Source organism: Triticum dicoccoides, chromosome 4B, assembly GCF_002162155.2.
Source record: "Triticum dicoccoides isolate Atlit2015 ecotype Zavitan chromosome 4B, WEW_v2.0, whole genome shotgun sequence".
NCBI lineage: Eukaryota > Viridiplantae > Streptophyta > Magnoliopsida > Poales > Poaceae > Triticum > Triticum dicoccoides.
This window is the reverse complement of record NC_041387.1, coordinates 76,284,455-76,356,543: the sequence shown is the minus strand read 5'-3', so window position 1 is coordinate 76,356,543 and position 72,089 is coordinate 76,284,455. Positions and strand designations below refer to the sequence as shown.

Genomic DNA, 72,089 nt, shown 5'->3' with positions numbered 1-72,089 from the left:
GTTAAACCGGTTAAACCGGTCAACAACCGCCCAAGAACCGCTCCAAAACAGAAACTAGTCCGGTGGTAGAGCGGTACATGGCCGGTACAACCTCCGGACCAATTCTGGAGCGGTACAACCGCTCCAAACCCCGGTTGTACCGGTCAACCGGTACAACCTCTCTACGGGGCGGTACAACCTCTCTATGTAAAACAGGCAATATCAAAACGGCCACAACTTTCGCATATGAGCTCCGAATTCGATGAAACCAAGTTTGTTGGAAAGCTAGTAACAAGGGCTAACACAATCTTGATAGAAATATCAATAATAAGCAAATGAGAAAAGGCCCATAAGAAAAAGGTGAGAACCCTTCCTTGGATAAGACCGGTAAAACCTCCAACACCGAAAACATCATAGAAGACGCATGCGAACTCCGTTTTCGATGAACTCAAGCTTGTCATCAAGATGACCATAAGCTCTAAGACTCACAAAGAGAACCAAACAAGAACAAAGAAACATGATGCAAGGATGCAATGGCTTGAGCTCTCTACTAACGATACGATCAAGCTACCAACTTGAGAGCCCCCCTTGATAGTACGGCAAACGATCCTATAACACGGTCTCCCAACTACCACCACGAGACCGGTAAAATAGAAAACCTATCAAGGGGAAACCTTTGCCTTGCACATGGTCCACTTGAGCTAGATGAAGACGATCTTGACTCCCTCAAGTTGGACCACCTTTCTTGATTGCGTTGGCTCGATGAAGACTAGATGATTGCTCCCCCATAGTCCACTATGGGTGAGCGACTCTTCGGCACATCTTCACAAGTCCATTGACACCACAATGGATGGCAAGATTCAAACTTGAATGCTCCCCCATACTCCATTATGGTGAGCCACTCTTCGTGTTGCTCCACTTGAACTTGCACACAGCAAACTTGATGACGATCACCACTTGATGTCATCCTCCATGGGTTGTATGGGATCTTCCTCTTGATGCAAGACCATGGAAACATACCTAACCCCACAAAGAACTCTCACATAGACCATGGGTTAGTACACAAAGCGTAATGAACAATGCTTACCATACCATGGGAACACTTGGTCCCTCTCGGTACAACTTGTGCGCTTTGTGTGTTGATCAACTTGAATCACTCTCTGTACTTAGGCTAGATCAACCTTGAATCTTTCCAACTCTCTTCATTTGGATGATGTCTTGAAGGTAAACATGAATGATCACATAATCTTCTTCTTCAAGACATGCTTGCAATAAGCTCAACACTCACATGACCAATCTTTGGATAATTCCTTAATAGCACCTTGGTCAACTCATAAACTCCTTGAAACCAACACATGGACTTCAAGAAAAGCCTATGGAAAAAACCTTCAAATATAACTCAAGGCAACCATTAGTCCATAGAGATTGTCATCAATTACCAAAACCAAACATGGGGGCATCGCATGTTCTTTCAATCTCCCCCATTTTGGTAATTGATGACAATCACTTTCAAGAGAGTTTATATAAGGAATTATGCATCACCATGCAATACAACAACCAATGGTGCATGCAAATGAGATGCAAATGCTAAGGAACAAAACCAAAGCAAGAAGAGACAACTCTCTAAACTTCTCCACACAACTCTCTGAAACTTCTCCCCCATTGGCATCGATTGCCAAAATGGGCTAAAAGCTTAGAAGGCCAATATAAAATGTGTTCCTCCAAAAATTGTGTATTTCTCAACAAGAGAGTGGAATGCAATACACATATCCAACGGTAAATACTTGGAGGAAGACAAACTATATTGAGGCCCAAAGATTGCAAAAGGAAGATATGCCACAAAGACATAATCAAAGAGAGAAACACGCAATCAAGCAATCAAAAGATACCAATTGAAGCAAGCTATCAAAAGATACCAATTGAACCAACTAGGCCAATGATCCTACAAGCCACAATAATAAATACATTATGATAAGCGCAAAGGAGTGTTCTAAACAAACTAGAGAAGCTCCCCATGATTTGTGCACACATAAGAATTTTTATATTTGAATACAAGGTGCAAAAAATAGGATCATAGCTCCCCCAAAATCAATAGAAACTCACATCCAGTGCAAGTGAGCATATAGGAAACAAAGCCTAGCGCTTACAACAAGCACATGGTTGAGCAAACTTAGTGCTTACAACAAGCACATGGTTGAGCAACAAGTAAAAGAGAAAACTTAAGAATAGGCTCAACCAAAAAGATGTGTGTGAGTCAGGGCGAAGCACTTGAGAAGACTAAAATTAGGATGAGCATTAAGCATCAACATAGTCTTGAAAGAATGATGCACACGGTGCAAGGCCTATCATTCCCACACACAATTGGCAAACGGGTTCACAAGCTTGCTAATAAGCAAAAGAGAACCTATGCTTGTGACAACCCGTGGTGAAGATAGACGAGGGGAGGCTCATCAAGACGAGGGATACCAATTAAGATGGTAAAAGCCTCGTAAAGATAAGCAAGAGGAAAATAATCTTCACCAGACAAGAGTGCATCAAGATGCAATGAGATATGACACGCACTCAAGGCAAAAGCTTTCACGGAGCCACCAAAGAAATAACATAAGAAAGACAAGGTGGACGTGAAAGAAAGGATATCAACTAGAGATGTAATTTCTCTCAAGTGTATAATGTTCTAGGTAGACGAAATCATGATGATACATATCTACAAAGAAGGATGTACACCCGAAATAGTTACAACAAGAAGGAATGAGATATCCAAAAGGAAGTCATAAATATACCAATAAGATATTTGCTTGAAAGCATAGCACTTGGCTAGATATGGTCTCATTGTATATAAATGAAGTCCAAACACACATCCATCAAAGGCATCACAACTAGCAACAAGAGATCATCGTTGGGATGCTTTGAGAAAGGAAACAAGTATCACAAGATATGAAATGAATATCATGCCAAGATGCAACCTACACAAGGTTGAATGCAAGAGGAGAAAGCATGAATAGATACTTGTTACCGAGATATCATTGGAAGGATGTAGTAGATACCAATTGAAGGTAGATAGTAGTTCATTGATCATCCTAGCTTGACTCCAATATGCACATGGTGACAACACCTTCCTTGTGAGTGAGCCGAGCATCCAATGCATCTCCAAATGTTCCTAGAAGAACAACACAAACTAAACGATACCCAAACTCATTGGGACCAAATAGTTAGAAAAACCAATACATAGGACAAACTCCACATAAATATGTGCATATAGATATGAAAATGAATTTCATACACATCTCATCCGATTTGAGACTTGGTGGAGATCCCCTATATATTGAGTCAAAGAAAGAAAGCATGCCAAATAAAATACATGAAGTAAACATGCATGCTCAAGACTTTCAAAACCCGAAACCTAAAGAGAAAGAAATGCCAAGTGAAAAGGATACCAAATGGAGAAATCATCACTTGGAAGATATCATTAAAGATACATCAAGGAGTGAGATATCCATTGATACACACTAAACTAAAGATGTCAAACTCCCAAAGAGAGGATGGTTCCAAACAAACCAAGCTCTCAACAAAGTTTCATGATGGCACAAAGTACCAAAAAGAAATGGCTTGCCTTCCACCAAAACACACTTGATAAGGATCACAAGAAGAGTGTTCTAAAGAAAATAGGATAGCTCCCCCACGAGTTGTGCATTATATGGGATTTGCATTTGAATACAAAATGCACAAGGTGGGATCACTACTTTCACTATATCTAGGAAACACTAGGCAAGAACAAGGAATAAACAAGATCCACAAGTGGTAGGGAAGACACCGGGAGTTGACACAAACCTTGGCAAGAGAAAAAGAAAAACAAAAGCCAAAGTAAAGATGATCAACAAATTCTACCACACATAAGTGACTACCAATTGTCAAAAGACAAGAAGTATTTGGAAATAATTCCCGGTGGTAGATAGCAAGGATGTCCAACATCATCTTCACAACAAACACAAGCAAATTGCAACTTGTAGAGCTAACATGCCACCTAGGAACAAGATAATCTACAATATCAATTCTAGGTGATAATATCTCAAATGTACACATTTTCTAGGCTTGTAATATGCACTTAGCATATTACTCCCCCATAATGTGATACCAATAAGAACTTAACAAGAGGCAATAAGAGGAACAAAAAAGAGATAATTAATGGACTATCTAGAATTTGAATTTCTCATGAGAGATATACCACCTAGCGACTAGATAATCTTGTAATATCAATACTAGATGGTATTCCTCATGTACACACATTTATAGGATCGTGAGGTGCACAAAGCACATCACTCCCCCGAAATGGGATGTTCCATTAATCTCTCACACGAGCCAACTAGGATACAAACAAGAAGCATAAAGGCTCAACGCACGACACACACGTACATGGTGTGCAAACCAACACCCACATACTTGATTGCTCAAGATAAGCAAGTTGGAATCACAACATATACCAACACATGCAAGGAACAAAACCAAAAACATGCAAGGGAGCAAGTAACTTTCAATGTAAGCAATTTTAAGTACAAGTTACCGCAAGGAGGCACATTGGATATAAGATATAAACTTGATGATTCAATTGACTTGGCTTGAGACAATAAGAGTGATGAAGTCCCCTTAATTCTTCATAAAGTAGCCAAGTCTCCAATGCCCTCCAACAACACCTATTGATCAAGTTTGAGCTAGTTGGTCCCCAACCAAGTTGGGTCCTAAGAGGTTAGTCACAATAGGCTTGGCTACCCAAATGGTTCTTTGCTTCAAACCACTTTGAGTACCAACAAACTTGGCAACCACATTGCCAACCTTATCCTTCCCAAGAGAATAGATATCATCAATAATAATTGGGTTGGATAAGTCACCACTAGTGCATGAAGAAGCGAGGTGACCTTTCTCACGGCATAGGTAGCAACGTCTACTCTTCACTTTCTTCTCACTTGATTTCTCAACTTGAGAAGCATTAACTTGAGTCTTCTTGGGAAGAGGCCTTTCTTCAACTTGAGGTTGAGCATGTGATTGAACTTGTGCCCTCTTCCCTTGTTGCTTGACACTAATGGCCTTCTTCTTCAATGGGCAAGATCTAACATGATGCCCTTCTACTTTGCACTTGAAGCAAACAATCTTGGCCGAATTCTTGACTTGTTCTTGGCCCTTCTTTTTGTTCATCTTGGACTTCTTCTTCTTATTGGAGTTAAATCCAAGTCCACCTTTGTCATTGGGGGATTTTTGCACACTCAAGATATTGTTGAGTGTGGATTTCCCTTCACACTTTTCCAAGTCTTTCTTCAAAGAAGTGACTTGGGCCTTGAGCTCTTTGATTTCCTCTACACGGTTAGTCTCAACACAAGTACTAGAGGAAGTATAAGCTTCATCGTCAGAGCAACAAGGCAAGGAAAGCAATTCATCACAAGATGTACCAACATTGTGAGTAGATGAATTACAAGGACTAGCACATGGCAATATACTATTTTGACTAGAAGTAGTGCTAGTACCCACATGAGGCTCACTAGATGTTACCTTAGCAATCATGGCCTCATGAGCTATCTTTAGCACACTATGGGATACTAGAAGATCATCATGAGAGCTTGAGAGCTTTTCATGACTTTCTTCCAATTTCCCATAATTGCTAGATAGCACCTCAAGCTGAGCCCGTAGCTCAACATTCTCCTTCAAAATGGATGCTTCACAAGTAATAGAATTAGTAGCACAAGCATCATCATTAACAACAAGAGGAGAAGGCAACTTGGCAAGCTCTTTTAAATAAGAAGCTTCAAGTTGGGCATGAGACTCGGTGAGTTTGATGAGCTCACCCTTGATGACCCTTGAGCCATTTTCGAGGTGCTCAAAATCCTCACGGAGTCTAGCATGAGAAACTTCAAGCTTAGCATTTTTAGTTTTGAAATCGTTGGCCACCTCAAGAGCTCTATCATGAGATTCCCTCACTCTAGATAATTCTAGAGAAAAAGTCTCCTCAAGAGATTCGGAGGTGGTTTGTTCATGTTCAAGAGCTTGAGATAGCTCCGCGATCTCATTTGCGTAATCACGCCCATGAGCTTCCATTTTCTCAATGGTGGCCTCATGCTCCTCTAGATGAGATTCCAACTCCTCAATGTATTTCTTGCCATCAATGGCAATGGACATTATTTCCATGAAGTTGGAACAAGCAATTTTATTTTTATGAAGAGCTTTAAAAATCATTTCCTCCTTAGTTTTTAAGGAGGCAACATTATGATTCTCTTCATCATTATCCTCATCATCATTAGTATCAACATCATCATCAAGAGACATATTGGGGTACAAAGTAGGAGATACCTTTGACGCCTTAGCCATAAGGCAAAAAGCAATAGATGATGGTGTAGGATCCCTTGAGGCACCATTAAACACCACATCTTGTTCCATGGAGTGTTGGGTTTCCTCTACATTGTTAGCACAACAATTCGAGGAAATAGATGCATTTTTATCATGGCAACAAGACATAGCAAGCATATCATCATGAGATTTAGTCAAGCAATTTCTACATGATATGCAAGGACTATCAACACAAGCATGTGAAACACTTGGAGTGCTCGAAGTGTTAAAGCCCAAAGAAGGAGCATTGCAATAATATAGTGATGAAGGATCATCCACAATAAGCATACTATCATCATTGCAATGACCAACACTACTCACCATATCATTACCTTGTGGCAAACCACATGTAGGTGAAGTAGAAGAAGTTGAGAAGACTAAACGACCGGAGGTGGAGGGAGAACAATCATCCCCACAAATCTTGGACACACCATATTTATCTTGAAGCTTTGTCCATAACTCATGAGCATCCCGGAACGGCATGAGTTGAAATATAACTACATTGCTCAAAGCATCGAAAAGCACATTAGAAGCTTGAGCATTGAGATAAGAGTTTTTCTCATCCTCTAAAGATAATCTTTGGGGACCCTTTGGAGGAGAAAAACCCATATCTACAATTCGCTCTAAATTTGGGTCCATGACCCTAAAGAGGTTAAGCATGCGAATTACCCAAACATCAAAATTTGTGCCATCGAAACTAAGAGTGTCAGAGAAACCTAAACCTCTAGTCGACATCTTTACTCTCTAGGCGGTTAAGCCCAACAAAGAGAGATGAGGCTCTGATACCAATTGAAAGATCGAGGATGTCGCCTAGAGGGGGGGTGAATAGGCGCTTTAAAATAATTACGGTTTAGGCTTAAACAAATGCGGAATAAACCTAGCGGTTAATTTGTCAAGCACAAAACCTACAACAACTAGGCTCACCTATGTGCACCAACAACTTATGCTAAGCAAGATAAGCAACTATGTGATAGCAAGATATATGACAAAGAACAATATGGCTATCACAAAGTAAAGTGCATAAGTAAAGGGGCTCGGGTAAGAGATAACCGAGGCACGCAGAGACGATGATGTATCCCGAAGTTCACACCCTTGTGGATGCTAATCTCCGTTTGGAGCGGTGTGGAGGCACAATGCTCCCCAAGAAGCCACTAGGGCCACCGTAACCTCCTCACCCCCTCGCACAATGCAAGATGCCGTGATTCCACTCAGGGACCCTTGAGGGCGATCACCGAACCCGTACAAATGGTAACCCTTGGGGGCGGTCACCGAACCCGTACACTTTGGCAACCCTTGGGGGCGGTCACCGGAACCCGTCAAATTGCTCGGGGCGATATCCACAACCTAATTGGAGACCCCCACGCTTGCCCGGAGCTTTACACCACAATGATTGAGCTCCGAACACCACCAACCGACTAGGGCGCCCAAGCACCCAAGAGGAACAAGCTCAAGGGCACCAAGCACCCAAGAGTAATAAGCTTCTCAACTTGTAACATCCACGTATCACCGTGGAGAACTCAAACCGATGCACCAAATGCAATGGCAAGGGCACACGGAGTGCCCAAGTCCTTCTCTCTCAAATCCCACCGAAGCAACTAATGCTAGGGAGGAAAATGAGAGGAAGAACAAGAAGGAGAACACCAAGAACTCCAAGAACTAGATCCAAGGGGTTCCCCTCGCATAGAGGAGAAAGTGATTGGTGGAAATGTGGATCTAGATCTCCTCTCTCTTTTCCCTCAAAAACTAGCAAGAATCCATGGAGGGATTGAGAGTTAGCAAGCTCGAAGAAGGTCAACAATGGGGGCAAAACGAGCTCAAGAGATGGGGAACCATTGGGGAAGAAGACCCCCTTAAATAGGCCCCCACGAATCTACCCGTTATGTGCAGAAACCTGAAGGACCGGTACAACCGGTGCACGAACCGGTACAACCGGCCAAAGCAGAGGAAAAACCAACCTGGGAAAACCTCTAAGCGGTACAATAGCCTGGGGAACCGGTAGTACCGGTTAAACCGGTCAACAACCGCCCAAGAACCGCTCCAAAACAGAAACTAGTCCACTGGTAGAGCGGTACATGGCCGGTACAACCTCCGGACCAATTCTGGAGCGGTACAACCGCTCCAAACACCGGTTGTACCGGTCAACCGGTACAACCTCTCTATGGGGCGGTACAACCTCTCTATGTAAAATAGGCAATATCAAAACAGCCACAACTTTCGCATACGAGCTCCGGATTCGATGAAACCAAGTTTGTTGCAAAGCTAGCAACAAGGGCTAACACAATCTTGATAGAAATATCAATAATAAGCAAATGAGAAAAGGCCCATAAGAAAAAGGTGAGAACCCTTCCTTGGATAAGACCGGTAAAACCTCCAACACCGAAAATATCATAGAAGACGCATGCGAACTCCGTTTTCGATGAACTCAAGCTTGTCATCAAGATGACCATAAGCTCTAAGACTCACAAAGAGAACCAAACAAGAACAAAGAAACATGATGCAAGGATGCAATGGTTTGAGCTCTCTACTAACGATACGATCAAGCTACCAACTTGAGAGCCCCCCTTGATAGTACGGCAAACGATCCTATAACCCGGTCTCCCAACTACCACCATGAGACCGGTAAAATAGAAAACCTATCAAGGGGAAACCTTTGCCTTGCACATGGTCCACTTGAGCTAGATGAAGACGATCTTGACTCCCTCAAGTTGGACCACCTTTCTTGATTGCGTTGGCTCGATGAAGACTAGATGATTGCTCCCCCATAGTCCACTATGGGTGAGCGACTCTTCGGCACATCTTCACAAGTCCATTGACACCACAATGGATGGCAAGATTCAAACTTGAATGCTCCCCCATACTCCATTATGGGTGAGCCACTCTTCGTGTTGCTCCACTTGAACTTGCACACAGCAAACTTGATGACGATCACCACTTGATGTCATCCTCCATGGGTTGTATGGGATCTTCCTCTTGACGCAAGACCATGGAAACATACCTAACCCCACAAAGAACTCTCACGTAGACCATGTGTTAGTACACAAAGCGTAATGAACAATGCTTACCATACCATGGGAACACTTGGTCCCTCTCGGTACAACTTGTGCGCTTTATGTGTTGATCAACTTGAATCACTCTCTGTACTTAGGCTAGATCAACCTTGAATCTTTCCAACTCTCTTCATTTGGATGATGTCTTGAAGGTAAACATGAATGATCACATAATCTTCTTCTTCAAGAGATGCTTGCAATAAGCTCAACACTCACATGACCAATCTTTGGATAATTCCTTAATAGCACCTTGGTCAACTCATAAACTCCTTGAAACCAACACATGGACTTCAAGAAAAGCCTATGGACAAAACCTTCAAATATAACTCAAGGAAACCATTAGTACATAGAGATTGTCATCAATTACCAAAACCAAACATGGGGGCATCGCATGTTCTTTCACTAGCGCTCTCCCACCTTTATAGCCGGAGGAGGCCAACCGTCGGCCTCCACGATCACAAGTAATCATGACCCATTTCTGCATGTAGGGACTTGTCAAGTCGAGCAGTTGCCGAGGAGGCATGGGGAAGCGGAGGCACCGACGTACAATCAACCGCCACGCGGCGCCCAAGGCCGCAGGCTGATGGAGCCCGCGGTGCTCCGCACTTGCCCCTTCGCTTCTCCGCTAAGAAAAGTCCGAGTGCGCCTTGGGCCCGGGGGCTACTGTCGACATTCTGGGAATGGGGGTCCCAGACTTGTCTGCCTGCGGCCTGCGGCGTGGTTCAAGTGGTGGCCCAGTACAGCCCATCTTCATCAGCGCAAGACTTAAGACCCTTGCGAGGGGCCAAGCCTCGTGAGGCGGACGACATACGACTTCCTCAGGGACGGCCTCGCCAGGCAGGCTCGCGAGGAGGCGGAGAGATCAAGGTAGGGTACCTCGCGAGGTGCTCGTGATGCAAGCCATGACGATCGAGACTAGGCGGGCGCCGGCCTGCGCAGTGTCCTTGTTTCCTCTTTGTTGCAAAGGGGGCAAGCACAGGCATGGAGTACTGAGGCATCAGGAAAAGGTTTCCATTTCAGTGCAATGAGACCAAGACCAGCAGAGCGGCAGGATGGAGGTCACCGTGGAGCCCAGGACGGCGTCATCACCAGTGCCTTTGGTAGCCGAAGACCAACTTTAGTCAGGATAACTTGTACTAGATGTTCCCCTTCAAAATGGCCGTTGTTGGCACCCTTCCCGCTCAATATTTGGGAAGAGGACCAGGGCCTCTATAAATAGGACTAGCCACCGCAGTAGGGGGCATCTGGATAACTCATCGAGTGCTCATTAGACCGAGAGGCGATCGAACTCACCCAAGTAGTTCATCGCACCAGCTCAAGAACACCTCTCGCGAGGTTGTTCATCTTTGCACTATTCATCATCAGCCCCTGAGGCAATCCTCCACACCACACACTGGAGTAGGGTATTACACCACAACAGTGGCCTAAACCAGTATAAATCGTGTGTCCCTTGTGTTGTTCATCATTTTAGCTTAGATTCTCACGAGGCGATCAGACGTGAATCGGTAGGGGGAAGATCTTCGTGTGCACCCCAGAGTTCGAACCTTAAGGGTCTGCCGGAACCCAACATCCGACAGCACTATATGTGGAATAGAATGGTGGTTGTGAGAAGACAAAAAGGAGGAAGATAGTCTCACATCAACTAGGCGTATTAACGGGCTATGGAGATGCCCATTAATAGATATCAATATGAGTGAGTAGGGATTGCCATGCAACGGATGCACTAGAGCTATAAATATATGAAAGCTCAACAAAAGAAACTAAGTGGGTGTGCATCCAACTTGCTTTCTCACGAATACCTAGGGCATTTTGAGGAAGCCCATCATTGGAATATACAAGCCAAGTTCTATAATGAAAAATTCCCACTAGTATATGAAAGTGATAACATAGGAGACTCTCTATCATGAAGATCATGGTGCTACTTTGAAGCACAAGTGTGGTAAAAAGGATAGTATCATTGTCCCTTCTCTCTTTTTCTCTCATTTTTTTATTTGGCCTTTCTCTTTTTTTTTGGCCTTTCTCTTTTTTTATAAAGTCTGAAGTCTTATCCCGACTTGTGGGGGAATCATAATATCCATCATCCTTTCCTCACTGGGACAATGCTCTAATAATGAAGATCATCACACTTTTATTTAATGACAACTCAAGATTACAACTCGACACTTAGAACAAGATATGACTCTATATGAATGCCTCCGCGGTGTACCGGGATATGCAATGAATCAAGAGTGACATTTATGAAAAATTATAAAGGTGGCCTTGCCACAAATACAATGTCAACTACATGATCATGCAAAGAGCACTATGACAATGATGATGTGTGTCATAATAAACGGAACGGTGGAAAGTTGCATGGCAATATATCTCGGAATGGCTATGGGAATGCCATAAGGTAGGCATGGTGGCTGTTTTGAGGAAGGTATATGATGGGTGTATGGTACCGGCGAAAGTTGCGTGGCACAAGAGAGGCTAGCAATGGTGGAAGGGTGAGAGTGTGTATAATCCATGGACTCAACATTAGTCATAAAGAACTCATATACTTAATGCAAAAATATACAAGCCATTGAAAACAAAGTACTACACGCATGCTCCTAGGGGGATAGATTGGTAGGAAAAGACCATCGCTCGTCCCCGACCACCACTCATAAGGAAGACAATCAATAAATAAAACTGTGCTCCAACTTCATCACAAAGCGGTCCACCATACGTGCATGCTACGGGAATCACAAACTTCAACACAAGTATTCTTTAAATTCATAATTACCCAACTAGCATGACTCTAATATCACCATCCTAATATCTCAAAACAATTATCAAGCATCAAATTGATCATAGCATCCAATTCACTTTCTATGATAGTTTTTATTATACCCAACTTGGATGCCCATCATTCTAGGACCAATTTTATAACCATAGCAAATACCATGATGTTCTAAAAGACTCTCAAAATAATATAAGTGAAGCATGGTAGATCAACAATTTCTACAAAATTAAGCCACCGCCGTGCTCTAAAAAGTATAATTGAAGCACTAGAGCAAAAATTATCTAGCTCAAAAGATATAAGTGAAGCACATAGAGTATTCTAATAAATTCCGATTCATCCGTGTCTCTCCCAAAAGGTGTGTACAGCAAGGATGGTTGTGGTAAACTAAAAAGCAAAGACTCAAATCATACAAGACGCTCCAAGCAAAACACATATCATGTGGTGAATAAAAATATAGCCTCAAGTAAAGTTACTGATGGACGAAGACGAAAGAGGGGATGCCTTCCGGGGCATCCCCAAGCTTAGGCTTTTGGTTATCCTTGAATATCTTGGGGTTCCATGGGCATCCCCAAGCTTAGGCTCTTGCCACTCCTTATTCCATAATCCATCAAATCTTTATCCAAAACTTGAAAACTTCACAACACAAAACTCAACAGGAAATCTCATAAGCTCCGTTAGTGCAAGAAAGAAAAACCACCACATAAGGTACTGTAATGAACTCATTATTTATTTATATTGGTGTTAAACCTACTATATTATAACTTCTATATGGTTCATACCCCTTGATACTAGCCATAGATGCATCAAAATAAGCAAACAACACACGAAAAATAGAATCTGTCAAAAACAGAACAGTCTCTAGAAATCTAAAACTCTTGAATACTTATGGAACTCTAAAATCCTACAAAAATAGGAAGTCCTGGGCAATTTGTCTAGTGATCTACAGAAAAAAGAATAAACGCAAAAGCTCGTTTCTGTGAATTACTAAAATTATTGTCGTGCGCGCAAAGTTTCTGTTTTTCAGCAGAATCAAATTAACTATCACCATAGGTTATCCTATAGGTTCTACTTGGCACAAACACTAATTAAAACATGAAAACACATCTAAACACAAGCTAGAATAAATATTTATTACTAAACATAAGCAAAAAGCAAGAAAAAAATAAAAGTGGGTTGCCTCCCAACTAGCGCTATTGTTTAACGCCCCAAGCTAGGCATAAAAGTGAGGATAGATCTAAGTAGTACCATCTTTGGCACTCAATTCATAAGTAGCTCACATGATAGATTCATAAGGTAATTTGACTTTCTTTCTTGGTAAGTGTTCCATGCCTTTCCTTAATGTAAATTGGAATCTAATATTCCCTTCCTTCATATCAATAATTGCACCAATCGTTTTAAGGAAAGGTCTACCAATAATAATTGGACATGAAAGATTGCAATCTATGTCAAGAACGATAAAATCTACGGGCACATAATTACTATTTGCAACAATAAGAACATCATTGATCCTTCCCATAGGTTTCTTAATGGTGGAATCCGCAAGGTGCAAATTTAAAGAGCAATCAAAATCATGGAAACCTAGAATATCACATAAAGTTTTCGGAATCGTGGAAACACTAGCACCCAAATCACATAAAGCATAGCACTCACGATCTTTAATTTTAATCTTTATAGTAGGTTCCCACTCATCATAAAGTTTTCTAGGTATAGAAACATCCAAATCAAGTTTTTCTTCATAAGATTGCATCAACGCATCAACAATATGTTTGGTAAAAGCTTTATTTTGACTATAAGCATGAGGAGAATTCAACACATATTGCAACAAGGAAATACAATCTATTAAAGAACAGTTATCATAATTAAATTCCTTGAAATTCAAGATAGTGGGTTCAATGCTATTTAAAGTCTTGACCTCTCCAATCCCACTTTTACCAAATTTAGCATCAAGATCTAAAAACTCTGAATCATTGGGACGCCTTTTAACTAAAGTTGACTCATCTCCAGTCCCATCATTATCAAGATTCATATTGCAAAACAAAGATTTAATAGGGGACACACCAATATATTTTAGATATTCATCATTATTTTCATGGAAACTAGAAGAACACGCTTTTACAAAGCAATCTTTCTTAGCACGCAATCTAGCGGTTCTTTCTTTGCACTCATCAATTGAAATTCTCATGTATTTGAGAGACTCATTGATATCATGCTTAGGAGTATTAGATCTAAGTTTCAAAGAATCAACATCAAGCGAAATTCTATCAACGTTCCTAGCCAAATCATCAACTTTAAGCAGTTTTTCTTCAAGCAAAGCATTAAAATTCTTTTGAGAGATCATAAATTCTTTAAAGCTATTCTCAAAATAAGAGGGCATCTTATTAAAATTTCCATAAGAGTTGTTTTAAGAATTACCATAATTATTAGAGGAATTACTAGGGAACGGTCTAGGATTAAAGTTTCCTCAATAAGCATTGTTACCAAAATTATTCCTACTAACAAAATTCACATCCATAGATTAATTATTATTCTCAATCAAAGTATACAAAGGAATATCATTGGGATCAATAGGAGCACTCTTAGTAGCAAACAATTTCATAAGTCCATCCATCTTTCCACTCAAAACATTAATTTCTTCTATAGCATGCACTTTTTTACTAGTAGATCTTTTGGTGTGCCATTGAGAATAATTAGCCATAATATTATCAAGGAGTTTAGTAGCTTCTCCTAAGGTGATTTCCATAAAACTGCCTCCCGCGGCCGAATCTAAAAGATTTCTAGAAGCAAAATTCAATCCGGCATAAAAAATTTGTATGATCATCCATAAGTTCAAACCATGAGTAGGGCAATTGCGAATCATTAATTTCATTCTTTCCCAAGATTGGGCAACATGCTCACGATCAAGTTGTTTAAAATTCATAATATCATTCCTAAGAGAGATGATCTTAGCGGGAGGAAAATACTTAGAGATAAAAGCATCTTTGCACTTATTCCAAGAATCAATACTATTCTTAGGCAAAGACGAAAACCAAATTTTAGCACGATCTCTAAGTGAAAACGGAAATAACTTCAATTTAACAATATCATTATCTGTATCTTTCTTCTTTTGCATCTCACACAAATCAACAAAGTTGTTTATATGGGTAGCGGCATCTTCACTAGGAACGCCGGAGAATTGATCTTTCATAACAAGATTCAGCAAAGCAGCATTGATTTCACAAGACTCAACATCATTAAGAGGAGCAATCGGAGTACTAAGGAAACTAGTAGAATGCCCGTGCGTTGCCACGGGCTCTTGAAATATTTCACACATACAAACAATATAACACAAACACAATTATTTAATAAATGAAGTCCATTATTGCAATGTAATTGGATAACATAAAAGAAAAAAATAACGACATGTCCATGTAACAAACTGAGTGATGTTCCAGCTGAACATCTATTATAAAACTATTAATATCTAGATGGTGCGCTTAAGAAATTCTTTCACAATATCAGGAAAGTTTCCTCCCCACGATGTTTTAGCAAGTATAATAAAAAATACTTCCTCAATTCATACCCATCCTGCAGAAACAAGACATGTAGTTAGTATGACAATTTCACGCCAAAGGTCTTAAAACATGTAACGCACAATACTTACCGCGCAAATCGGCTTCACCAATTCTTTACTGTTCCACCAGAGCATAAAATGAAAAATAAAATAGCCAGACACATTCCTGCAAAAATTTAAATTAATAATATAAAAAATATAGTGATAACAAAAGTAAATATTATTGTTATGAATTCATTACCCGTCTACACTCGTTGGAACACCAAATGGAAATAAACATTGCCATTTAGATATATCATAATTCCAACCAGGCATCTTTATTTCGAGTGCTTCTTTGAAATCCCTTGCAAAACTTTTTAATTTCAGTGAATGCCTCAAGTTTTTATCCTTTGACAATTGTGATGTTTGAATAGGATCCATAATATATAAACGACGTGCCTCTTTATCGATGACGTACAAGATGTATCGGCCGATGGATGCATAGGGAAGATAAATCTACAAGTGGAGTTATTAGAAACAACAACCAACCATTATAACGATGGACAAAATATTTTATTTACCTTATTGCAAGATGAGATGTCGTTCTCCATCCCAGGCCAGCTATCAAATAATGTTGCCAACATCTGGATAGTTTCCTTCTCACAAAACTTCTGACCTCGTGTTGACTCTAGCATCATGGACTAAGTAAAAGAATAAATATTGTTTAAACATGTTGATACTAATGGCACATAGAATGAAGAGTTACGATAACTTACACAAAATCGTAGATCCATGTAGTGTATAGGAGGGTATGTGAACAATACTCCCTCATCACATGCCAGCATACGCACAACAGTGTTGAAGCAATCATTGTCCATAGGCTGCTCCATCTTAAGTATGCACTGAAGTTTCTTAAGACTTAAGCTCATTGGATCGGGTGTATAGCTCCGGACCCATCCTGTAATCTGGTTGGTAAGAAGAACAATATTATACATCCGCACATTAAATATTGATACATGATACTTACTCCAAACACCCGGCATCATCGATCGACATGATGTACTTGCAGAGGTCGGCAAGTATTTGACGTTGGTCCATGGGAATGATAGTGACTGGGGCAGGACGTTTTTCTTCGACTACGTCAGAAGGATTATCCAGGATCTCGATATCAGAATTACCTAAAGTTTCTTCGCTGACAGGTCGATGGTATATGGGACATCCTTTTAGCTTATTAAGCTCTGAATCAAGCAAAATGACTGCTAATTTTTGACAAAAATGTTTCATATCCTCCTACAAACATGTTATACAAAAAAGTTATATAATATTTTCAGATAGAATAACGAGATAATATATAAAAATGAAATACCTGGGTGAACTGGTCTGACAGTCCATGTGATGTCCAATATTCCATATAATTTAGCATAAACAATCCACATGATATGCTATAATATTATAAAATAATGCTTTACAATATCACTCAGATGAATTAAATAAACAAACCATTTTAACAATTGCTTACCCATCGGTTTGTATTGCCTCCTAAACTTGCTCTTCAACCGTCCATTTTGTAACATTGAGATCGGGCCACTTATCACCTCTGATAAACTCCGGACTCTGCTCTGCAAGTTTCAGCCATTTCTCGAGCCCCCATAACTATCATATGAGAAATGTTAGGGATGAAGTCAAACAAAACAAATGTTAAGATGAGTAAAAAAATAGATAGTTACCGTAGTAGCAAGGTCATTGCGTTTGACATTCTCACCAAGTGAGTCCAATAGTTGGATCTCTCGTTTTTTGGCATTGGCGACAGCTAGATACCAATGTTAGCCCGGCATGTTAATCGGAATGAACAACTGGTGTAAATATCATACAAATCACAATCACAATTAGATATAATTATTAACAAATCATTAGACATATGAACTAAATAAAAATAATCCATAATTATATGCATGGATAACAAGACAACAACTAACCATATCTTGCTGTAGATAAGTATTAACATGATGCACAATGCGACGATATTTTGATGGGTCGATGTCTCTTTCACCGTCTTCTTTTATCTGGCCAGATACAAACGTGCTAATAATGTGTACCTTTTCACCCGCTCTGTCCTGTAGATGGTCGTGAGCAAGCATGCAATATATGTAAACATTTATCACCTATAAACAACATTTATAATATATTAATATTTTATGATATTATATATTGTTCATATTATTGATTACAAAGTTTGTGCAATTGGTCTTACACCGTCATGTAAGAACATATCATTTTTATAAGGCATTTAAAATCGTCGGTTGCTAACAAGGCATCTCCAATGTCCACGAACTGGGTATTCTTGGGGCAGACTTTATTGATTCGATAACTGTAATATCTCTAGGGGTACAAACATAGTCTGTCAAATTCATAAAAAGTGAGACAACTTAGTAACAAAAAATGAGCCAACTTAGTTGAATACAAAAGGCAAGATCACAAAAATAAGATCGATAATAATATAAACATATACCTTGTGGGATAACATGCAAATTAGCATCCCTTTTTGGTTTGTTATGAGATGTAACCTCTTCGACGTTATTATGTTGTGAATATCCGGCCCCTTCCAGCGACATTGCATCTGAAACCTCCATGTATTCTTTCTGTGCATCTCCAAAGTTCATATCCATGTCTCCTATATTCTGATTAAACAAGAATATAAATAGACCATTCATATTATCATCTATAATATACATACAAAGTAAGGTTAGCTATATGCACCTCTTCTCGTGGTGTTTCAGTGCGGACTGTCATCATTACATCAGTGAGTATGTCGGAACCCATCACTTTATATCTATGCTGAAATATAAATAGGATATTTTTTGCATCATATAATGTGAAACTAACACAACTATTTTATATGTGATAAAAATGCTTTTGATTATATTAGAAAAACATATAGTTCAAAACATTTTACTAATACATCAATTGAAAGAAACAACAAACTATAATGTTCATATATAAGTAAGTGGTCATCTGAAATTGCTTAAATGATTTTAAATTAATTACATATGCTATTGAAATTTGAGAAACAAAAAAGAACATGCTAACTAACCAACTTTAACCAAGGATATGTGTTTTTTATATGTTTTTGATCCTCTTAGTATATGTAATAAGAATAATCACACTCCGGCCAGGTTAACATGCGGTAGGCAAAACACGGGAGCCTTCACTGAAGGCAGGGGGCGACTGGGCCGGCCCATTTGGATGTAACGAGCTCCAGCCGTGTAGAAAACTGGCTAAAAACTAACAACATGTAATATATCTTAAAAAAATGTAAGGAGAAAATTTGTAATGGATGATGAACTATTGTAAAAAACCATGGGCATTTTTTTAAAATAAGTTCAACACTGTTGTGACATGCAATGAACTCTGTATATTATAAAAAATGGAACAATATAAATAAAGAATAAAATATTATAGGAAAAAAATATAAACAGAAAAAAACAGAGAAAAAGGAAAAGAAAATAAACAAAAAACACAGCAATTATATATTTATGTAATATAAGTTGAACAATTTTTTAATATATATTTCAATTTTTTGTAATATACAATTAACAAATTTTAACAAAACAGTGATTATATATTCACTTAACATTTTATAATAAATGTTGAACAATTTTGTAATGGACGATGAACTTTTCAAAAAAACATGAACATTTCCTTAATACCGTTGAACACTTTTGTGACATGCATTGAACTCCGTATATTATAATAAAAACCAAACATTATAAATAAAGAATAAAAGAGTATAGGAAAAAAATATAAACATAAAAAATAAAAAAAGAGATAAAGGAAAATAAAATAAACAAAAAAACACAATGATTATATATTTTTGTAATATAAGTTGAACCATGTTTTAATACATATTTGAAATTTTTGTAATATATAGTTAACAAATTTAAAAAACACAGTGATTATATATTCATTGAACATTTTATAATAACCGTTGAACAATTTTGTAATGGATGATGAACTGTTGAAAAAAACCATGAACATTTCATTAATACTATTGAACACTTTTGTGACATGCAACGAACGTTGTATATTATAATAAAAACAAAGCAATGTAACTAAAGAATAAAAAAGTAAGGGAAATAAAATATAAACAGAAACCCAAACAAATGAAGAGAAAAATGAAAAGAAAAAAACAAAAAAAAACAGGTCCGCCACGACAGGCCTGTTGCGCGGCCCGCCACCATGGCCCACCTGGCACGCAGGCCTCTAGGGCGGAACCAGAACTAAAGCGACGCGGCGTCGCCCGTTCCCCTCCCCCCGCCGCATTCTACCTTATCCTCTCGTCTCGCTCACTCTCTCATCTCCTCTCGTCTCACTCACACAAACCCTCTCGCCCTTTCCCCTCCCCCGCCGCATCGCCGCCCGCGTTGACGAGCAGGAATCCCCACTGTCCCGCCCGCCGGCCCCCGCATCAGATTACAGCATCCACTGACCTTGGGGCTGCCTGGTGTGGGCTGCGCGACAGAGCGGGGCGGACGGGGCGCGCTTCCTGGAGCACCTGCGGGTGATGCATGCGGTGCCGTTCCGGTCGGATCCGCGGCGGCGCTACTCTGCGGCGATGTCGCAGCTGGATCCGCATCGACGCGTCACTATCTGCAACGACACAACTCCAGTAAGCCACTACCTATGCCTGACAAATCCATTCAACGCGGGATGCTCAGATCCGCCCCCTCGTCGTCTTCTTAGCCACTGAACTCCTTCTCTGTTCTCTCTGTGCCGCGGCGCCATGAGCAAACCTCACATGCACGGCGAGGACGACGACTGCTTACCAACGCCGCCGCCCTCGGCAAGGAGGGATGACATGCACAAGCACTAATCACGGATCCACAGCGGCGCTCCTCTCCGGCGATGTCGCAGGTGGATCCGAGGCGACGCGTCCCGATCTGCAACGCCATAGCTCCGGTACGCCACTCCCCATGGCAGATCCGCCCCCACCTTACCTTTCTGAGTGAAAAATCCTTTCTTGGTCAGTTTCTTATCATCGGTAATGCTTTCGGATTAAAATAAGAAGCGCAAAGCTCTTGCCCATTCTCTAAAAACTATGTTATCAAATACCCTCAGATGTTCAGAAAACAAGTCACGAACCAATAGAGGTTAAACTATCCTAGATTGTGGTGTGGCATATAATTAGCTTTCTGTTAGTCAAAAATGGCAAGTAGCATTCTGAATTTGTGTTGGTTAAAGCCTACATAGAGGGCATGCTAACTTCAGATGTTTAAGAGCATGATTAGTACAATCCTGTTATTATTAGGAGAAAGTGATGTATACATGACTTAGCCTGAAGGGGTCCTTGCTGTAGAAAAGTCTGTTTCCTTATGAGTTCCACGTGTTCCAGACGACTGAGCAATTAGGATGGGAATTCCTATTTGATTTCTCTTTCCCTAGGGTGATGTGATCCATGCAAAGATTGTTACTCCCTTCTTATTAACTAGTGTTTGTATGTGTGAAATGTAAGGCTTTTGTTATTCCACATCAGTGACAAACTGACAGCAATGACCACTGTGGATGACAAGCCCTTACATCTGAAATCAATACGTGAAATGCAACTGCAGTAATGTGCTAGCGTAGCAAAAACCAACACAAGTAGAGAAAAAAATATTGAGAAGTATTTCTGTTTTCAGATTGATGCACTCTGAATGGTCCAGTATTATGTTCTGTGTATATCTTCTGCTTGATAGTAGAAGGTTCTAACTCTTGCCGTGTGAGTGTTTTTTCTTCTGGTCAAAGCTAGGCATTAACTTTCAGTTTGCAACTTACAGCAACTGGCATCTCATGGTCTGTTTGATGTATATGTGAAGGCGATGGGTGACACACACATTGATGATCATCACTCAAATGAGGATACTGCTTTAGCAATTGGAACGGTAATTTTTTTTCTACCATTATTTTCTAACTTGGCATCAGTACTTCTAGAAACAGTTATACGAATTATTGTCTACCAGAAGTTGGAACATCCATCTTTACCTCACTGCTAAATTTTGCATGCTATATTTCTGTTCTTTACCTGATTCTGAACTATCCTAAGTTTAATGTCCTGCTATCTTTGGAACTTACTGTGGTGACTTGTTTTGGAATTTTCTTTTAGGCATTACTTCAAGCACTTGGTGACCGAAAAGGGATTAACCGGTTTGGGCATTTTACAGCACCACTTGAGGAGGCAGCAGTTGAGGTTATACTGGTATGCAGGACCATCTTCTACATTTAGATACTATGCCTACAACCTCCATTCAGGAGGGTGCATGTCTATGTTGGGCATTTATGAGCTTATGAAGCTCTCAACCTTTGCTAACACATAACTGAATTACAACTTCCATCTGTTTGGTTCTTAACTTGGATAATGACCAGGCATTAAATAATTTTGTTCTCTTATTTCATGAGCATCTCATGTTATGATAGATTGGTATGTATGAAGATTTTGACTGTTGAGGACTATTATCAAGAATGCTAGTCCTTTGGCTTTATTTTTGTCATAGTTATTCTGACTCATCCATCTAACATAGGCTGAAGACTTGAATGATAGCAATGAAGTTGTAATTATTTTACTCTATCTTAATTTTGGGTTACCTATTTTTTGCTCAACAATTCTGACATTTTGTGAATATACAAATATCTACTGAATAATTAAACTGTGCCTTGTTGAGCTTAGATGTTTGCTAGTCATTCTTTTTCCTCCTGTATCCAGGATCTATCTGGTCGACCTCATTTGAGCTGCGGCTTAAGTATTCCTACCGAGAGAGTTGGCACATATGATACACAGGTATTTGGTAAAATTTTGACAGCCATTTTCAATTGTCTACTATTTATGTCAGGCTTAAGATGATTTTCATTGCCAAAACATGACTTATTAAGTTCAAGTTTACTTTAGATCATCATTTCTGTTTCAAGTTTTGTTAAATTCAAATGTTCCTTTCCCCAAACGATATTTCTGACAGATCTTCGCAATATCTGTTGGTTGTTATTTGAGTTAGGGTGATGAGATTCTCTTATCTATATGTCGCTGCTATCAACTTTGGCGAACTATAAATTAATTATTTTTATGACAGCTAGTTGCGCACTTTTTCCAGTCCCTTGTGAATACATCTGGCATGACGCTTCAGATCCGTCAGGTATATGTTGCTTCAGTTTCAAAGAAATACTCCTCGTCAGCTTTGGGTCAATGTTACAATGTTTATTGGTGATATAGGAGTCAATATAATTGTTTTCACCCCAGTTAATTGAATTACATAGATAACCCTGCAGTCACTCATTTTTTTTCCTTTCCAAGCTTGCGGGGAACAACTCACACCATATTATGGAGGCAACTTTCAAAGCATTTGCCAGGGCGCTTCGACAAGCAACGGAATACGACTTACGCAGACGTGGCACCATCCCAGGTTCGTGACCTCAATTACTGCAGATATTGTTCAGGGAAATCCATACGGTGACCCCTCTATATCTAATAATTTTTTTCTAGCAGTGTATAATTGGTGTTTGTGAATTTTGGGATTGAATTAAACTAAACCCAAACAGAATAGCCCCAATGCTGATATTCCTAATGGTGGATAACGGATTCACTCTTTACATTTGAATCCTCTTACTGCAAGTTTACATTGACTTCTTTTTTCACATGCTTGTCAAAATTTAGATTGCTAACAGTTAATAAATCTATAAAGTACAACCTAGTAATACTATCATCCTCAATATTTGTTGTTCCCTATGTCCCATGTGCATCACCGTGAAGAATCTCTTGGGAATATGAGTTTGTTATAGATAAAAACAGTCTTTGATTGTAAATACTCACCATATTTTTTTATTCTAGAACATCTTGTGTATATTTTAAAGATTTCAAAAGGAAGACTTTTTAGGTGTTATCATCTATTACCTGTAGTTATGCACATACCTTAACTGTTTTACGTTTCTCATGACAGATCTTTCCCAAGCCTAGATATTCTCGCTGAGAGCTCCTTGATGGAATCACTAAGATGGACTTACAAGACAGGCATGGATAAAACCATGAGGACCTCAAATGGACAGATTGCTCTAGTAAATTGTTCTGCTTGCTTAACTTTATGTTCAACTTTTGACTGTTCACTTGATTTTAGCACGACATACATAAAATGCAAGATAAAACATACTTTTGATACTATACATCAACCAAACATGATCCTAATATAACAATTATTACACTTTTATAGAGAAGATAAAGATCCAGAATTGTTTGTACCTAGAGGAACTCGCCTTGTTGATGCTCCTTGCTTAAACAAGGTACTCCTTGGGAAATTTTCCTCCAGGTCTGCTGTTGTGATGGCCGAAGGAAGAGCAAGGAGAGCGAGGACGGATGATAGAGGAGAATAACATATATAGGTAGGCCATACGGAGAATAACTGGGTAGCAGATCATGGTTGAATCTAGTTCTACCATATATACCATTGTTTTCTACCATATATACCATTGTGGATGGTGCAGATATATTTCCTCTTTCCATCTAATGCATACCTGTTAATAAATTAGAAAAGATGTAAAAAATCATAACTTACTAAAAATAATTAAATTATTGTATTAATTAATTCACGGCATGCACACTAATCATTTTCCTGATTAGCTACTTTTGTATGATTTAACAGATTGTACTAATACTTATAATTCCATAATTTGGTAGTAATGTACAGTCTCAATATACTATTTGCAGTTGTAACATCGGCGAGACCACACAAGTTCGATGAATGCGTTCAATTCCAGTTTCTCCAAGGTTTCCAAATGCCAAAGGTAACCAATACTAATTCTGGATGCATGAAATTAACTTTCTCTTTTAGCGCTGATGTTGATCAGTAGGCATTGACGTGATATTTATATATAGTTCTTTTGCCAAATATAAGTCATGACTTTATGGTTCGTGCATTAATACGGGAGTTGTATGATTTATAGAAGTATAGTAAGCTATAAATCTGCTACGTACTATGGTAGGAATACAACTTACATTCACTGCTATAATTCAGCATTTGGTGTGAGCCTAAGACAACATACAACTACTGAATATTGTAGAATTTTGAGAACTCTTGGCCTACCTAGAAAGAGATAGATATTTGCAACAAAAAGGCACCAAAAATCTATCTTCTGCCACCTAGAGAGCCCCAAGACCACCTGAACTTTCAATCAAATGGATGATTAATCACTACACATCAACATTAGCTCCCCCAAAAAAGAAGAAACCAAACTGTGACTTGAGAGGGAGATAAACAGATCAAGTGTAATAATGGTCCCACATATTCCAAGTTTTCCTTGCTATTATGATTCCGACCAGTGCACAAAAATAGTCAGAAATTAACTGACATAGACAGAGGAATTAGCAGGGAGGAAGACATAGAGGAATAGTACATGCTACAGAGTAATCGTTGGATGAACTACATGAGAGAGCACAACCAGCTTCCTCTTCCCAGCGCCAAGCCGCCAACCCCTCTGCATCCTCCGAGAGCAGAGCAGAGCACAGCCGGCAGCACGACAACACGCCTGCTTCACGCACTTACAGGAAACCCCTCTCCATGCTCGGGCGCAGTCGTGCCCCTGCCCACCAAGGCACCAACCGCGTACAGCAGGCCGGCCGCGCGCTCATGCCATCTGCTCTCTGACCGCGCCGCCGACGAAACGAAACCTGTCCGAGGCAATGGCTGAATTAATCTTCACCTGAACCATGAAGCATGGTTGCGACCTACTCTCGACCCGGATGTCGTACCCACTACCTCGGCTTCTTGCTTGTCCTCTTCTTCCTTACAGTATTCCTGCTCATCCCAAATTCCTAGTGTGGCAGACGTCAGAGCAGAGGGCGAGGTAGAGGCGCATGGTGACGGCAAGCGAGTGGAATAGGATCATGGAGGAAGAAGGAGAACTCCTTATGCGCCACCCCCTTTGCCATCAACGACCGCTCGTCGATGTCCAAGACGCTCATGATCCATAGCTAACCCACGTCCGCAATGGGAGTGATCCTCGGCATAATTTTTCGTGATTGGAGCGGGGCACAGCGGGTGAATATTCGTCCGCCCGGCAAAGTATAGACCGTCAATTAATTGCTACGTGCAATCCTAACCTCCGTTTTAGGCCGTTAGATATCATTAAGTGGGATAATCTGATGGCACCAATTAATCTTGGTACACATAATGGGGTGGTTATATAAAAAAAATATTTTGGTTAATAGTAGTATAGATATTAACTTACTAATGTGTGCTTCCATTGTTTTCTTAATATTATTTGAATGTTCTACACGATGATAGCGTGTCTAAAATTCAACGGTAGAGGAAGTGATAGGGGGTTTTGAGCTGGATGCGGGCATTGATAGATGTGACGATTTCCGCTTTGTACCTCTTAGAGGAAAATGACAGTAGGTGCAGAAACAGTTGGAGGAACATTGTTGCCGCCGAAGGATGTAAATATCCTGTGCACACACATGCATTTGCCTATTTTATAGAAACCATTAAACCTGGCGCCTCATCTCATCTAGCGTCATGCCATATTACCCCTGTACAGCTTCCCAAATGGGGCTCACTAATCATCCATGGCACACAACCGAATGATTCGTTCATGACGTTGCAACAAAATCAATTAATAATCCAACAATATGGTAGTAAAACCAAACTTCAATAATACCAAAACCACAAAATGTTTGAATAGTTTGATAATACCAAAACATCCTAAAATTTTTGAACATACGTCTATAGAAGACCCCATAAAGTTATTATCTAAGTATTCGTATCAAAAATAAATAATTATCAAATCGATCCCTAACAAATCTGAAGTATAGGAAAATATTATTGGCATATCTGCATGCATCAGTCCATCTTCAGTTACTTAAAACCCTCAGGGCCGCTCTAATCTCTGGCGGGATGTTTGCAGCAGCTTCATTGTCTTTGAACATTAGCATCTGGACCGTAACTTGGCATCTAAGATGTATTGGATCCTATGAAAGGTGCAAAAACTCAATCATTTAATAAACTGGTTGAATAATAAGTGGCACACATCAACTCATCATTTATGTACTTACGGTAGTGTTCATCCAGCCCATGCTACGCAAACGACCAATCTGGTGGGCCATCTCCTGTAGCACAAAGAAGCCGGAGTGTTTGCTGCGATAAAAAAATAAACATTATAACGGTCTGCATCTTATGTATGCGATCAATTTAGTAGCTTACCGACGAGCAACACAGGACATGGTATCTTGTTCCCAATCCATGATTTGGGTATTCCAATCAGCGATCCTAGTCTGCAACACAGTGTTGAATTCTTCCTTCAGTAGTGTGATCTCCTTCCTCGTCAATATGTTATGAGTGCTATCTTCAGGATCAAACGTGTTGAAGGATGGATCCATCATGACAACCCTCCTCCTCAGCCGGTTCACTACAAGTAACCCGTACGACGAATCCAAAAGTTTCAACGGTAGTAGATACTGTGGCAGGTCGACACATGTCAATTGCTATTATAATAAGTAAAACTAACTTCAAGAATGAGCATCTCTTACAATTATAGAGTTGAACACATCATATTTAGAAACAGGCTGGACCACAACATAGTTAATCAGCGTCCTGATGCGCTCTCCTAGAGTCATCCAGGAGTACCTCAGGGCCTGTGATTGAGCATGAAACTGCAAGTCGAAATAATGTTTGCTCCCAACCCAGTTGGTGCCTGCGGTCCTCTCTATTTCAGCGCTTGCAAGCTTACGTACAACAAGGTTGAAGCATTCGGGATGAAATTTTGTATGAAAAAACAGGGTGTCCTGGATCATTCGGAGGCTGATGTCGATCTGGTACGGCCGGGAGCTTCTTATCCATATTGAGCTGGAAAAAAAATGCCCAACAACATTTAGGAAAAGACCTCAATGGTCATCTTCTAGTTTAACATTGTCTATACTAACCTATAAACCGAATTCATGTTTAGATTGGATGACATTGAACGAGGTCAGATTGTCCTCACCTAGATGTATCTACACGTATCAAATATAGAACCCTAATTCATGGGCTTTGCATGACATTGTTCATGTACCGTCGAATTCAACTAAAAACGTATACAAGTATATATGAATGTTTTAGGATTGCCAATCTAGCTATCTTCCTTTGCTGTGTAAAAGAGTGTTCCAACATGATTTGTATATAGCAAAAGAATTTATAATAAGACAACTTACTTTAATGTATCTTGGTCTCGAATGCCCATGATAAAGTGAAATGTGTATTCAAGTGCATCTTCCACGGCATGCATTGGTGGGGCCAAAAGAACCATGGGCGCAGGCACATCCTCATGGGGCCCGGGAACATTCTCCTGGGCCGCAGGCGCACCCTCTTGGGGTGCGTGCGCAGCGTTTCCAATGATCTCCTCCATGGGATAGAAAATTAGTTCTCGATCGTAATTTGCTGATGAGATATATGTGAACTTGGGTGGGTGGTTAAATAGTAGGCATATGGAGTTTATCATTTTGTTACCATATCATCTAATATATTGGAGAGTTGATATTGCCTTCCAAATGATCAACGTCGTTTAATTAAAGCAGTTATTCATTTCCATGTATAAAATATTTTTACTTGTGGACGGATCTGATCTTTCTCCCGGTATCAGATAATATTTTCCCGATTCCATTATTTTAGCCATTTATTTTGTAATTACAACAGAAAAGGAAATAAAATAAACAACGGTGTAACAGTTCAAAAAATATATACACTAAAATATATAACACATAGACAACCAAACATAATATAGTGGACTACCATGGTAAATTATGTCTAGCGTGCTGTGTTGCCCAACTGATATCTAGCCTGCTGTGTACGAGAGTAATATGAAGAGCAATACAACTTACTTTAGTGCCTCACCGTCCTGGACAACAGTGATAAATTGAAAAATGTATTCAACGGCATCTTCTAGTGCATTCATGTTGCCCGCGGCCTCCTGAGGGGCAGGCAAAGCCTCATGTGGTGCGAGCTAAACATCCACTGGCTCGTGCACAGCCTCCATTGATGAGAGTAGTGAGTGATCGAAAATTGGTGAAGCCTGGGGTGGGTGTTTAAACAGGAGCTCCTCGTCGGTTATATGCCACGATCAGATACTGTTTGGCAGCTGCATCATATAGACTTAAGTGCCTTCCAAATATCACGGCAACTTCCATTGTTGAAAGCCAAATAATAAGCAAACTTTTCATTACACCTGATTTTCAGCATCGGATGCATTAAGTCTCACAACACATGGTACCTAAGGCATATCATTCCATCCGTGCATATCATTCCATCCGTGCATGTCTATATTGTTCATTTCCTAGTAGAAATTATCTTTAGCTGCGGACGGATCATGTCTTTATACGATAAGTGGAAGGTGTCCCATATATTTCCGAATCAAAACATATACAGAAAACGGGCCCCTATACCAAACAAACTTTCTATATAATTTATGTATATTTAATCTGTTCAACGTGTACTATAAAATGTTGTCTACATATATTTGCAAAATGTTCAACGTGTGTTAAAAATGATCGTGCATAAAAAAAGTCTATAAATATGTTAAGACATGGCAATCGTGTTTATAGAATTGTTAGAATACTATTACACATTATTTATTGTAATGCATGTAGATTGGTTTTATATTTTTCTTACTATTTTTTTAGTGCATGACGTACATTTTTAAAAAATACTTCTAAAATTTACTAATACACGCCAAATTCTGAAATATATGTTCAACGGTGTTTTCTTCAAATGCATGAACACTTCATTCAAATTGGTGACAGCTGTAATATTTTCTTACATTTCCTGGTTCAAACAGGAAAGAGGACATCAAAAAATAAACATGAATTAGGGAAATAATTAATGTGTAATACCTATTGAGATGCATATGCCTATTTTTCCGTCCTCTGAAGCAGTCATTAGTGCCTCCTTTATTTTATTGTTATTTAACGTCATAGGTAGGTATATATGGCTATTATGTTTAGAGAAAGTTCATCCATACAACACAAATGTTTTCTTCCTACCCACCCCCCCCCCCTCAAATTTGAAAATGTTGGTAGCGTATAATGTTTGTGGAAAAATGCTAGCACCGTCTTGTACTTTATATAGTCCTAAGAAAACACTTTGGCAGGGGCTTATGTTGGTTACTCTAATCAGGAACACATACAATATAATCAGCTGGTTATCAGAGACATCATGAGCATGACAGAGAAATGTGGATCATGTGCGAACTTGAAGATCAAAGGCAATTGAAGGTACGCGCATTATATCCAGCATGTTTTTAATTTGGCTATTCCATAGTTTGCATGTGAGGATGGCCGCCAAAATAAACCTCGTATCGTATAGCAGTGCGTGTATGAATGGAGTTACACGATACGAGTTAGTATATGATGTGAGGCATGTCTGTAAACCTCACTTGCCGGCTGAACCTGCCATGGTCCATTACGAAATGCCTCTGGTTCACCTGGAGCAACAAACCTGCTCCTGACCGCACGGGTATTATAGTACAAAATATACATAGAAGTCAAAATTAATAGATAGAACCAACACGAGCAGACAACGTTGAAGCGAATAGGAAGCTAGAGGGATCCATAAAATCCTTTATTCCTTGCATATATATGGCATCCAATACATTATTCATATTGCCAAAAGGATAAATCTCTATTTGATCCCTACCAAAGTTCTATTAGCTTATTATATTTTCGACATTTGACTATGCATCAATACATAGTCATTCATCCAAAAACCTCAAGGACGCTGTAATTTCAGCTGGGATGTTTCCAGCTGCTTCATTGCCTTTGATCATCAGCATCTGGACCAACAATTGCTTTCTGAGCTGTATTGAATCCTACAAAACATAAACAAAAAATTAATAACTTGTTGAAAAATTAATTGCACAACAGATATACGTGATAGGAAGAACATAAATTTATATTTAACAAAGCTATGGAAGACATAAACTTGTTATATATGCACGTACCGAAGTCCTGGACATGTTATGCCTGCGAGTATCATCTTGGTGAGCCATCTCCTGTAGGACTATCAATCCAGAGTCTAGGCTGTGAACAAAAGTCTACATATATTAGAACCTATAGCTGTGTGGCTATAATATGCACGACCAATTTAAACAATTACCGCGGGGCTGTAATAAATGTATGATCTTGTGGCCAATCCACGAGATGGGGATTCAAACCAGGCCTCCCCTGTTGCAACACACTGCCAAATTCTTGCAAAACTATACGTGCTTCCTTCTTAAGTTCCTTGTCATGAAAGTCCTCTGAGCCTAAGAATGACTCATTGGAATGATCAATCAGGAGAGTCCTCCTACTTTCAATATTAACTGCAATGAGGCCGTAGGAGGAATCCACCAAATACAACGGCAATAGGTACGGCGATAGGTATACAAAGTTAATGGTGAACAGATAGTATACAAACCAATTGTTAAGAATGAAAATCCTTACAATGGACGGGGTCATGAGCACGTCGTATTTCGGCAAAGGCTGTACAATGACATTGTTAATCAACAAATTGGTGCGTTCAGCTTGGCCTAAGCCAGTCTGAATCAGCACCCGTGCTAGGCGATGGAATCGCAAATCAAACATATGCGTGGAGCCAACAAAGTCTGTTCCTGCATTCCTCTGTATTGCGTCGCTAGTAAGCTTACGCACTGCAAGATCGAAGCAGTTCGGATTGACCCATGTATCAACTCGCATGGTGTCTTGGATAGTTCGTAGGCTTAATTCGATCACGACGAGGGCTCCTTATCCATATTGTGCTGCAAACAAAACAGCATGATAGCAAAGCTGTTAGAAAAATAAGGGTAACAAAGTAATGTAATACTTCAATTAGTGGGCAAACAATAGTACATTTTTTCCAAAATTTAGACTGGTGTGGAATGTATGTATCTTCTAATTGGAATTGTAGTGTCAAAAACAGGAGAGAAGTACTATTCATTGAGATCACCAAATCTATTATGATAGTTATGAACAAATCTGTAGATGGCACATGTATCATACACCAGGACTCGTTGCAATATACTACCGTTCATAAAAACATGGTAGTTTAAAATAATGTGGTGTGGATGGTACTATCATGGGGTAATGTAAAAGGATAATATTAGCACATGGCCATTTTTTTGCAGCCACTACGTTAGATCATAAAACCTTATGTATTTAGAAAGGATAGCATGATCCTAACCAGTAAATGCATGTAACAAATTATGAACGTGGCCAACTAATCGCCCTGGATTATGTGAAAGAACGGGTTTTTACTCGGGTTTAAAATAAAAAGACAATAATACAAACTATAATGGCAGTGATCTGCAGCTAACAATTGCAATTAAAGTACAGATGAAGTTTAGGGCTGCCAGAACAAACTCTAATTCCTTCTCGTCTGAGGACACCATCACGTAGTTGTAGATGTACTCGACTGCGTCGTCCACTCCATAAAAAATCGGCATAGCGGCCATTACCGCAGGCAGAAAGTCGTCTTAGCACCAGGATGAGCGAGCGAGAGGGCATTAGACAATGGTGGACTCACAGACGGGCCATATATAACATAGTCGGAGGGGAATTGGCCATCCGCCCGGTCGGTGAGGCATTAGCATGTTGTATGGATTGGAAGGTGCCCATATCATTCCATCCATGCATGTATCCATTACAAAACCTTCCTAATAAACGGACAAGCATTTATTTTTATTCCATACTACAATAGGCAAATAAATAAACGCCAATTATAATTCTATTATATACGTCTCCCTTTCCAGATTGGAACAAGGAGGATTTAACTTTCCTTATAAGCAAAACCGTCTAAGGAAAAAATTAATGGCCAAACTGGGAAACCCAGTGAACGTATGGTAGGTCACACCGTTAGATTGGATACTACATCGTATTGGAAGGAAATGACTTTAATGAATCGTTGTCATGTACTCGGAAGGTGGCCCATTTCCTTCCATAATTATAAGTTGCCATAACAAAAACTATAGACATGACGATATAATTCATAGGCGCATGTGCGTTGCAACGGGGTATATATATATTTTCATTGGTTGAACACCTATATCACATAATATAACCTATCACATGTGGAAAAATCTATAACTTTACCGTTAATTGAATTATGCAACTACAGCCCACTTCGTTTACATGTATTGTTCCATATTCTTAACGCACGGGTATATCTCGATGGAGAGAAAAATTTGAGTTATAAAATACATTTTTGCTGATGCACGTCTACATGTGCTTTAAGTAGTATTGCACATCTAAATCACATGTAATTGGCGTGGGTAGCTTTTTTCTTTAGTTTTATGTTTGAGTGCCTCGTATCAATGTGGAATAACTAAGACACATAGGACGCCTTATAGACAGAAATATTCCCGCAAAACATGTCTATAGTTTACTTGATCAATAAAATACAGCAGTAGTGAGTCTTGTCAGAATATAATAGTGCATGAAACACCTCACGTTGGCCTTTTATTCGCGCAAATCTTTAAAGATCAAGTAAGAGTTTATAATGCTCATAGCCTTGAGAAAAATAGAAGTCGTAAAGGAAAAAATGAAGCAAATATTGTTTGATATATATTCCAACTGGAACAGAATCCTTACATGCGCGCCATGTGTGAACGATCGTGTTAGGATCGATAAGGCATAAATGGAGGGGGGATAAGAGAGGGAGAACATGGACCAGAGAACTCGGGCGGATGGGGGCAAGCATGCGTCGTTCTAGACATGGATGCGCGCGTTGTTATCCCAGGATCATGCATGTGTTGGGATCTCACGAGGATGCTCTAATTTCTTCTGTGATACTTCTGACGTCCATTGTTCCTTCCTTGAACAACATGATTCGCGTACGCACGTGTTTCATCAAGTGTAGTCAGGCTAGCTTCATGGATATCTACGATAACAATCATTGTTATATAGTAGTGGAATACTATTACAGAAAAAAATATTGAAAACAAATTTAAAATATAACGCAGCCCCTACCTTGTAGATAATGATGATCATAATTAATGTTGGGAGAGAAGAAGAATGTGCTCTTCCTCATAGTTTGCAAGCAACGCTGCCTCTGATTTACCTGTATGTAAGTTACAACAAACTTCTCGAACAGATTGTCAGTGCATTGCAAACGCCAGAACTGAGGTCCAACGTGCTCTTCACGTACACGTAAGAAAATTATCTGCCGTCTACAAACAAATACAAATGTTTCTATCATTGCAACAATAGAATTACAAAAATAAGCATATGGTAATCTCATATTATAATTGGCGCTTACTGGAAGTTCATGAGGCCAATCTCGAGGGAAGGGACGCAGCGCCTATATATCGTATCCCACTTAAATTCTATATGACCAACATAGGCAAGGATAGCAACCACATCTGCAAATATGAAATCACAATGAGACTCTGAGTTGTACGGAGTAATATGCAAAAACAACTAACTAAATAATGCAGCTGTGATGGTTTTATCCCGTAGCTCAAAGATTTCTCCAAACAGTGGGAAGCACGGTGAGCAAATTGTCGACGTTATCTGTTGCGCCGACATCATAACCTCGGTCGTAGAACTTAGCGTGGTGACAAAGTCCATGGATAGGTACCAGAAATGTCCATCTGGCATTTCTGTGGGGTTGAACCCGACGCGATTGAAATCATAGGTCCTACCGTTTCTAGCACGTTGTTGAAACGGACTGCCTGGTTGTTGTATGCAATCGCTTCCATCTTTGTTCCCTAATATATTTTCATGAACATAACAACAATGAGCAAAAAAACATGTATATCAAAATTATATTTAAAAAATGTGGGCTATAAAGTATTCTTACATGCCGATCGAGTAGTATGCACTGAAAGTACAAGTTTCCCATGCCATTCTCTTTGATGTGAGCCTTCCACATGACACTAGCTTGAATAATCCAGCAATTATGATATATGTGTTCCATTTGAACGCGATGAAAATTCATGTTCCTGTGCGTATAAAAAAACAAAAGGATCAGGTAAAATTATTTTCCAAGGGGACCATAAAATTTAGCAGCCAAGGAGCATAACATTCTAGTGGCCCAACACAAATCATGCCAAATTTATACATATTATTCATGTTCTACTTATTTGTTTTCTTCTTGCAAAAAGATCTATTGAATATGGGATAAAAATGGTTTTGAAAACAGGCAGTACCCTATGCTTACCAAAAACAACCCCAATGAGATTACAGCCAGACCATCAATCTATCAGCTTAAAAAACTATATAAATGAATGCTAATCTAATAGTAATATACTCAGGTGATTGTGTTAGTGCTTGCTACATCTGGTTTGTACACGATCAAAATAAAAGATTATGTAATTCAGACTCACTGTGCATCTGGTTTTAACTAATATACAAGATGAAAACAAGCCGACAATAGATGATTTGATCGCCAAGCCTATTACTATGTTCTAGTGTATCCCATGTGCAAAACAATGATGATTATTTCAAGAAAAAAAACCGTTATATAGTGATGGCAAATAGACGTACTAAAATATTATTTTATCTTGCCTGTTCATCAGAGGGGAGATGAGTTGACTGATGATAGGAGCTGGCGGCGGCGCCACCACCCTCTTAGATGTGATCGATCCGTATGAGATCACCATGGTCGTCGTGGAGGAGATGCTAGTTACAATGTAGAAAATTTGTGGGCAGCGGTGATTATTTATATAAGCATAGTGGGCGGCGGGAAAATGAAATAGTGATCAAATTTTGTTTTTGGCTGGATAGGCCCCGTGGGTGACATATCTATATTCAGATATGTAATATTCGGCAACCTATTAAATATTGATTATTAATCAAGGAAACATACATATCAAAATCGTTTAGTGGTCTTCATTTTGATATTCATTATGATCACTTGCCTATGAAAACGCATCTGATTATCACTAGCCTTTGAAAACATAGTTTCCTCTTTATGGATATTTATTAACCTTTCTGATATTCACATTAATATATTGATTAATTACATTATATTTTAATTTTCCATTACCTTGATGATATATAAAATTATGATATAGGTAAATGCCCGTGCGTAACTATGGGACAATAGACAATTTTTGTGTTTTCACATATATCATGCCTAACACATAATTTTACAATAATCATCTATATCAAATAATATAATTGCACTACGGGAGAATATTGTTTATTCTTTTTCATCACGGCTGTCTTAATGACACACATACGTACAACACTCGAAACAATAGTAGAGCACGTCTATTTATGCGTATGCATTAGTAGCAACGTTATTAGGCAAATGCTCTCGGTTTAGCATGGATAGGAGCTCTATATATAATGAGCTCTATATATAAGAGAATCCTAGTATTACATGGCACCTATAAAAGGATACACATTTTGATTCACATTTAATTATTTGATGCCAGCACAGCAAATCGTATTGGCTGGGTGCAACTATAAGTCGACCACCCTCAGACCAACCAGACATCTTAGTGGAATGCTTGTTGTCCCGCTAAGGCACCATAACACACGATGCTTGATATCAGCCTAACACAAGTTCTCATGGACCAGAAATCCATGAAACGATGCTTCCTCCCTGGACCAAAAATAACCATGTCCTAGATTAATGCAGCCTTGTACGCATTTTAAGTTTAGAACTCTTTCAGATCCGCAGTAAACTCATAAAGTTAAATGAACCAATTGCAAAATATAATATGTAATTTGAATTGAACTGTTAAATAACCAGTATAGCTGCGTGAAAGTACAAGTAATATAACTTTTGCCAAATATTACACACTTAAGCGAACAGACATGTGCATTTTCACAATGTACATAGTCGTGCGTCCTTATTAAACTTATTCGCAAGTACGCATTACATGCAGTTTATTATTTATTAAAAGTACATATGCAAAATATAATTTCAAAAGTTGCACAAACTGATCTGATGCACAAAATCTGAATCTTTTAGTTGTGACATATCAGAATAATAGGTATATAATAAGGACGCACAAAATAAATAAATAAGAACGGGTATGATAACTTGCCTAAATTCAAAAAGTTCATTGCATGTCCAAGGTATTTAGCAGGCCAATCATTAGATCTGGATCACAGATTACACACAAAAAACTACGCTGCTATCAGCATGCGCATTTTGCAATAAAAACAACGATAGTAGAAAAACCATAACAACGATGATGGTGCCAATACGACGGCTGATTATTGAACTGCAGTGCGTAGCTCAAGTTGATCGAGTAGACATCCAGCTATCAAAATAACGGATAAAAAGATAGTGGTAAAAAAACGAATTACAACATGTCTTGACAATCGCAAGAGTAATCAACCTGTCATTACAAAACCTGCCTTGCTATTAAAATCGGTCTTCAGCCTGTAAGGACTTCCTTGTAGACGAGTTCTTCATCGAGGTCAGTAAGGACACGGTCGTTCTTTTGCGCTTCTTTGGATTGTCCTTTTGCTTGTTGGTCTTACCTTTGGCTTCTCCATCTGAATGAGTATCTTTATGTTTCTCTTCGCGGTGGCTCGAGACAAAGCAACATAGAGCTGACCATGTGAGAACACGGGATTGGGTAGGTAGACACCAACAATCGGGATGGTCTGCCCTTGAGCCTTATTAATGGTCATAGCAAAGCTAAGCCTTATAGGAAATTGCTTCCTCTTAAACTTGAACGGAAACATGTCATTTTCAAATGGGTAGAGAGGTATTCGAGGAAGGAAGACCCTCCTGCCAGCGTGTTGTCCAATCACGATTTCTGCATCAATGGTGTTCTTCTCAAAACCTCTAACAACAAGCCTAGTGCCATTACACAGTCCATTAGCTGGATCAATGTTCCTTAGAAGTATGACAGGGCAGTTCAGCTTTAGTTTGAGAGCATGCGGAGGAAGACCATTAGGGGTCGATCCATTCAGAAACTCCTGAGCATAGTAGCCATATGGGTCATCCTCCGCACTGTCAAAGCTATGGTAGATTACTTCATCTCCATGAAAACACTCTATCATGCGGATGTTTATCTTGTCTACATTGTCATTGGTTGTGGAAAGGATTGCTCGAGATGTCATGTATTTCGAATCAGCCATATTGTCGTCTAGACTTGGAAATACATGGTCAATAAGCTTCTCCAGGTCGTCAACCTCGCCAGTAGACAGCAGACAAATATCTTCAGGGAGTACTATGTTGCCTTGATCATCGACATCCTCAGTGCCATTGCTGACCCTTAGCAAGTAATCGGCAAACCACGTGTCATTATGAGCCCTCATGTTGGTGATGAGCCGAAGCTGCCGCATACCCTTCCATAGATGAGAACTTCGCAGGGTTGCATCAATTATCTGGCCCCGCGACCCTCTCCTGACGACCGGAAGAACCTGCCTAAAGTCCCCACAAAAAACAACAGTCTTTCCTCCAAAGGGTCGGTCGCATATTCCCATGATGTCGTGCATGCTATTGTCCAATGCCTCAACTGCTTGTCGCTTCGTCATGCTGGCCTCGTCCCATATTATCAATGAGGCCATCCGTAGCAGCTTGGCGGTCCCACTCTGCTTGGTGAAGTTGCACGAGGCTCCATCATCGCAACTCAATGGGATCTTGAACCTCGAGTGGGCAGTCCTGCCGCCAGGCATGATAGAAGCGGCGATGTCGGACGTCGCGGTAGCGATACCAATCTTGCTCTGGCTCCTCACCGTGGCAAGCATCGCCCTATATAGGAAGGTCTTCCATGTACCTCCAGGGCCATCAACAAAGAATACACCCCCGTCACCGCGTTCAACAGCCCCTAGTATCTCATCGTATGCGGCCCTCTGCTCCATGTACAGTGAAGATGCAAATTTTGTGTCATCCACATTAAACTCAACGGTTGATTCCTCGATAACCTCTCTTGCCTCGCCTTCTGTTGGGTCAAACGCATCATCTATGATTGGAAGAGAGAAATCAACAATGTCTTTACCCATGGACTGCAACATACCCCTAATGTCAAGCAACACCATCTGTTCAACCTCGTCAGGGGACGTGCGTGATCAATGATAGTCATCTGACATAGGCTCGAAGTGCCGATCCCATAGATCACGCATGTCGCCTGGCTCGCAGTGCACCAAGATGGTTGCGAAAAGCCTCCTAAGTGAACATGGCATCGCCCACTGCTCAGCCTCATTAAGACAGTCGTCGAGCGTGTTGTCTGCCTCGATGAGTCCCAACCTTTCAGCAGCCTCTCTAAAGCTCCCACATAGCACGCCGTCCACGGTGAGCAAGTCGTTGAAGGATGTTTTGCCCATAACATGGTTAAGCAACACATGCAGGTAGTATCGCTCCCCTTCGGCAGGATTGGCAAACACAATGCGGCCAATTTGAAAACGCTCGACACGCGGCTTCCAATACTTCTTTTTCTTCTGCCACGTAAAGCTTCTGGGAAAATCCTTGTACAATATATGCCTAGCACGAGGGTGTTCCTAGTTAGCTTTGAAATACTCAGTTAACATGGATTTTGAAGCATTTTCGGAGGCGACAACATTCTTTAAATCAGCATGCGCATTGAATGCAACCCTGTGCATATTTGGGAGATGAAGAGGCAACTACAAGACAGGCGGGTAATTGGCGCAAAGTGGGAATCCAAATATCCTCCACATAGCCTCCGGAGGGGTGACCCACCTTGCATCAACGTATCTCTTGATCTCATCAATGTTACCATTGGCGTCGGGCTGGTCGATGCTGAAAGAAGCCTTATCATGGCCCTTGTAAATGTACTTGTAAAGATATTTGACGGCCTTTATGCTAGAGCAGACCTCAATGTTTATGTGGCAATTGAACATCCGCAGAAGGTATGGGTTATAAGGCACAACCCAACGGTTGTCCAACATCTTCCCTCGGACCTTAGCACGTCTTCCATCGTCTCTCCGTCGATAAACTGGGTATGAGTCCTTCCCCTGTGATGTGTTCTCATTGAACAGCCGTGGATATCTACACTTGCAACCATTTTCTTGCATGCAAACATTCTTGGGATTAAGAGCACCGCATGGTCTGTGCATCATATGTTTTACCACCATTGCATACAATTCCGGATACTTGCGCTTGTTTGGGAGCTCCGCGGAAATGAGTCGGTCATACTGCTCCGGGATGATAACCTTATATGTTGAGTCCATGATCAACAAAAAATGTGCGTGGGGGAGGCCCCTTTTTTGGAACTCGACTACGTATACGTAAGCAACAACAACACCCAGGATATGCTTCTTGAACAACACGTATTTCATGTGTTCTAGTTTGCCATAGAACACTCGAGCCACAATATCAGGTCGGTCTTGCGCCGTTTGACCAGGCAGCAACTCATTCTTTATCTCTTCCCATTTAGGATTGCAAGTCATGGTGAGGAAGGTCAGGCTTCCCGTATGTATGGAAAATTGCCATGGCATCCATATGCCTCTTCTTCATGTCGCGGTTGCCACCAGGGTATGTCCCAGGGAGAACTATTCTAACCCCAACAATGCTTGCTCGCGTATCCCCAGATGTGATCGCATCAACAACTCCTTTATACAAGTCGGCACGAATCTGCGTCTGGTTCTTCCTGTACCACCTCAACCGACAACTCTCAATCTTGACGTACATGTCGACCGTCCATTGCTGCAGCAGGAGTGCACCACAGAGCATGGGATTAAAGATTGCAGGCCGTGTCTGCAGCATATAACAGTAGTAGTCTCTGACAGAGACGCACAACCTGCTATTTCCCTCTACACATGATGGAATAGTCTCAAAATGATGATATATTTGAGAAATAATTTATTATTTGGACAAAAAGGGAAATAGACGTCATACCTGCATCCTCATCATCATCATGGACCAGTTGAGGATGTTGTACAGCCTCCCAAGGAACACCCCGTTTAGGTAGTTTTGGATGCCAACCTAGTTCCCCCCTTGGATAGAATAGGGGATAAGACAACGGGTCATATGCTCCGGATGACACACGTATACTATGCCTTTCATTGTTGTTACCACAAAGTGTTATCCTCCGGTCAAACCTTTTTGTCAGGTCGCTGCCCTCAACCCAAATTGCAGCAACCTCAGATGACAATGGTCTATTATATGTTCTTTGGTCAAGCCTCTTATCGATGTTTAGGTCTATCCCATAATCATCAAGGTTGTCCTTGTGTGCACCCAAACTCCTAAATTGCTGGGAGTACGGGTTTTCTTTTAGTATGTATACTAACATCTTCACGACATCCTGGTCTAATTGCTTGGTGGCCGCCTTACGATGAGTTATGCTCGGGTCGTCATCATAGAAGTACAACTGCAGATGTTCTGGACATGAGCTAGGCCTGAACGAGTGCACATTATGGTAGATGGTTCCGTGTGCCCGGAATGTGTACACCCCAGACTTCATGTTGATGTAGTTCTCATCAAGGCTGACGCCAAGGGTTGTGAAGGCGAAATGCCCGTTGAAGAACCGTATGTTCTCACGAAAATGTCTAGAATCTGCATCCATGCTAGGCCATAGCCTCATAAGCTCTGGGATTGGTTCCGGTTGTTTAAGCTCGATCTGTCCATTGCGACAGCAGAATCTATCTGTCTCAGACACAAACTTTCTGGCATTGCAGTGTTTGCAGTTTGCGTCGAGCTTGAGGATGTGAGTGCTGTCTGGTATGTTTGTGTACACATAGTCTAATGGATCAACCTCGCTAGGCCTAGTAGACGACATGCTCGCTTCCTCGTCATCCTCGAATGTGTCATTATCGGATCCTACAGGTATTTGTTGAAACATGATTTTCAAACTAATATTCACATAGTACTACAATTAGAATAAAGCTCCACGCCTTCCAAGTTCCGAGTTGACCATACCTTGGTTGCGATACATGTAGTACTCCTCATCCATCAATTCGGCTGGTGTTGGCTCATCGCCCATGATGGGTTCTGGGAACACATCGATGTCGTCTGCAAAAAAGTTGCGGAGAATGTGGCAATAGACCGCATCATGTGAGAACAAGGTGGATGAGAATGAGCAACAGAACCAAACACAAGCATGTACATACCATTGGTGCAAACACCGTAATTCGGCATGACCGGGGGAGGGTCGCCATCTGATGAATCATCTTCGGCAGGCAGAGAGAGGGGTATTGCTAGACTATCGGATGTTGAGTTTGTTATGTCTGGACGTGGGAGTGTGATGGATTCTTTGCACGGGGTGTTTTTTCGTTTAGCATAACTGGCCTTCCTTTGAGCACTTGACTGCCCTTTCTCAATCATGGACATGCTTTTGCGGCGTTCTACGCGCTTCCCTCGGATCTTTTCATTCAGATCTTCTCTATCATCAACCGTCAATTCCTCGTTTTTCTTCTGATAACATGCTCGGCTACGAGAGTTTCTCTGTATCCTCCTATCTCGGTCGTTTTCATGGGTAACACCAGAGGCGTCTAATGATGAGTTTGGTAATGTTGCATCATCATGCAATAAGTCTGGATAGTTAGCATTATCAACGGTGCCTTTATGAAAGTAGATGTGAAATGATCATTAGAACAAGTCTGTTTTAGTGACTAATGAAAATTAGAACATTCCTTTTGTAAGATCAAGCATATGACGGTACGCTTTGTGAGCAAATTATTTGTCAGTCAACGTGAACATAAAGAAACAGTTGGTATGATAAGGTATGCACCGTGCATTAATAAAAATCCTACTTACCTATTTTAGGTCGTGGCCGTAAATTTTCATCTGCTTGTATCTTATCCTTTTTCCTCCGATAAGAAGCTCTCCTAAGAGCATTTCTATGATCTCTCTTGCGCTCTTCCTCGGTTATATGATTTGTTTCTTCAAGTATATTCTCGTCGACATCTGGTGTCATTCATGACATAATTTTAATTTAGTGAGTAAAACATAATATAACCACATTGATGACATCTTATTCACAAGTCGATTACCATGTAGATCATTGTCATTAACCAGACCAAATGTCTCCGTAGTTTTAGCAGTAAATGCTGAATCAATATGCGATAATGTTGCATAGGAGGAGCTAGTTGGGTTGTCTGGTTAAATATGGTTAATAAAACATAAGGAAAATGTAATGGTTAAGACATGACTTGAAGGTACTAAATATAATGGTTAGAACATTTAGTTATTACCTGATAAATTAAGGGCGTGGAGTTTATCTTCTTGGAGAATCCGCTCTTTTTTCCTCCGATAAGACGCTCTCCTGAGGGCGTTTCTATGATCTCTTTTGCGATCTTCATCTGTTTTTTCTGGATTCTCTTTGGTGACATTCAAGTCATCTGATCCAACATGATAGATAAGTAATCTTTTGTGATATACCTAAGGGACGCTGACCCTACAAGTTGATAAATAAAGAGTAATTGATGTACCCGAGATCACATGTCTAGGTTGACGAACATTGGTGATATCACCTAGGGTACGACGTTGAACAATGTGGCCATCGACTGGTTGTTCATTCAAACCCTCTAACTTGCTAATGCGATAAGATGCCCGCCTCCACGCGTTGTTAAGTTCCCTCTGGTCTACAAGATGAAATAAAAATATGGTAGTTAGTGAATAAAAACAGCCACTACTTGTAGCCAGTTTATCCTAAAAACTCATGTAGATATCAATGTCACAAAATATAAGAAAATAGTTAAAAAACTTGGATGCCGCAAATATTAGTCAGCATACTGCAGTTTACCAAGTTACCAGATTTCGACAAGCAGGGCTGTTGAATCTCTTGCAACAACACATTGTCTAGGACTTTTTTCTTCTGATAAGTTGCACGCCTTTGTGTGTTGAATTGTTCCCTTGTTATATGACTTACACCTATGGATCTGATGTCGCCTGCATCATGTCAAAAGTATAAAACACAATGCCCATAATGCTCTGCCACATCATCAGTAGATCATGTCAATATGGATGTTAGATAAGCATGCTTGATCATACCTGTCAGATTTGTCGCACCATCGATATCATCGTTTGAAGGTTCATCGCCTATAGGTTCACCGCCTATCCGTTGCGAACTTGTTCCATCTGTAGAGTTGTAATCAGTAGGAAAGGAAATCAATGATATATAGGCGACAATATATGCAGCTAATAATTTAGGCATATCGGTGGGCAAAGGTAGTCAGTACCATTTTCATTTGTGCAATAATCCAAAGTCAGTATACTCGGAGCCGTAAACAAAGCCTCATTATGCTCTCCATCCGGAAACGACATTGTTCCAACTGTAGGGTTGTAAAGAGGATGAATACAAGGAAATGATTCAAACGTCGTATCTACCTGGCAACATTATCAACATTATCAAAATTATTCAGAAAAGCATTATACCTGGAACTGTAGCTGAGTTTTCCCCAGCATTTTGAGCTACGGGTATGATGCTTGAAAAGGGTTTATCTTCAACTATTATAGAGCTCGTAAGGCCTGCAAAACATTATGCATTAAGCATGTGAACATCAGAAATGCACAGAACACATGTGTATAACATTATGATATGTATAAGCATGCCCGTAGTATTATCTTCAGCAGTTATCATGCTTTTAAGGCCTGCAAAACATGATCATAAAATATTTAAGGCCTGCAAAACATGATCATAAAATATTGCGAATGTACGTTTATGCATTGGGCAAAGGTGCAACACTTTCTGATAGAAATGCAGCATACCCTGAGTAACGTCCTCTTCAGGTTGCTGATCAACTGCCTTGCTTCTTGAATTACCCATACACACCTATGTAAGTACACATAACTGACATTAAATGACCTTTGCTTGAAGTGAAGTAAGGAAATGGCACAAGCTTCGGTAGATGTTTTTTTTCAATCATTTTTCTGTGGTCCATATTCATTCATCATTTGGTCATACACTTGCATTTTCACGAAGTGAACACTTTTCATGGTATTATATTATACAGTAAAAATGCAAGCTTGCAGTACCAGTGTTTATGCATGAGCCAGCTCAACCTAATGGATCAGTTTGTGTTGCACCAACCTTGACTATTGCAACAATCTGATGCTCACCTAAGTCGTTTTCTTGTTGGAAACTATTAGTTTCAAGTGTCTTGTTGCATGTGATCCTGTTGTGAGATGCAAACTGGAGATCTTCTTCAGCTGTAAACTTTCTGTCAGTTATATGCAGATGGAATTATACGCACCTCTTGATCGTAAACTGTTGCAACAATCTGATGCTCACCTTACTCGTTTTCTTGTTGGAATACAAACCTTGACTATTGGATGGAAACAATTATATTCAAGTGTCTTGACTACCTTCTGTTGGTGTCACTTTTTGCATGTGATCCTGTTGTGAGCTGCAAACTGGAGATCTTCTGCAGTTGTGAGACTCAAACTCGAGTTCCTTGGCAGATGCTGGTACTGATGTCACCGTCTCCAAGGGCCGTCACCACAGGAAAACTGCTAGAGCATTTGTCACCCTTACAAATTCAGTACATATTTCATACATGCAAGTAAACTTTGTGTCAGTTATATGCAGATGGAATTAAACGTACCTCTTGATCGTAAACTGTTGCCACTTGATGAATCTACTGACACCGGCAAAGACATGGCTCACCACCTGCAAGCATTCAAAGCAGGTATGGAATCAGCCTATGAGCCATGTTCTCTATTCCAGTTTATCCCTTTCCTATTTCAGAGACATGGAATGGTGATTGAAACTGTATATTTCAATTCCAGGTTCTCAATCTACCTAGCGAGGAGTGGACAGGAGTCCACAATGTCAGTTTTTGCACAGTATGACCACGCTACCAAAGCTGGTCCAGATTTGTAAGGGTTAGCAATTAGCAATAAGAATTATAAGGATTAAAATACAGAATAGGCAAACCTGTGTGGGTCAATTAGAGGGATCATACGAGATCTTTCAGACTTTTCAACCGCCGGACGGATAGCGTCCAGTCAAGTGGATCGGCCGCAGATCCGATGGTCGGAGGCAGATCTGACGGGCTCTTTGAGTCGTTGCAAATGGATGGCGGCGGCGAAGGGTTTGACGGGCGGTGAAGGCAGCCAAGGATTTGCGCGGCGGTGACGGTGGCCAAGGATGTGAACGGCGGTGACGGCAGATGGGGGATGTAGGGAGCGAAGGGGATGAGCGGCCTGTAGAGAGGGACGATAGGGACGAATGACGGCGACGGGCAAGTGCATCGAGGCCAGGATGATTCGGGTGTGAGGGTTTTAATTTCGTAGGTTAACCGTAGTAGATTTTTTAGGTCGTTTTTCTACCGCTGAACCGACGCGGTTTGCAGTGATCTTAGTTGTAACTTGCCGATTTTTTTAACGATCGGGAGGGACGAAGCGGGAGTTCGGTGGGCAAAGGGAGGTGGGAAGAAGTGCCAAAATTAACCAGGGTAGGTGGGACGAAAATTGACCGGCGGAGACTACCAACTGCTCCATTAGGAGTAGAGATCATTATTATTGGTATTGTAAAATTCACACAATTTGGTATTAGCTTGAGCCATCGCGACAAACAATCCAACACACAAGCAAACAAAAAGGCAAGCGAAAGAGAAAGAAGATTGGGAAAGAGAGGGCGAATAAAACGGCAAGGGTGAAGTGGGGGAGAGGAAAACGAGAGGCAAATGGCAAATAATGTAATGCAAGGGAGATGAGTTTGTGATGGGTACTTGGTATGTCTTGACTTGAGCGAAGACCTCCCCGGCAACGGCGCCAGGAATCCTTCTTGCTATGTCTTGAGCTTGCGTTGGTTTTCCTTGAACAGGAAAGGGTGATGCAGCAAAGTAGCGTAAGTATTTCCCTCAGTTTTTGAGAACCAAGGTATCAATCCAGTAGGAGGCTCCTCAGAAGTCCCACGTACCTACACAAACAAACAAGAACCTCGCAACCAACGCAATAAAGGGGTTGTCAATCCCTTCACGGCCACTTGCGAAAGTGAGATCTAATAGAGTTAATATGATAAGATAAATATTTTTTGTATTTTTATGATACAGATTGGAAAGTAAAAGATGCAAATAAAAGTAGATTGAAAACTTATATGATAAAAGATAGACCCGAGGGGCATAGGTTTCACTAGTGGCTTCTCTGAAGATAGCATAAGTATTACGGTGGGTGAACAAATTACTGCTGAGCAGTTGACAAAAAAGTGCATAGTTATGAGATTATCTAGGCATGATCATGTATATAGGCATCATGTCTGTGACAAGTAGATCGACTCCTGCCTGCATCTACTACTATTACTCCACACATCGACCGACTCCTGTCTATATCTAGAGTATTAAGTTCATAAGAAGAGAGTAACGCATTAAGAAAGATGACATGATGTAGAGGGATAAACTCATGCAATATGATATAAACCCCATCTTTTTATCCTCGATGGAAACAATACAATACGTGCCTTGTTGCCCCTGCTGTCACTGGGAAAGGACACCGCAAGATTGAACCCAAAGCTAAGCACTTCTCCCATTGCAATAAAGATCAATCTAGTAGGCCAAACCAAACTGATAATTCAAAGAGACTTGCAAAGATAACTTAATCACACATAAAAGAATTCAGAGGAGATTCAAATATTTCTCATAGATAAACTTGATCATAAACCCACAATTCATCGGATCTCGACAAACACACCGCAAAAAGAGTTACATCGAATAGATCTCCAAGAAGATCAAGGAGAACTTGGTATTGAGATTCAAAGAGAGAGAAGAAGCCATCTAGCTAATAACTATGGACCCGAAGGTCTGTGCTAAACTACTCACAACTCATCGGAAGGGCCTTGGAGATGATGTAGAGGCCCTCCATGGTTGATTCCCCCTCCAGCGGAGCACCGGCGAAGGCTCCAAGATGGGATCTCGCGGATATAGAAGGTTGCGGTGGTGGAATTAGGTTTTCGTGGTGCTCCTCGAAGGTTTCAGGGTACGTAGGTATATATAGGAGGAAGAAGTAGGTCGGTGGACGCTCGAGGGGCCCACGAGGGTGGGGCACGCGCCCACCCCCAAGGGGCGCGCCAGGCACCCTCGTGGCCGCCTCCTCTGTTGCTTGACGTCCACTCCAAGTCCCGTGGATTGCGTTTGTTCCAAAAAGATCGCTCCCAAAGGTTTCATCCCGTTTGGACTCCGTTTGATATTCCTTTTCTTCGTAACACTGAAATAGGAAAAAAAACAGCAATTCGGGCTAGGCCTCAGGTTAGTAGGTTAGTCCCAAAAATGATATAGAAGTGTAAAGTAAAGCCCATAAACATCCAAAACGGGTAATATAATAGCATGGAACAATCAAAAATTATAGATACATTGGAGAATCATGCCCACCCCCAAGGCGCGTCCTACGAGCTTGTGGCCCCCCTAGACCTCCGGCAACCCTAACTTTGACTCCATATTGGTGAAAAAATATACCAGAGAGATGGATTCATCGCCACCCCCTGTTCTTCATCGGGAAGGCTGATCTGGAGTTCGTTCAGGGTTCTAGAGAGGGGAAATCGATGTCGTCGTCATCATCAACCTTCCTCCATCACCAATTTCATGATGCTCACTGATGACCCACAAGTATATGGGCCAATCGTAGTCCTTTCGATAAGTATGAGTGTCGAACCCAACGAGGAGCAGAAGGAAATGACAAGCGGTTTTCGGCAAGGTAATTTCTGCAAGCACTCAAATTATCGGTAACAGGTAGTTTGATAGCAAGATAATTTGTAACGAGCAAGTAACAGTAATAGTAATAAAAGTGCAACAATGTTGCCTAATCCTTTTGTGGCAAAGGAGATGCCGGAACGGTCTCTTATAATAGGTAAAAAGTTCTTGAGGGCACAGGGGAATTTCATCTAGTCACTTCCATCATGTTAGTTTGATTTGCGTTCGCTACTTTGATAATATGGTATGTGTGTGGACTGGTTCTTGGGTGTTGTTCTTACTTGAACAAGCCTCCCACTTACGATTAACCTCCTCGCAAGCATCTGCAACTACGAAAGAAGTATTAAGATAAAATCTAACCATAGCATTAAACATATGGATCCAAATCAGCCCCTTACAAAATAGCACATAAACTAGGGTTTAAGCTTCTATCACTCTAGCAACCCATCATCTAATAACTACTCCACAATGCATTCCCTTAGGCCCAAAGATGGTGAAGTGTCATGTAGTCGACGTTCATATAACACCACTAAGGGAATCATAACAAACGTATCATCAAAATATCGAACGAATATCAAATTCACATGATTACTTGCAACATGACTTCTCCCGTGGCCTCAAGAACAAGGGCAGCTACTCACAACTAATATTCATGCTCAAAATCAAAGGAGTAATAAATATCATAATGGATCTGAATATATGATCTTCCACCAAATAAACCAGCTAGCATCAACTACAAGATGTAATCAACACTACTAGTCACCCACATGTACCAATCTGAGGTTTTGATACAAAGACTGGGCACGAGAGATGAACTAGGGTTTGAGATGAGATGGTGTTTTTGAATATGTTGATGAAGATTGTCCTCCCAAAGATGAGAGGGTTGTTGGTGATGACGATGGTTTCAGTTTCCCCCTCCTGGAGGGAAGTTCCCCCGGCAGAATCGCTCTGCCAGCTGCCCAAGTTCCGCCTTGAGACTAGCGCTCCATCCCGAAAGTCCTCTCCTTATTTTTTCTAGGTCAAAAGACCTTATGTACCAGAAGATGGGCACCGGAGGTAGGCCAGGGCCCCCACTACCCACCAGGGCGCGCCAGGAGCCTAGTGGGCACTTAGGTGGCTCCCTCTGGTATTTATTCATTCCAGTATTTTTAATATATTCCAAAATAATTTTCCTTGAAATTTCATCTCATTTGGAGATGTGCATAATAGGTATCTCTGACATAGATTTTTCAGGTCCAGAATTCTAGCTGTCGGTATGCTCCCTCTTTGTGTAAACCTTGCATATTATGAGAGAAAAGACATTAGAATTGTTCCATAAAGTATTATAATTAATAAAAACACTATAAATAACAGTAGGAAAACATGATGCAAAATGTATGTATCAACTCCCCCAAGCTTAGGCCTCGCTTGTCCTCAAGCGAAAGCCGATATCGAAAATCATGTCCACATGTTTAGAGAGAGGTGTCGATAAAAAACAAAATACGGACATGGTAGCATCATGCTTATTATTATAACAACAAATAAACCTTATCATATAACTTCTCATGAGCAAGTAACAATTCATCACAACATCAGAGTATAAAGCATAAAATTTCTTGAAAGCAATCAAACTATGTTCTCAGTCAATTTTGCAATTACAATTCATCATATTTTCAGGAAGGGTCTCATGTTGGAGCCTTTTGGCAAGTCCACATACTCAACCATCATTTAGCCTTCTATCATTTCTAACACTCACAACATATATATGCGCAAAGATTTTCAACTGGACACATAGAAAGATAGCGGCTTATAGTTTTGCCTCCCAACTTATTCACCTCAAGGGTGATGTCAACAATAATAACTCATGATCACTCACATCCAACTGGATATATGTGCCTAGATCTTTCCCCACCACATGATGCTTGCAAAAGAGAAAAATAAAAATGAATAGAGGAGAACACTTTGACTCTTCCATAAAAAGTGAATACATAAAAGTAAAAGATAGACCCTTCGCAGAGGGAAGCAGAGGTTGTCATGTGCTTTTTGGTTTTGTATGCAAAAGCTCTTAATGCAAAAGAACGTCATGTTATATTTCCCCTTATGATAGCAACCTTTATTATGCAGTCTATCACTTTTATTACTTTGCCATCACAAATTCGTACAACACTTATTTTCCTTTACACTAAAAGATCAAACACATTTGGAGGCAATTTTTATTGCCCTTTTTGCACCAATGAAAACTTACTTGAAGGATTTTACTCAATCCATAGGTAGGTATTGTGGACTATCAAAACATGAACTGGGTTAAGTTTTTTGGATGCACAAGTAGTATCTCTACTTAGTGCGATTTTTTGGCTAGCAAAGATATTGGGCAAGCACCACATTTTAGAGGATCTATGACAATATAACTTATATGTGAATATGAACAAACATAAATCATTACGTTGTATTCCTTGTCCAACATCAACAATTTGACATAAGATATTTAATGGGGGGTCACAATCATAAAAGATGTCCAAGATAGTATGTTTGCATGTGAATCTTCTCTTCCCTTATTAATTCTTTCATGAATTGCATCATTGACCAATGCTATGTTTGTCAACTTTCGATAAATGTTACCACTTATACTTTTCCTTATGTGATGTCATTACTTTCCATACGATTAGCATATGGTCTTTTTCATTATTTTCTTTATTTTGATTGAAACAAAAGAGTAAAGAAGCAAAAACTCAAACTAATATTTATTATATAACTCTCACTCAATTACATAGATAGATAGATCACGAAACTAACACTCTAAATAGATCATACTAAACTTTTATTCAACTAAATCATGAAATAACTAAAGATGGAACTAAGATAGATACAGGTAATAAAAGTGATGGTGATATGATACCAGGGCATCTCCCCCAAGCTTGGCACAAGCCAAGGGGAGTGCCCATACCCGTGTACTCAAGTCTCCTTCTTTGGTGATGGTGGTGATGATGAGGTAGTAAGCTTGTCCTCTGGCTTCCAAGGCAGGGGTTCACCATCATAAGAGGATGCACAAGTCTCCCGAGTCCTGAAACCGGCAGCTAAACTCATACCTATAAATCTTGCTTCATACTCAAAAACTTGATTTTGAAGATCATAGATTTGGCTTTGCATAAACTTGATTTGCTCGTTGAAGGTGAAGATGATGTCCTTAATAGACCGGCCATCAACCTTGTGATCACGGGTGAATTCCGTAATAATAGAGTGATTGGCACTAAGTCCACGCTCCACCATCCCTTGGCACTTGAAGATCTCCTGGTCCACCGCCTCGACCCTGGCCTCCATGGTTCATGTCTTCTTAGGTCCTTGAACATCCCGGATGAGGAGCACCCCCTCACGCATCTCAATGGCTTGACGGTGCTTCATCACCTCCAACAGGTAGGCGTTGATGACCGTCTCGAAGAACTTGTCCTTGTAAGAGCTTGATGAAGTCCTGGCGATCTAGATCTGACGGGAAAACAACATGAAAAAGGAATAGAGGATATTTCTGCGATGTAGTGGTCAAATCGTCCGGGGGAGTATACAAAGATTTTTTAACCTTGGGAAACAAGTATAGTACAGGAAAACGGAGTCGGGAAGGTGCCCGTGGGGCCCAATACCCACCATGGTGCGCCAGGTGGGGCGCCTTGGTGCCTAGTGGGCACCTCGGTTTCCTTCCCGAGTGTTTCTTATTTTTTATTTTTTACAATATTCCAAAATTGACAAAAAATATTTTTGCAAAATTTTCAGAGTCCGTTTACTTACCGTATCATGTACCTCTTCCTTTTTAGGGTTTTGGAGTGTTCTGGATGGTCTCTCTTATGTGTTCCTCTAGTGTCATGGTTTGAATAATATTAGTTTCAACATTATTAGGTGTACGTGAAATATAGTGCTTAATTCTTTGCCCATTGACCACCTTCGGACTAGGGCCTTCGGCATTATTGATTTTAATAGCTCCAGAGGAGTAAACTTCTTTAATGATGTATGGTCCTTCCCATTTGGATAGAAGTTTTCCTGTAAAATTCCAAAATGAGAATTGTACAATAGAACATATTCACCAACTTTGGATTCCCGCTTTTGGATTCTTTTATCATGCCATCTATTGACTTTTTCTTTAAACAGTTTGGCATTTTCATAAGCTTGGGTTCTCCATTCATCTAGTGAGCTAATATCAAATAACCTCTTTTCACTGCCAAGTTTGAAGTCATAGTTGAGTTCTTTAATTTCCCAGTATGCTTTATGTTGTAACTCAAGAGGCAAGTGACAAGCCTTTCCATAAACCATATTATATGGAGACATACCCATAGGATTTTTATAAGTTGTTCTGTAGGCCCAAAGTGCATCATCAAGTTTCTTAGACCAATTCTTTTGGGACCTATTGACAATTTTTTGTAATATTAGCTTTGTTTCTCTATTGCTAAGTTCAACTTGACCACTAGATATTCTATGGTTGACATCATATTTAGCAAGCAGCTTATGGAAAGCACCATGAATAAATGTGAACCACCATCAGTCATTAAATATCTTGGGACACCAAACCTAGCAAAAGTATCTTCTTTAAGCATTTTAATGGAGGTGTTATGATTAGCACTGCTAGATGGAATAGCTTCTACCCACTTAGTGACATAATCAACAGTAACCAAAATATGTGTGTATCCATTAGAAGAAGGAAAAGGTCCCATATAATCAAAGCCCTAAACATCAAATGGTTCAATAACAAGTGGATAATTCATAGGCATTTCTTGACGTCTACTAATATTACCAATTCTTTGACATTCATGACAAGATAAAAAAAACTTACGGGCATCCTTCAAGAGAGTAGGCCAATAAAAACCAGACTGTAATACCTTATGTGCAGTTCTATCTCCCGCATGATGCCCTCCATAGGCTTTGGAGTGAAATTTCCGAAGGACTTGTTCCTGTTCATGCTCACGTATACATCGTATAATAATACCATCTACACCTTCTTTATATAGATGTGGATCATTCCAAAAGTAATGTCTTAAATAATAGAAGATTTTTTTCTTTTGTTGGTATGTGAAACTAGGTGGCATAAATTTAGCAACAATATAATTAGCATAGTTAGCATACCAAGGAGTATTATGAGAAGCATTTATGACAGCTAGTTGTTCATCAGGGAAGCTATCATCAATAGGTAGTGGGTCATCAAGAATATTTTCTAACCTAGAAAAGTTATCAGCTATGGTATTCTCAACTCCCTTCCTATCAGTGATGTGTAAGTCAAATTCTTGTAGCAAAAGAACCCGCCTAATGAGTCTAGGTTTAACATCTTTCTTTTCCATAAGGTATTTAATAGCAGCATGATCGGTGTGAACAATCTGAATTTATGACAAGCAAACACAACTGCTAAGAATTCTTTTTTAGTAGTAGCATAATTTCTTTGGGCACTGTCTAGAGTTTTACTAGCACAATGGATAACATTTAATTTCTTTTCAACTCTTTGTCCTAGAACAATACCAACAGCATAATCACTAGCATCACACATAATTTCAAAAGGCAAGTTCCAATCTGGTGGTTGAACAATAGGTGCAGAAGTTAAGGCTTTCTTAAGTGTTTCAAAGGCTTCTACGCAATCATCGTCAAAAGCAAATGAAACATCCTTTTGTAAAAGATTAGTAAGAGGCCTAGAAATTTTAGAGAAGTCTTTAATAAACCAGCAAGATCAAGGAAACTACGAATACCTTTAATATGTTTAGGACATGGCATTTTCTCAATGGCATCTACTTTAGCTTTATCCACCTCGATACCTCGCTCAGAAATTTTGTGCCCTAAGACAATACCTTCATTCACCATAAAGTGGTACTTCTCCAGATTCAAGACAAGATTAGTTTGCTCACATATCTGCAAAACTCAATCAAGGTTGCTTAAGCAATCATCAAAAGAAGTTCCATAAATGGAAAAATCATCCATGAAAACCTCAACAATCTTTTCACAAAAGTCAAAGAATATAGCAGTCATACATCTTTGAAAGGTAGTAGGTGCATTACATAACCCAAAAGGCCTACGTCTATAAGCATAAGTTCCAAAAGGACAAGTAAAGGTGGTTTTCTCTTCATTAGGTTGTGATGCAGGTATTTGAGAGAAATGAGAATATCCATCCAAAAAGCAAAAGTGTGTGTTCTTAGATAATCTTTCTAACATTTGATCAATGAAAAGCAAGAGGTAATGATCTTTCCTAGTAGCTTTATTTAATTTTCTAAAATTAATTACCATTCTATAGCCAGTCACTAATCTTTGTGAAATGAATTCATTTTTATCATTGGGAACAACAGTAATACCTCCCTTCTTGGGGACATTTGATCGTAGGTCATACTCATCGGTTAAGCACACGTGGGGTTACCACTTTGACATAAAGCATTGTTGTGTTCACACCATTAGAGTTGCTTTAGCTCAATTCTTAGAGTAAAGCTCCCCCTAGATATGATATCCCCCCTAAGAGGGATAAACTAACCTTGGGTTTTGTCGATGATGACTTCATGTAGGTGTTGAAGATGTGGATGATCAATGTTGATGTGGATCTTTTGGAGCTATCCATTGGAGTGAGTTGCACTTTCAATACCTACACGGGTTAGTCCCACAAGGAACAAACAAGGATATCCATAGACATAGAGTGATGCACACACAAGATGATGTCCATGAAAGCATTAGGTTACCTTGTCCCTTGTCTTATCAACAAGAGGGTTTGTCACTCCTTGAACTACTACAAGATGTGGAAGTTGATTCCACTTGTCCTTGCAAAAATGATATGAGTGAAGTGTGTTGGCGGAGTCACCCTCAAGAACTCTCTACTCCTTCTTCTTTAGGATCCACATCATCTTGATGGGAATCCTTGGGGTTGCAGTCATACTTGATGAAGTAGAACTTGATGTAGTCTTGGGAACCCACTTGACCAAGGCCTTGGGAGCTTCTTCAAATGCATCAATCTCCTCTTGAAGCTTGTCCTTGCCTTTTTGCTTGTGGTCTTGTGGTGTAAGATCATCTTGAGCTTGTGTCCCTTGGAAAGAAGTAGGATCATACTTCTCTTGTTGAGGAACAAACTTCATCTTGGGGTATTGATCTTCTTCCCACTCAACTCCATTGGCATTGAACTTTCGTTCAAAACCAACACCTTGATTCTTCTGGTGCCTTCCTTGCTTGCGTACAATCTCCTCAAATTGCTTACTTCTGGCAAGGCTCTTATAAACACCTTTCTCTATAATTCCCTTCAATAAGCTATTTTCTTGCTCAAGTGTAACTTGGCTAAGAGAATCATTAGTGGAATCAAGAGAACTACTAGAAGCAACAACATTGGATTTAGCATGATTATTGTTACTACTACAAGAAGAATCTTTCTTACTCTTGTTGCTAGATTTTACTTGTGGCATGTAAGTAGACAAGAGTAAACTCTTAGCAATGTAAGAAGAACTTTTCTTGCGAAGATCATCATTGATTGCCTTTAAAAACTCATGCTCTTGCTCTAGGTTGAGCTTTTCAAAGCGTAACTTCTCATGAGTCTATAAAAGTTCTCGACGATCTTCCAAGGTAGTTTCATGAGCTAACTTAAGAGTGTTTAGTTCTTTAGTTAGAAGCTCAATCTTCTCCTTATCATTGTCATTCGTTTTATCTTGATTAGCATGATTAATTGACGTTTCATCATAGTATTCATCACTAGAATTGTCAACAAGTAAATCATCATCACCTAACAAGTCATCTTCATCACTATTGAAATCAACATACTCGGGATGTGATACCTTTGGGCCTTTAGCCATGAAGAATCTTCCAATTCCTTCATTTGGTGAGTCAAATATGTCATAGGAGTTGGTTGACACAAGTTCTAGACCAGAAACACCTTCATCTTGAGTATATTCGGAGTCGGGGTGATAACTTCTCTCGGAGTGATGGTCGGAGTTGGAGCTAGATACCCATTCACCAACATGAGTTTGATGCCTTCGCTTTGTGTAGCTCTTTGATGATTTTTCCTTCCTTTCCGAATCCTTGCTTCTGTAGGAGGTTCTTCATTCATAACGATCATCTCTACTCCTTCTCTCTCTTGGTGGTGATTCTTCTCTTCTACTTCTTCTTTTAGGTGAATCTTCTCTCCTTTTGTAGGGAGCCATACACTCATTGGAGTAGTGTCCGGGTCTTCCACAATGGTAGCAATTACGTTCACGACTCGAAGATCTTTTGTCATTGTAGGACCTTGACTTGGAACTTCTTTCCTTGCTTCTACTCTTGTAGAACTTGTTGAAGTTTTTCACCATTAGGCTTAATTCCTCATTGAAGGTTTGTTTCTCACTTGATGATGTAGGAGCATCACATGAGGCTTTGTAAGCACCACTTGACTTGTTGTGAAGCTCTTACTTATCCTTGAGTGACATCTCATGAGCAACAATTCTTCCAATGACTTCCGTTGGCTTGAGATCTTTGTAGTTGGGCATCATTTGGATCAATGTGCACACGGTATCATATTTTCCATCCAAAGCTCTTAGGATCTTCTTGATGATGAACCTATCGGTCATCTCTTCACTTCCTAAGCCACCAATCTCATTTGTGATGAGAGCAAGCCTAGAGTACATTTCAGCGACACCTTAACCATCCTTCAGTTTGAACTTGTCAAGTTGACTTTGAAGCACATCCAATTTGGATTCCTTGATGGAGTCGGTACCTTCGTGCATATCAATCAAAGTATCCCAAATTTCCTTTGCATTCTCAAGGCGGCTGATTTTGTTGAATTCTTCGGGGCACAATCCGTTGAAGAGGATATTACAAGCTTGAGCGTTGTATTGCAGCATCTTCAACTCTTCCATGGTAGCTTCACGGTTTGGTTCTCTCCCATCAAAGAATTCACCTTGCAAGAGAATACACACAATAGCCCAAACGGTGGGGTTATGTCCAAGAATATGCATTTTCATCTTATGCTTCCAACTAGCAAAATTAGTACCATCAAAGTAAGGACCTCTACGGTGGTAATTTCCCTCGCTAGACGACATACTCTCCTAGGTTGTGAAACCAAGTCTATGATCACCAAAACCTATCAAAATCAAGGCAAATGGAGACCAAAGCTCTGATACCACTTGTAGGATTGAAAGTATGTCTAGAGGGGGGATTAGACTACTTGACCAAATAAAAACTTAACCTTTTCCCAATTTTAGTTCTTGGCAGATTTTAGCAACTTAGCACAAGTCAAGCAATCAAGATACGGTTCAAGCAAGTATGCAAAGAGTATATGAGATGCGGAAAGTAAAGCATGCAACTTGCAAGAAAGTAAAGGGATGGGATTGGAGTGTGCAAACACAATTGAAGACATGGATATTTTTGGCGTGGTTCCGATAGGTGGTGCTATCGTACATCCACGTTGATGGAGACTTCAACCCACGAAGGGTAACGACTGCACAAGTCCACGGAGGGCTCCACCCACGAAGGGTCCACGAAGAAGCAACCTTGTCTATCCCACCATGGCCATCGCCCATGAAGGACTTGCCTCACTAGGGTAGATCTTCACGAAGTAGGCGATCTCCTTGCCCTTACAAACTCCTTGGTTCAACTCCACAATCTTGACAGAGGCTCCCAAGTGACACCTAACCAATCTAGGAGACACCACTCTCCAAAAGGTAATAGATGGTGTGTTGTTGATGAACTCCTTGCGCTTGTGCTTCAAATGATAGTCTCTCCAACACTCAACTCTCTCTCATAGGATTGGATTTGGTGGAAAGATTATTTGAGTGGAAAGCAACTTGGGAAGGCTAGAGACCAAGATTCGTATGGTTGGATTGGAATATCTTTGTAAGTGCATCTAGTGCCCCTTAGTGATTTTGGTGTATTGAAGACTTATAGGTTAAGGGACTGATGCGTTTGTGAGTGTACACAGGTCTATAAGTCTATGAGGAGTTTGATATCTACAAAGAAAGTCAACCCTTAAAAATGAAGTTCTTCGTCTGAAGACTTTGGATATCTGAAGACTTTCTGAACACTTTGAAAGTGAAGAAATTGGTGTGACCTTGAAGACTTGGTATTCATTCGAGGAACATGAAGCGTGAAGACTTTTGTTTTCGTAGTTTCATTTTCTCTTTCTTGAGTCATAGGAAACGCCGTACTGTTAAAGGGGGTCGAGGAAATACTAAGGAAAAATTTCCATGTGATGCTCAACTCAAAATCCTACACCTACCAATCCCTTCGAGTGAAGCCATTGGAAATCTCATATAGTGCTATGCGCCAGCGGTTCCAAAATATCTACCCACCTAACGGTCATATCAGACAAGGGCATTTATGTCTTATCATGTCGAGCTGCTCCCTAGGCTATAAATAGGCGCCCCCTTCAACCACTAGCTGGTTGGCTGCTCCGAGAGAAACTGACACTTGTCAATTGAGAGCATCCCATCCTCCGAGGACTTTGAGCGAAAATCATCAAGTGAGGAAAACCCAAACCCAACAAACCTACAACCCAAAGTGATTGAGCATCACTGAAGAGATTGATCCTGTGTGGATCCGATGCTTGTTACCTTTGAAGACTGTGATTCTTCCACACGGTTAGGCGTCAAGGTCTATAGCATCCAAGAGGAATTGTGGATCGCCGAGTGACCGAGTTTGTGAAGGTTCGGAAGTCACCTGAAGACTTACCATGAGTGATTAGGCGAGGTCTGTGTGACCTTAGCTCAAGGAGAATACGGTGAGGACTGTGTGTCCGGGACTGGGTGTCCTCGAGTTTAAATACTCAGCCGCTCCAACCAGATGTACAACTGAGACAGCAGTTGGAACTAGTCTACCAAATCATTGTCTTCACCAAGCCTACTGGTTCTATTTCCTCAACTCTTTCATTTCCTCATGTATGTTGTTGTGTGCCTATTCATATCTGTTTGAAGACTTTGACTGAAGTCTTTCTCAATTTCCTCAGATCAATTTCTTCAGTCTGTCCGTCTTCTTTCTTGTGTTATCCTGTGTTTACGCTTTCTGTACTCTGTGTTTGTCTTCATCTCGCCATGATGACTATGCTTGTATTCTGTTATGTTTACTTCTGAGTACTTATTCCGCTGCTAGTAGTTCTTCATTTAGGAATTTCCTCACCAGCAAATTCCTCAGTGAAGAATTTCATAAAAATCGCCTATTCACCCCCCTCTAGTCGATATAACGCACTTTCAATTGTTATCAGAGCAAGGTACTCCCTTGTTCTGTGTGATTTTGGTTTAACCGCTTGGAGTTTTAGTTATGTCGACTGCAGGATTGAGGAACGTATCTTGCCCTATCTTTGACGGTCATGAGTATCCTCGGTGGAAGGCCATGATGAATAAGCGACTCATGGCTATGGACAGCGAACTATGGACAGCGAACTATGCAAGATGGCGGAGGTTGATGACATTCGCAAGTACACTCTACTGAACCTCATGGCGAAGGATGTCATCTGCTCCTGTCTGTCCCGAAATCATTTCAGGAACGTCATGCACCTCAATCACGTGAAGCTAATCTGGGACCGGCTTTCTGAGGTCTATGAAGGTCATCGTACTCGTCATGATCCTTGGTTTGAGGATTACAAGGATCCTCTCAAAGAAATGACTTTCGCACCTGAATCGTCTTCCTCTTCACCATGCCTCATGGCTGAAGGTGCCAAGGTAACTGAATGCTACCTTTCCGAATCTAGTGATGATGAATCAGTGATGAATTTGGCCCCAGTTATGTCAAATTTGCTTCCCTTGCCACTAAACAACAAAGAGCTTTGGAAAAAGTTCAATACATGCTTAATAAGAGTGATGATATGTTGGATGAAGAAATGGATCAGTCAAAAGCATTGGCTGAGAGTCTTCAGAGACTTCATTCCAAGTTTGATGCCCTTCAAGATCAACATAATACTCTCTTGTCTGATCACGAGAAGCTTTCGTCTAAATTTCTTCAAAGAAATCAAGATCTTGAAAAGCTAAGAGTGGATTATGAAGATCTTCAGAAGGAGCGCGATTCATTACTTGCTCAACAAATCAGTGCTACACAGGAAGAATTTGTTCCTCCATGTCTGAAGTGCATTGAACGTGAAACTGCTAATTCTTCACCTGAATGTTCAAATGCTTCTAATGCTACAAATTCTTCATATGTCTCTGTTGTCACTAATTCCTCATCTGAGGACAATGCAGGTATCACTGATGATGTAGGGTTGAAGGAATTGTACATGACAGGCATGTACAAAAGCCTCAAAGGGCATCAGACTCTTTGTGATGTGCTGAAAAAGCAAATCCTCAACAGAAACCCTAGGAAAGAGGGTATTGCCTTTTAGAGGAAACTCAATGCTGATGGAACATATTGGAAGCCTCAGCAGTACCCCAAAACCTCATGGGTTGCTGCAAAGGGACCTCCAGTTGATCCATCCAACTTATCTGGTTTTACATGTGAATCTCCTTATTCTTCTGATGAGTCATTTGACTCTAACTATAAACTGTTCAAAAATCAGAATGGTGAAGTATTTGCTAGATATGTTGGGACTAACTGCAGGAACGGTTCCCCTATGAAGAAAATCTGGGTTCCCAAAAGTTGCCTTGAAAGTCTTCAGGTGAATGTCCTCATGACACCACCTGTGAAGAAAAGGAACTCCAGATCAAATTCTTCATATGGATCCAAGTCCTCACGTGGATCAAATTCCTCAAAAGGATCAAAGTCCTCATATGATCATCATCATGCTAACCCTTCCGTTTCGCAGGGTAGAGCTAAGGGCTATGAATATGTGCATTATTCTTCAAATCATTATGTTCATAAGTCCTTGAAGAATTTCTCTGCTTATTCATATGCTTACCCTAACCCCTCTTATGTGAAACGAAGTGGACTGGCGTCCATTCCACCTTTCTCATATGGTGTTCACAGAGTGATAAATTCTTTGCCACCCCTCCAGATGTGGGTGGTGAATAAAAAGAACTAATCTCTTATGCAGGGTCAAGTCTCCAGTCATGCTCAAAACGACTGAAGAATTTGCTGGAGACCTGAACAGTGCCTGATAGGACGCAGACTAATCATGATGAAATGAACTTTCATTTCTCATGTCCTCATACTGATTGTCTGTTCTAACTGCTTGATGAAATTGACCTGATGATACTGAAGTCATATTCTTCACTGATGAAGTATATGAGTTTGTAAGCTGCACTAATTCATCTGCAGGATGATCAACCCAAGGCAAATGAGTGGGTCCTTGATAGTGGATGTACAAAACACATGACTGATGACAAGAATCTATTGATGGATGCTCCCTTATCACCGTCACATCTGAAGCATATCATCTCCGCTGACAAAGGCATAAGTCAGGTATTGGGTCTAGGTAAGGTTGTGATCTCTAAGGACATACACATGGACAACGTCATGCTTGTTGAGTCCTTAGGATACAACCTCATGTCTGTCTCAATGCTTTGTGATCTTGATATGGTTGTTGTCTTTGGCAAGTATCGTTGTGTTGTGATCATGGAAGCTGACAATTCCAAAGTCATCGAAGGCTTTAGGAGAGGAGACATGTACATTGTTGATTTCTCTACATGACCACAACCTGCCGTGTGCTTACTTGCAAAAGCTTCAGAAGGCTGGCTATGGCATCGACGACTTGGTCATGCTGGCATGAGGAATCTGCACACGCTCGCGAAGAAGAAGCATGTCATCGGCATTGAGAATGTCAAATTCCTCAAGGATCATTTATGCAGATCCTGTGAAGCTGGAAAGATGACAAAGGCCAAGCATCCAGCGAAGACTATCATGACTACCACTCGACCATTTGAATTGCTTCACATGGATCTTTTTGGTCCTAATCATTATTCTGCTGTGACAAATGATGCATCTCTATATGGCTTTATTATTGTTGATGATTATTCTCGTCACACATGGGTACACATTGTTACTTACAAACATGAAGTGCAGGAAGTCTTCAAACGATTTTCCTCGAGGGCTTCAACTTTGGTGTGAAGATCAAGCACATCAGGAGTGACAATGGAACTGAGTTCAAGAATTCTGGTCTTGATGACTATCTTGATGAACTTCGTATTACTCATGAGTTATCTGCTCCTTATACTCCTCAACAGAATGGCGTCGTGGAGCGCAAAAACAGAACCCTCGCTGAAATGTCCCGCACTATGCTTGATGAATACAAGATACCTCGTCGGTTCTGGATTGATGCAATTGATACTGCTTGCCACATCATCAACAGAGTATATCTTCACAAATTCTTCAAGAAGACTACCTATGAACTCCTCACTGACAAGAAACCCAATGTAAGTTACTTCAAAGTCTTCGGTGCTAAATGTTGGATTAGAGATCCACATCACAATTCTAAGTTTGCACCGAAAGCACATGAGGGTTTCATGCTTGGTTACGGGAAGGACTCGCGCACCTACAGAGTCTTCAACAACGTTCTTCACAAGGTTGTTGAAACTGTAGATGTGCGGTTCGATGAAACTAATGGCTCGCAAAGAGAGCACCTACCTTCTGTGATAGATGAACCAGCACCTGAGGATTCTATCAATTTCAAAGCCACTGAGGATGTCATTCCTACTGAAGAATCTGCCGAAGAATTCATTCTAGAACGTGATGAACGTCGAGCTGGCGCACCTGAAGAAAATGGTGCTGAGGAAAATGCTCCTGAAGAAAATGCGGATCAAATTCCTCGAAGACAACCCGCTCATCCTCATATAGCAAATGAAGTGCAAATCGAGAAGATCATCGATGACATTGAAGCACCAGGTCCTCTCACACGCTCAAAAGCTTCATATTTATCTAACTTTTGTGGGCACTTTGCATTTGTCTCTATCACAGAGCCCACTAAGGTAGATGAAGCATTTCTGGAGCCTGAGTGGATTCAAGCTATGCAAGAAGAATTACATCAGTTCGAGCTCAACAACATCTGGGAACTGGTCAAACGTCCATATCCTCGCAAGCACAACATTATTGGCACAAAGTGGATCTACCGCAACAAGCAAGATGAAAATGGCCTTGTGGTGAGTAATAAGGCACGGCTTGTAGCTCAAGGCTACACACAGGTTGAAGGAATTGACTTCAATGAAACTTTTGCACCAGTTGCTAGACTTGAGGCTATTCGCATATTACTTGCTTATGCTAACCATCATGATATTATCTTACAACAAATGGATGTGAAAAGTGCATTTCTCAATTGTAAGATTGAGGAAGAAGTATATGTTGCTCAACCCCCAGGTTTTGAAGATCCAAAGAATCATGATAAAGTCTTCAAGCTCAACAAGGCCCTGTATGGCCTCAAGCAAGCCCCTCGGGCGTGGTATGATACCTTGAAGGAATTCTTCGTGAAGAATGGCTTCAAACCCGGTTCACTCGACCAACTCTTTTCACTAAGTCTTATGATGGTGAATTATTTGTGTGCCAAATATATGTTGATGATATCATTTTCGGCTGTACTAACCAACGATATAGTGATGAATTTGCCTATATGATGAGTGAAGAATATCAAATGTCTATGATGGGAGAGTTGAAATTCTTCTTAGGTCTTCAAATTCGTCAACAGTGCAATGGAATATTCATATCTCAGGAGAAATACCTCAAGGACGTATTGAGGAAATTCGGCATGCAAGATTGCAAGGGGGTCAAAATTCCAAGGCCCACAAATGGCCATCTATGCACTGATGAAAATGGTAAAGACTTCGATCAAAAGGTATACCGCTCCATGATTGGCTCTTTATTGTACCTATGTGCATCTAGGCCGGATATTATGCTTAGTGTTTGCATGTGTGCCCGATTTCAAGCTACACCGAAGGAATCACACCATAAGGCTGTGAAGCATATTCTTCGATACTTAGCTCACACACCAACACTTGGATTATGGTATCCCAAGGGCTCCACTTTTGATCTCATTGGATATTCAGACTCTGACTATGCTGGTGATCGCATGGACCGCAAGTCAACATCTGGTACATTTCATTTCCTCGGACGATCTTTGGTCTGTTGGTCCTCGAAGAAACAGAACTGCGTATCTCTCTCCACTACAGAAGCTGAGTACATTGCTGCTGGATCGTGATGTGCTCAACTACTATGGATGAAGCAAACACTCAAGGACTATGGCGTCAACGTGAAGAATGTGCCTCTCTACTGTGACAATGAGAGTGCCATCAAGATTGCTCATAACCCAGTTCAACACTCGAAGACCAAGCACATCCAAATTCGTCATCATTTTCTTCGTGATCATGTGTTGAAGGGCGACATCTCCATCGACCACGTCAGCACTGAAGATCAATTGGTCGATATCTTCACAAAGCCCTTGGATGAGAAGAAATTTAGCAAGTTGCGGTGTGAGCTAAATATCCTAGAATCTTCGAATGTTCTCTGAAATGGACACACATCCTAACACTTATGCTGACTTGATGACTTAGATGCGCAATACACGAATTAACGTTTTTCTTCAATCAATGAAGACTAACCCTCTAAGTGTGAAGAAATTAATGAAAAAATTGATTCCCAGAGCCCTACGACAATTGTACGCGGTGTCTGAAATCAGCTTTCTTATACGGTGGGTTACGCCACCAACCAAAGTTGAAAATCTTCAATTTGAGTTTTTCTTCATTTTTGAAATTCCTCAGTTTTTCAAATTCTTCAACTTTGCATTGTCTTCACTCTTCCTGGTGTTGTTCTTCATTCGAGTATATAAATATGAGTTTTAAGTCCTCTACAGCATTCAATTATTGTTATTTCTTCAAGATGATTTCTTCTGCTAAGTGGATGTGATCGGACCCTTCCCCCTCTATGCTAAACTCAACCCAGTCTATTCACAAATTCCTCATATGCGTTCTATTTGGAACTCGTTTAAATTATTCACTGTGTCCTTGATAGCTGAAGAAATTGCGAACGGAACTTTAAAACTTATCTTATCTGAATTTTCGGCTTTGCCGCTCAAACCGTTCCGCATCCCACGATATATTTATCTATTCACCCACGATCCTACACGATCGCCACCTCACAGTACGTGGATGACACATGTCATGTGAATGAGAAGGATCAGGGGCATGTTCGTCCTAAATCTTCGGGTGAACAGTTTTTCACTGCGACTATAAATACCCTCTCACCCCTTCCTCACTTCCTTTACTCCGCTCGACCTCTCTCTCCCGCTCGAGCTTCTCAAACCCTAGCGCCGCCGCTACTCCATCGTCGCCGGTGAGGAAGAGCTTCACTGCCTCGACCTCATCGCCGTCGTACTCGCACCGGCCGCGGAAATCTTCACTCCACCACCGCCGTAGTCGTCTTCCTCCGCCAAGTTAGGGCGTGGAAGATCTGAACTGGTGAACTTCACATCTGTTCTTCCCAGTTCGTCGTGTTCTTCACTTCGGGTAATTAAAAGTTACTTTTAACTGCTCGCTTTGATTCTCAAGTTTTCCTGAAAATCTTCAAAGGTGTTTATTCTTCAATTCTTCACACACATAAACACCTCACATGTCATCTGTTCTTGATTCGTTTCTCTAAGCTATGATTTTTCTTCAAGATTCCTCAATTGTGTGGATTTTCAATCTATACAACTCTGGAACCTAAGACAAAGAACGCTTAGTGAAATTCCTCAAGACTCAACTGGCCAAACTCCTCAAGCTTGTTCTTTTTAAAAAAACCTCTGAGAACGCATATGACCTCTCCAAATTCCTCGCAACTACACTATGTTCATAGGTACAAATGTCCGCTGCTGAATCACTAGGTTCTCATCAACTTAACTCATTTGCAGCGTTCCTCGAAGAAAAGATGCATACTTCTTAAGAGAATTCGATTGTTCAAATTCCTCAACTGAAGAAAATGGCAGATGGTAAGAAGCCACAGAAGGGAGGAAAGAAGCCTGAGGTCATGACTGCTTTTGAGATCCCCGAGGACATTTATGCAGGCTATTGCACACCTGATGAAGCCAAGTTTGGTAAGGAGAACAAAAATCAGCGAAAGGTGCGCATACAGAGGATTGAAAGGAGATGGGCACGGGAATGGAGGGAGTACATGTATGTAACTCCTAAGTACATGAAGAAATTCGCACTCAACCCTCCATGCCCAAGACCTCCATTGGCACCAGGCCAGTTGGTGGATCCCACTAGCCTCAAGTGCAGTGAGGATTATCCTGATGAATGGGCAAAGCACCAAGCCAAACTGGCTAAGCAAGCAAAGGAAGCAGTGAGGAAGTTCAACACTGACTATGCTGCTGCTGCTGCCTCTGCTGAGGCCTCTGCCAGTCAGCCCAAAAAAGGCTATGCACAAGAAGCTTGCACACATGTCCAATGCTTCACCTTCAATGCCCTCACGGCCAAGCTCCTCTGATGTACCATCAAGGCCAGACTCCTCAAGGCCCTCATGGCAAATTCCTCAGACTACTCCGTCAAAGTCCTCAGCTCCTCCGTCAAAGTCTTCAGCTGCTCCGACAAAATCCTCGGCACCTGTGCATCTCGCCATGTGCCAAAGGACTCAAGGCTTCTCTATTGCCTCAGGAGCATCTGCAAGCTCCTTTGCTGCTTGAAATTCCTCAGCTGGTCCCTCTCCGCTGAAGAAAAAGGCCACTGCTGGACGAGGCACTCGCCCAAGTCCTCATAAGAAGCAGGTCGCCTTCCATGTACCTTCTGATGATGATGAGGATGATGATGAAGAACTTGCGGAAATCATCAGAAGCAGGCAAGCCAGGGCCGCTAGAGCCAAAGGAAGCAATGTGCCACTGATGTTGGATCCCAAGCTGATCCTCGACTACATTGACTTATGGCACAAGGACCCTAACACGCCTTTGCCAGAGATGAACCTCACTCCTGGTCAAAGCCATGTCCTCACTCTCACTCCTGATCAGCTCCTTGCCTTGCAAGTGGAAATCAAACAACTAAGCGATGAATTTGATCGCTATTATGCTGATTGGAAGGGCGCCAAGGTGCGTTTCGTCAATCTGGCGAAGAAATTCACTTCAAGTGCTGCTCCACCTGTGCACGTTGAAGTTACTCAGGCTGGGGTATATGCTCAGCCTACTGAAGAAAATGCCAGCACCGCTGATGAAAATCAGGCTGCTGAAGAAAATGAGAGTGCCAGGGCTGATGACTCCATTCCAGCCGCTGAAGATATTGCCAGGGCATCCACTAGTGGTGCGCCTGAAGAAAGTGAACAAGTCAAGGCAACTGCATCAGTTGCGCCTGAGGAAAATGAACCAATGTCCTCTGCACCTCCTGCGCCTACACCAACTCCAATCCTTCCATCTGCATCAGATGCGAAGAAGACCAAGGCTGCAGAACGTGCAGCAATGAAGAAAAGGAAGGCATCAACTTCTTCAAATTCTTCAGCTCCAAAGAAGATGAAGACTCTGATAAGTTAGATTGATAATCCAATTGATGCTGTTCCAGTTTCATCAATGCCATCAAGGGACCTTGTTCCTTTTGGTGAAGATTATGTGATTCCTGATGAATCTGATGAAGAAACTCCTTCTGCTGCTTCTTCAAAGCAGTTGGACGAAGAAATTGAAGTGGATAAGATCCCTTCAACCCCAATCATTTCCTCACCTTGCCTTAGTTTACTGCTGAAGAGGCAGGTGTTGAAGAAATTGAAGAGGAGGATGTGGACATTGGTTGTACCACTCCTGTGCTCAATGATGAATTTTGGGACAGTCAACATCCCAACTCTCCAATGTTCACTCCCCTTCAAGCTATTCCTCAGTCCCCTGCTACCACTGAAGTGCAAATGGGATCTGAAGAACCTCATGCAACCCCGAGTGTTCATGAAGAAATTCCAGCCACTAGTGCTGAAGAAATTGTCAATGAAGAATTGATGACCCAGGCTGAAGCTGAAGAAGAGCCTGAAATTCCTCAGCCTGAGGAACCTGAGATTGCGATTCCTGAAGTGGTGCTGCAATTGACTGACACTCCTCGGCCCAAGCCAAAGGATCCTTTCTCTAAGAAGCAAAAATTCAAGGCTGATGATTTCTTCGGCGAGCATGTGTTCTTCACTGACTTCAACCCCTATGACAATGCTCGTCTTAGAAGGAAGCGTTTCTGGACTGCCAGCCAGGCAAACTTCTATTCCTCAGTGTTGTACAACAAGGACAAAGTCTTCGATCATGAGCATATTCCTCATGTGGACATGGAATCCATGTCGTGCTTCTCTCAAGTCCTCAGCATGATTCATGACGTTGGCTTGCTCAATTTCTGCTCTGACATTGTTGATTGGAATGAAGAACTTATTCTTCAGTTCTACACAACCTTGCATATCACAGGCGATGTTGCTGACGTCAACTCATGGGTGTTGGACTGGATGACTGAAAACACTCATTACAAGGCACCAGCCACTGAATTGCTTCGTGCCCTACCAATCAGTCCTCCACTTGACGGTGCTCGTTGTCTGTATGATGAGCCTGAACTCACTGATACTATATGCAAGTGCTCATGAAGCCGCTGAAGCCAGGACAAGCCCCAAGGACCAAATTCCTCGTGAATGAATTGCTCTATGTGCCAAGGACAATCTACCGCATTTTGACGAAGACCATGAGTCCCATCAAAGGCACTCATCCGATGAAGAAATTATCGAAATGATGAAGAATATGCTTTTCAACATCATTCATGGCATCCCCATCAATTATCATGATTTCTTCATGAGGACTCTGGCAAATATTGCACTTTCTCCATTTGAGTTGAAGCCTTATGCACCATGGATCATGAGATTCCTCAGAACAAGGTCTTCACTCAACTACAAGGCTGATTTTCAGAATCACCTCAGCTACTTGCCCCCCATTGAAGTCCTCAAGTGGACAATTTCCTCATCTGATGAGAAGGGCAAGTCACCTGCCGTGATCGATGAAGGCATTCGTCCATTGTATGGTCAGTTCCGCAAAGCTACATCTTATTCCACCAATGATGACTCTGCCACTCATGATACTATTGCCAATGCTACCAAGACAAGTCATCAAGCTACTGCTCCTTGTGTGTTGACTGATCGTGAACTGCTAATAAGTCTTCACCAGAAGGTGGATCGCAACCACAAGTGGGTTAAGCGTCAGTTTGGCTCTATTCTTCACAACATTACTTCCACACATAATGCAGTGAAGAAAAACCACTACTACCTCCATGAAGTGTTTGATTGCACCTGGGCTATTCTGTCACATCTATATGGTGAAGAAGATCTGAAGCAAATGGGCTTCAAGGAAGACTTTGACTGGTCTGCTCCTCCTCCGAAGAAATTCAAGAGGGTCAAGGTTCCTCCCTTGGTGGCCAGCTCATATTCTTCATCACGCGCCACGGACGAGCATGAAGACTTGGACGACACTGCAGCAGGCCCTACATCGACTCAAGACCCTGACAACGCTGGCGCTCCTCCATCTTCATGATATTCTTCAGGGGCGTTAGTCCTCAGTTTCAACCCTTTTGGTCATTCGATGACAAAGGGGGAGAAATTTGAGTTAGTCTTGAAGCGGGTCTATCTTATATGGGCGTTTTTTTGCTAAGTTACAACTCTCATTCTTCTGATGACTTTGCTGGATCGAGTTGTAATCTTAAACTCTATGGTGACCTGATACTTTTGTTGTGGTCTTCTGCATGCTTATTCCTCATTAATGTTAATGCACGCATGCTGAATTACATCAGTCACCATATTTCATCATGCATTTCAAATTCTTCATACTATATATCAAATGCGTGTATGAATACAAGATATAGAGGGAGATCTCCATGATTATACTCTTCAAGTGTGCATTGCTTCAAAAGCAAATTCCTCACTATGCACATCTTCAGGGGGAGTTCTTCTATATCTTGCAATCAAATTCCTCAATATCAGTATTTACACTTCATGTGTTTATCCCCGTTGAAAACTTAACCTATATTGTCATCAATCACCAAAAAGGGGGAGATTGTAAGTGCATCTAGTGCCCCTTAGTGATTTTGGTGTATTGAAGACTTATAGGTTAAGGGACTGATGCGTTTGTGAGTGTACACAGGTCAATAAGTCTATGAGGAGTTTGATATTTACAGAGAAAGTCGACCCCTAAAAATGAAGTTCTTCGTTTGAGGACTTTGGATATCCGAAGACTTTCTGAAGACTTTGAAAGTGAAGAAATTGGTGTGACCTTGAAGACTTGGTATTCATTCGAGGAACATGAAGCGTGAAGACTTTTGTTTTCGTATTTTCATTTTCTCTTTCTTGAGTCATAGGAAACGCCGTACTGTTAAAGGGGGTCGAGGAAATACTAAGGAAAATTTTCCATGTGATGCTCAACTCAAAATCCTACACCTACCAATCCCTTCGAGTGAAGCCATTGGAAATCTCATATAGTTCAGTCATATTCTTCAGTGATAGAGACGAAGTTCTTCTGGTCTCTGAGGAATTTGTTCTGACTGAGGAGTTAGGAATTCACCAGTGTGAATTGCCTACACAGTGAGGAACATGATAGCCCTGAGGATTTTGATAGTCAAAATTCCGACCGTTGCTATGCTATGCGCCAGCGGTTCCAAAATATCTACCCACCTAACGGTCATAACAGACAAGGGCATTTATGTCTTATCATGTCGGGCTGCTCCCTAGGCTATAAATAGGCGCCCCCTTCAACCACTAGCTGGTTCGCTGCTCCGAGAGAAACTGACACTTGTCAATTGAGAGCATCCCATCCTCCGAGGACTTTGAGCGAAAATCATCAAGTGAGGAAAACCCAAACCCAACACACCTACAACCCAAAGTGATTGAGCATCACTGAAGAGATTGATCATGCATGGATCCGACGCTTGTTACCTTTGAAGAATGTGCTTCTTCCAGACGGTTAGGCGTCAAGGTCTAGAGCATCCAAGAGGAATTGTGGATCGCCGAGTGACCGAGTTTGTGAAGGTTCGGAAGTCACCTGAAGACTTACCACGAGTGATTGGGCGAGGTCTGTGTGACCTTAGCTCAAAGAGAATACGGTGAGGACTGTGTGTTCGGGACTGGATGTCCTCGAGTTTAAATACTCAGCCGCTCCAACCAGATGTACAACTGAGACAGCAGTTGGAACTGGTCTACCAAATCATTGTCTTCACCAAGCCTACTGGTTCTATTTCCTCAACTCTTTCATTTCCTCATGTCTGTTGTTGTGTGCCTATTCATATCTGTTTGAAGACTTTGACTGAAGTCTTTCTCAATTTCCTCAGATCAATTTCTTCAGTCTGTCCGTCTTCTTTCTTGTGTTATCCCGTGTTTACGCTTTCTGTACTCTGTGTTTGTCTTCATCTCGCCATGATGACTATGCTTGTATTCTGTTATGTTTACTTCCGAGTACTTATTCTGCTGCTAGTAGTTCTTCATTTAGGAATTTCCTCACTAGCAAATTCCTCAGTGAAGAATTTCATAAAAATCGCCTATTCACCCCCCTCTAGTCGATATAACGCACTTTCAATCTTGGTCTCAACACATGAGTAGGTGGTTCTCTCTCAGAAAATGAATGCTGGAAGTGTAGGCACGTTCTGATGGCTTCCCTCACGAATGATGAGAGGGTGGAGGGGTATATATAGCCTCCACACAAAATCCAACTGTTACACACAATTTACCAAACTTGGTGGGACCGAATCAGAAAACTTGGTCGGTCCGATTTAGTTCATAATGTGACTGTTAGGCATTTCGGTGGGACCGACACGTCAACCCGGTGGGAGCGATATCATTACGGTTAGGGCATAACGTAATCTCGGTTTGACCGATTACACAAACTCGGTTGGACCGACTTTGGTAATAAGCAAACCAGGGAGTTGGTCAGGCAAACTCGGTGAGACCGATTCGCTCGTTTTGGTGGGACCGAAGCGTTACGAAAAAGGAAACAGGATGCAAACTCGGTGGGTCCGATCGCTCATCTGGTTAGACCGAAACGTTACGAAGGGACACAGGGAGTTTGCAATCCTATCTCAGTGAGACCGAGATCCCTATCGGTTAGACCGAAGTGACTGGGGTTTCTGGCAGTGGCTATGTTAACTGAACTCGATGGCGCCGGATAGA

General features: G+C 40.9%; 2 protein-coding genes across 2 annotated transcripts; both read right to left on the bottom strand.

Annotated features, from left to right (window-relative positions):
* Nucleotides 1–35,510: 35,510 nt before the first annotated feature.
* On the bottom strand, nt 35,511–38,744 carry LOC119295117 (ATP-dependent DNA helicase PIF1-like). The gene has a single exon (XM_037573456.1). The coding sequence runs from the start codon at nt 38,649–38,651 to the stop codon at nt 37,080–37,082; it is 1,572 nt and encodes a 523-aa protein (XP_037429353.1). The 5' UTR covers nt 38,652–38,744; the 3' UTR covers nt 35,511–37,079.
* Nucleotides 38,738–44,559, bottom strand: LOC119295118. Its single transcript, XM_037573457.1, has 2 exons — nt 44,278–44,559; nt 38,738–44,037 (listed from the first exon to the last, which is right to left on the bottom strand). Exon 2 carries the CDS (start codon nt 41,408–41,410, stop codon nt 40,403–40,405), a length of 1,008 nt encoding a protein of 335 aa, XP_037429354.1. The 5' UTR covers nt 41,411–44,037; nt 44,278–44,559; the 3' UTR covers nt 38,738–40,402.
* Nucleotides 44,560–72,089: the final 27,530 nt, after the last annotated feature.

Excerpts from the sequence above, each read along its gene's own strand:
- LOC119295117 (XM_037573456.1), bottom strand. The coding sequence starts at position 38,651 with ATGGTGTTGCTTGACATTAGGGGTATGTTGCAGTCCATGGGTAAAGAC.
- LOC119295118 (XM_037573457.1), bottom strand. The coding sequence starts at position 41,410 with ATGTTTCAACAAATACCTGTAGGATCCGATAATGACACATTCGAGGAT.